Here is a 72,089-nt window from a genome sequence, read left to right as displayed (position 1 = left end):
TGTAGAGATACGTATGGTCTTAGAAGAGTCTCATGATATTAGTCCTCCTAAACTACCTGATTCCTCATCCCACATGCTTGGTGTCCAGCACATCATAAGTTTAGAGCAACATATTGAGCTTTTTGACCCCTTACCACATGCACGTGATGAGGAAGATGAAGATAATCCTAGTTTACTTGATCGTGTTCATACCATATCTACACAGGTTTCAAACAATGTTTGTCACATTCCACACCCTCAATCATTTAATGTTCATAGTTACAAACCTGAGAAGCCTATAGAACACCCTCCCATATCTCCTCACGATAGGATGTCTAAGTCAGCTGAGTCGTTACCATGTAGGGTTCATAATTTACATATTGAGATCATGAAACAAATTCAAGCAAGTAATGAACAATACAAATTTCAAGCTGATTTACTTAAGTATCATGATGCACTTAATGTTGGAGATTATTTCATGATACAGATTAGACATGAACGGTGTCCTTTGGAAACTGATCATAAATTGCAAGTAAGTAGTGCTAGACCATTCAAAGTGTTGCAAATGATTAAATCAAATAATTATGTCATTAAATTGCCATTAAACTTTGATATTAGCTCTACTTTTAACATGAAGGACCTTATTCTTTATAAAATACAACCTATGCTTGATGCTCCTTTTGATACCCCTACCTCATTACCCATATCTTTGGCACAAAAGGAACATATTAATGCTACTTTGAATGCACAAGTTGTTTTTACCAGGGATGATGAACTTCCGCAAATCCTAGTATATGGGCTCGACGACCAGATTCAGACTATACTTGGATTATCAGAGAGACATCATAACAGCTTGATCCTTACCTTTGAGAGCATTATCGGAGCTGCCTTGACCTATACTCGACGGGGTCGAGTTCTTCCAACCCCAGGAGAATTGATGGGGACACCGAACCGGAAACATTGGTTACGCGCGCGTATAATTATAGACGATGGAGGATAGCCCAAACCATTGAGAAATTGGGCTTTAGCTTATGTTTTTGGGCTTAATTCATATGGACTTTTAGTTAAGGTTTATGAATTTGGTTTTATTTGTTGGGTTGGATTTAATTATTGTTGGATATTTTATTTAATGGGTCATAAGCCCAATTGCTTATTCGAGTTAGGGTTTTAGTATAAATACCCTACTTTTCTAAATGTAAGGAACTATTGATGATTAATGAAAATTGCAGATTTTACATCTCCCTACTCTCCTTTCTCCTCTTCTTTGGCTTTCTTCTTCTCCTCTTCTTCTTCTAAAGCTTCTTTCTTTTCCCGGCTTTAATTCTGTTGTTTGTTGTCCCGCGTCACTTTTGTGACAACAGCTTTCGAGTTCGAGGATCACCTTTACTTGGGAAGCCTGAATACCAACTTCATTGGAAAGTTGCCATTGAATCCCACGAATTCTTGAACTTCAGACCATCAGACGAGGAAGAACAAGTATGGAGCATGGATTAAAAAAAAGCTCCCAAGATAAGTTATGACACTTTGCTGTTCAGACTGGAACCCAGATTATTTTGAATAACTAATGGAGATATTGTATGCTGGCTTCCTAGTCTTCCACTTTTCTTGATCCACAGAACTAAATGATATCAAATAGATCCAGCAAGAAAACATCAACTGCATAGGTGTTCACCTATCATCTACTGACAAAATTCTCATTCATCCGATAGCATCAAGTACACCGAGCAATCCAGACTTCTAATAAACCCTAATGAAGACATCTAGCTCATCATCATTTCTCGGAAAACCAACAGACAGAAAGATAACTGCAGAAACGGCAATAATTGTAACATGATTTGGCAGTTTAACAAATTTTAGGGGTGGGCGGGAATATAATCCAAACAAATTATCTTGCTTCTTTTTTCTCCTGTCAAACTACATGATTAATCAAGCAAGTTTTCATGAATTCAAATGATTGCACAATCCTTTCCCCAACTGGCTCAGGTTATCCCACAAAATCAGTCCCGTTCACTTATGGCAGTTAAATGTTCATCAATTTCCTCAGTGGACAGCACTCTAAAAACAAGATTGTCTGTTCTCACAACCCCCACCTGCAAAAATTGAACACTAACTGTTAGAAACCATTTTAGTTGTACAAAGTAAATTCGATTAAAAAGCACTTTCATGTCCATACTGTAATGGTCTGCAAATTTAGCAGACAGTAACTAAAGGGGTATCTCATAAGCAAGTGAAAAAAAAGGAGGAAAAGAACATGCACCAAGATTCCAAATTCTATTGGAAACATAACCGCAGGAAACCCACCATAACAGAAGTCTAAATACCAGAGTTCAATGATAGGCCACTCATATCAGAGGTGGCAAATTACACCAAAGCTTATTTTCTTGAACCTCTGTCTTTACAGTATATTAATATTATCCTTCTGTTTTCAGTCATTTTAATACTACTAGTCTAGTATCACCAACTGTTGAATGCAATAAAGGGAGTCATCAAACCTCTATCTCAGTAGCTTTAAAATCCTCTTGAAGAACAGATTGAAGAGCAGAAATAGCAGTCTGCACAATACAAGCAAGATGCTGTTTTAGGACAATCACATGTAGAATGTTTGGAATAAACATAAAACAGAAATAATCTAAAAGCAGCTTCACACCGATTTGTCTAATAATCCAACAAAAACCAACAATATTTATCCTCTTGAGTTATTTTCCACTACTATAGACAGAATCCTCTCATAGCCCTGGAAAACAAATAATCCAAACAAAAATCATTTAAACTCCTGTAAAGTCATACCCTTGAAATTCTTTTAACACCATGAGGACAAATAAAAAGTATTGGCTATTGCATATTATCTGGCCCAAAAATTCTATGCAGATTGAGCTACCTCCCAACCCAGAACAGGAAAATAAGGGCACTTAAATAGTTGATAAGCAGAGAGCATATTTCTCTTCTGCAAATAATAGTAGATAGCCAATAAAAGGTTTATAAAAAAAAAAAAAAAACAGTCCTTCAGCATGTCCTTAGCAGGAATAGGCACATGTACCTGCACAGTTTCCTCATATGAGAGAGCAGGGTCATTTTTCATTTTCTTTTCCAGGAAATTGATAGCCTCTTGTTCTTTCAATCCAGCACTTGTAGCCTGCAACATGAGCATAAAATTATGTTCCTTGGGCAAAATGCTTCCTTAGAATTGTGTATGAAGCAAAGTTAAAATAAATCATAAACACAGAGATCGATAAATTTTCCCTTACTTAAAAACAAATCCTCGTACACTATTTAGTGAATATACTATAGGAACAGGTAGATATCTACCTGGCCATTAGCTGCAAGATCTAGCAAGCATACCTAGAAGGCAAATTAACTGACAAACAAATATTTGCAGCAGACTGGATTGCAAGGAGTGTTCCTGCAGCCCATATGTGTACTTCATTTGTAGGTTTAAAACTACAACCATAAAATGATTAGTTGAATTCTCAATTCACATTTCCTCTTCTACCCTTCTTTGAAGCAACTGGAATTGTTGCATCTTTTTTACTCGAAAGAACTTCACATAATGAAATTCAACTCAAGCTGGTCCCTAGTTCTCTACACTAGTACTTTTCTTTGTTTGCCAGCATCTTTTACTAAATTTAACATCGATTCAATGTTCTAAGACCAGGATGAACTAGTACTTTTCTTTGTTTGCCATTACATTTCCCAAATTTTAACAACTGTTCAATTTTCTTAGACCTATGATAAACTAAATGTAACCTTTGACAATAAAAAAATTATATCCTGGGAAAAATTTCTATCAAAAAACTTGTCGACACAAGATGAATGTTGGTCAATGAAAGGCCAATAGCAGCTACATAAGAAGTATGATTTAGCTCCCAAATGCAACCCAAAATCACCAAGAAGTAATATGCAAAGGATCATATACATGGAAATTTGCATGTTCATTAATTGGTGAGGTTGATCCACAACCTGTTTTATAACAGGACAAGCAGAGAATAATACACTGTTGTAAATCCTTAGAGATAATATTGTTAAGTACTCTATTTATGTGGATATTGCAGATGAGGGAGGGGGGAACTTGGCAGGTGTTTGTAAAGGAAAAATCAGTAGCAACAAATTAAGAGGGCATGACAAGAATTGAAACTTGAGAACTTAATAAGGCAATCTAGACATGTGATTTTAAACCTTTGAGAGGAGGGCACATACAGGCAGCAGCAGTTTCCTGCTGACAGGACCGGAGCAAAATTTTGTTCTTTAACTGACCTAGCTAAACAATAAATAACAACGTTGCCAGATTTAAGGGACTGCTAGAACACAGGAGATCACCAAAAAAAGGCAATAGCCACTGTCATTGTCATGTGAATTCAAAAGCACACTCCTTAAATTATCAGATGTTATTCAACCCGAGGATAAAGCTCAAGTATTTCCTTAAAGAATCATATACCTCAGATTCATCTTAATTCTTTTGCTTATATGAAATGGGAACCACAGGTGTACTCACTAAGCAATGGCGAAAAACATCCTTAGCATAAAGCATTGAAAATGTAATGCATTTTCGTGAAAAGAACAAGTTTGCGAAATACCTTGTGACCAAAAAAATGGCCAGCTGGATCACACTTGTAAAGTTGAGGCCCATTCTCTTCATCAATACCCAAAACCATAGCAACTTCATAGAAAAGTCACATTAAAGATGTCAAGATAAATGAATATAAGAATAAGACCAACAGCAGCAATTAGAAGGTGTAAATGTCCACTACAAACACTCAGATAGACCTTAAGAAAATGCACTGCATGTAAATGGAATAATTTTAAGAACTACAACAGAACAAAATAAGAAAAGAACCCATACCAACTCCAAGAGGTCTCATGTATGCATGCTGAGTATAAACTTGTGATTTGTCCGCAATCCTATATATGTAACAAAAATATCATTGCAAGTTCACAAGAAATTATCAGTTGCAGTAATGCGAGGAAAACAATCCATGCAATTATTGATAAAAAAATTCAGAGTTCAAGATTACAAGGATGGAAAAGAAGTATGATTAGAGAAGATAGCATCAGTTAATTCCTAGAATGGTTTGATTTGCATCTGACCATCTTCCCTCAAAGATATTGGAGAATGGGCATGGATTTAAGAAAAGTGAAAACGGTGTGATAGAAGGCAATTAAAATTCAATTTTTACAAATAGCAGCATGAACAGTTTAAAAGCGAGCTTGACTTGCAATCTTAAAAGGAGCTGTTTTGAACAACACTAGTAACAATCCAAACAAAAAAAGATGCATCCCACATATGGAACACATTTTGGCATTAAACATAATCAAATAGCTGAATTTTCCACAACCACAATATGATCAATGAAAATCACATACCATCTCGCTAATGCATCCACAGGCATTTCATATCCATATCTGAACCTAAACTCCGCCGCTTCATTCCTTGCTTGTTGTACTAAATTCCTTGCATCAGCTAAAAATTGGACACAAAAATACCATTATCAGCGGTGTGACTGGAAAACAATTTCAAGACTGAATGAGAGTATCAAGTTCCAAGCTTGGTACATGAAGGTACCAAACAATAATAGCAATACTCAGTTATCCAAATCAAATTCATGGATAAACGGCTGTATTGTGCTTACTTCAAATTTTGAGAGACATAAGAGGGAAAAAAAAGAAAGAAAAGAACACCATAAATCTCTCTAATTGCATTATAACAGAAAGAATTAAAAGAGTTTCAATTAATTCAAAGCAAACCTGTCATGCCGGTGGCAAGTAGTCCAAGGTACTTGGTAATAGGGAAAAGGTGAGTAACACTAGTCTGATCCAAAAGCTTGTCCTGCTCATTCATTATCACCAAAAACACAATTATTACCTCACGCAATATACCAAACACGAAATGGGAAACAAAACCCTAGATCAAGAAGGAAATTAATCATAATAAATTAAGGGATAATTAATGCAATGCAGTAAAATTAAGAAAATAATAGGTCACTCACCGGAACCTTCTTTTGAGTGACGACACAGACAGAATCCTTGCCGCGAACTCCAATGGAAGTTGTCGCAGCTGCCTTCACTGCCTTGAACGCATACTCTGCACCCACAATCTCAGTTAAATTAATTTAAAAATACTTGCCGGTGGGAGAAATCAGTTTTTTTTTTCTTTGAATGAGAAAGAGAGAGGAGAGTAAAATTACAGTACATACCAACTTGAAAGAGGCGACCTTCAGGGGAGAATATGGTGATATGGCGATCGTATCCGCCTCCACTTCCTCTGCTCATTCTTATTGAGATTTTTCGTACAGAGAAGAGATCTGGAGTTCAAGTTTCGATGACCACCAAAACAGGTTTTTTTTTTTTTTTTTCTATTTGATGAATGGGTGACTCGCTGAACAAGAAACCCTTTTCTCTTTTCTTTTCTTTTTTCTCACAATTTTCTTTCTCGGGCTAACGTCAGAATAGTTCTCATTCTATTATTCATTTCTCAATTAGATCCCAAACCTATAGTTTTTGTTCATTAGGTCCCGGAATTATATACAATTCTCAATTATGTTCTTTATTATAAATTATTGTACAACACATTTTTGACAAAAAAAAAAACAAAGAAATTTTTTTTATGATTATGAGAGGATTTGTTCATAGGTTGTAGAGCCAATTCAAGATCATTTGATAATTGATGTTCTTTTTGAGACTATTTACACCTTTATTTTATTTTACTATACTAAAAAGCATGGTTTTATTTTTTTAGATATCGAGCGCTTTATATACCTATCTTTATTCTTTGCAATGTGAAAATTCGAGGGGCTGTTTGGTATTGTTTTTGTTTTTGTTTTTATTTTTATTTTGGATTCTTAAAAATAAGATTTGAAAAATTGGTTTTTTTTTTAGAAAAATATGATTGGCAATAAGTTTGAAAACAAAAAAAAATGGCTTTCAAAATTAATTTCTAAACTTTTAGCTTATATTTTGGGAGTTATTTTAGTTTCAATTGTTAGAAAATGGGTGATAAAGGGTTCGAACAGGATATAGGTTAAGGTGCTCAAGAGTTATTCGGGACTAGGTCTCAGGTGTTAGGGGTTTGGGCTTGAACTAGTGATTTGTTCAATAAGAGATAAGGTTTGAGATGCTTGAGGTTCTTGTTAAGACAAGGTTTAAGGATTATAGGGATTTTGGTTAGAATTGTGCTCAAGGCATAGAGGGTCAAACTAGGATTATAACTTAGGGACCTGAGGTTAGGGTTGAGATCAGATATGGGACATTTGGGATTTAGGCTAGGACGAGTCCTTTTGGTTAGGATTTGGACATGGTCTAGGTTGCCTAATGTTAGCCTAGGAGCAAGTGTTAGGGCTTAAGGTGTAGGCTATGACCGAGACATCTATGGTACAAGCCAAGACCTTTTATGAGAGGTTTAGGATTCAATGACAGATCAGGTCTAAGAAATCGAGTTTGAGCTAGGATCGAGTTTGAGGTGCCCTAGGTTTGAGTTTATAAGGCTTGAAGTTTGGCCCGAGACTAAGATATAAGTGCTCAGAGTATGGGTTATGATAGGGTTTGATTTGGACTAGGTTTAAGGAGCCCGAGGTTCATATTAAGATCAAATTTGAGCGATTTAGGGCGCCTATGGTATAAGCCAAGATCCAAATCGAGGTTTCAACCAGGATCAAGTCTAGGGCAGCTCAAGTTTTGAGTTATAATTAATTTTGAGTTTCATATCAGAAAGAGATCCTAGGGCACTCGAGTCTTAGATTGGGATTATTGACAAGGTTCAGACCAAGATTAAATCTAAGACACTCGGGTTTTAGGTCAAGATTAACTTGGGGATTTAACCTAAACTGGGTATGGGATGCCTACGGTTCACTTTGAGACTATGATTGAAGTGTTTAAAGTTTAGACTAAAATAAGCTTTCACATATTGAATTTGGTCTCGGACTAAGGAGCCCCTTTTGAGACTAGGACTAAAAAAACCTCTTTTGAATTAGGACTGGATCTAAAGTGCTTGAGGGTGAGGTCGGAATTAGGTCCTAAATATCCAAGGTTTGAATTGGGATCGAGGTGGGGTTGGAACATGAATCGGATATGAGGTACATGAGTTTCGAGTATGGAGAGATTAAGGGTTAGTATCTATAGCTCATGTATCCAATTAAAACAACATGTATTTTTTGGAAAAAAAATAGTAAGCCAAACAAGTTTTCAATTTTAAAAAACCAATAAAAAAAGCTTAAAGCAAAAAATAAACAACTAAAACAGAAAACAAAAATTATACTAAATGACCCTTATTTATAACTTTTTCAAACCACATTTAATTTTGTTTTTCAATATTGATAAAAGATTTCATTAATATTATAATAAAAGTATAAGATCAAAAGTATATCTACATAGAAAAATACATTGTTTAATGGATGTAACAAAGTACGATGAATGAACATAATTTTTACAAATGATATACTATTTGCATGTGTAAAAACAAAATGAATAGATGTGAAATTTAATAGTAGCTACATCACTTTATTGCTTCCTAAATTTTAACGTTAAAAAAAAAAAAAGTAACTATCAAAACTTCCATATCATCTAATTTCAAACATTATACAATATTCTAAATAGTGTGGGGGAATCACTGTTCCCCCACATCTAAATCACTGTGGATTACAACAGTAATCCACAATGATTCTTCCCCCTTTTTTTTTCTATCTTTTCTCTTTTTTTCTTTTTTTTTGTTTTTTTTCAAAATTATTTTTTTTTCAAAATTATTTTTTTTTTCAACTTTCCTACTTTTTCTTTTTTTTTTTATTTTTTTTTCCAAAATGTTTTTTTGTTGATTTTACTTTTTAAATATTGACATGGTTAAAATTTTTGCTTTGTAATTTTTTTCTTTAAAATACTGTGGATTGCTGCGATGTTTTTCCACATAGTTTTTCTATTTTATTTCTTTATTTTTTAAAATTATATTGTCGATTTTTTTTTAATATTGAGCTGATTGAGAATTTAGTTTTGTAATTTTTTTTTCTTTAAAACATTGTTGATTGCTACAGTGTTTCTCTGCATGGTTTTTTTTTATGATTTTCTCCGAAATTATCTATTTTTATTTTATTTTTTAATATTGAGCTGGTTAAAAATTACAATTACAATTACAATATGTGAGGAAAGCACTGTAACTTTCCTCAAAAATTACTGTTGATTGCTACAATGTTTTTTTCCACATGGTTTTTTTTTCTGTTTTTTGTTATGTTTTTCCCTAAAATTATCTTTGTCAATTTTGTTTTTTAAATATTAAGCTGGTTAAGAATTGCAATTACAAGTAAATACAAGTTTTTCCTCACAAAACACTATGGATTGATACAGTTTTTCCTCGCATGGTTTTTTTCCAGTTTCTTTCGTGTTTTTTTTTGTGATATTTTTTTCCAAAATTATCTTCGTCGATTTTTTTTTTTTAATATTGAGTTGGTCAGAATTTAACTTTGTAATAAAGCTTAATCATATGGGGAAAGCATTGTAGCTTTGCTCATAAAACATTGTGGATTGCTACAGTCTCTCTCCGCATGGTTTTTTTTTGTTATAATTTTTTTCAAATTATCTTTTTCAATTTTATTTTTTTAATATGGAGTTGTTTATGGATTACAAGTACAAGTCATTACAAATAAGGCTAAATCATGTGGGGAAGCACTGTAGCTTTCATCACAAAACACTGTGAATTGCTACAGTGTTTCCAACATGATTTTTTTTTTTTTTTGGTGTTTTTTTTGTTATTTTTTTTCTAAAATTGTCTATGTCAATTTTTTTTTTAATATTGAGCTGATTAAGAATTTAGCTTTGTAATTTTTTTTTTAAAACACTGTGAATTGTTGCAGTGTTTTCCCATGTGATTTGTTTATGATTTTTTTCAAAATTATCTTTGTCGATTTTTTTTTTAATATTAAGTTGGTTAAGAATTATAATTACAATAAAGCTAAATCATATGAGGAAAACGTTGTAGTTTTTCTCACAAAACACTGTGGATTGCTACAATATTTCTCTAAATGGTTTTTTATTTTATTTTATTGGGAAAAGCGCTATAGTTTTCCTCACAAAACATTGTCAATTGCTACAACGTTTTTTCTCATGGGTTTTTTTCCTTCCAAAATTATCTTTGTTGGTTTTTTTTTTAATATTAAGTTCGTAGAGAATTTAGCTTTGTAATTTTTTTTCTTTTTATTAACTGAAAAGCTAAATCATGTGGCGAAAGCACTATATCTTTTCTCATAATATACTGTAGATTGCTACAAATCATTTTGTTCAGTCTCTAAGTTTTTGATCACCAACACAACTTTTTTTTTCGTCATGAAATATTTGCTCCATCATACCTTTAATTTGTATTACTTATCTAGCGTTGGTTCATAATTATAACACTATCAAGTGCATTTGTTTTATAAGCCCGCGGCAGCGCGCGAGCATGTCATCTTGTGTATTAATTGTAACATATGTATATCTAAAGTTATATCATCCAATCCTATAACTTATTATGAATATGATTGTATAATCGGAATAAACTCCTTACCAAATTCTATGATCTTTCCTTGACAATTATTTCAACCAATCACCAAATTGGTTATTGTGAATATGATTACATAATTGATAAAATGATATCATCAATTGGTAAAAGAGATTTCTAACAACCATAATTAAAATAAAAGGATGAAATCCTTTGTAAGTCATTAATTATGAAAAAACAAAAGAGTGCTTACAAATAGATTTAACTTAGATAAAAACAAAATATTAATGAAAACAAATATTTAAATTAAAAAAATACCAAAAAAATTATTATAGAAACCATGACAATAAACAAGATTAATCCTTGAAAGTTGCTTTCTTTAATGGCTTTTAGAAGAAAACCTTTTTGAAAGTTTAAGATATATGAACAAATTCATAAAAAAAATATACAAAAACTTTACAATGAAAGTTTAAGATATATAAATAAATATAAGAAAATGACAAGAATGGAAAAGATGAAAAGCCTTGATGAACAAGGAAGAAAAAAACTCCTAATAAAAGGAAATAAAAAAACTCCTAAGGTAAGATTATTGAAAAGAGGTTTTTATTTTTTTTGCTTTTTATATGAAACTCCCAGTAAGAGGAGAAAATAATATTGGAAAAAAAATATTGTATTGCTTTGTATACAAAGAAGATTCATTTTAAATTGTATATATTTGAAAATACATAACTTAGTAAAAATAATTAAAAATAAATGAATTAGTATAATAATTATTAAAAATTTAAAGACGTACATAAAAAAGAAACACATTTTTCATTGAACGGTTCTCCGACAACAATCTTTTTTTTTTATTCTTGGTTTTATATTATCAATTTGTTTTTTTTTAGAAATTTTATTGAGCTTCCTATAGTTTAATTGTCTTTTTCCTTTGTATTTTGAAAAATTACACTTTATATCCTAAACTTTAATAACTTTATAACACTTTACATCCTTCTAAAAAAATTCAATAAAAAATATCAGAATTTATACAAAATTGCCATTATATTTCATTTAATAACTAAAAAACCCTTGCAATATTGATATTACAACTTTGCCATTAAACTAAAAAAACCCTAGCCACTATAGTTAACTTCTTCTTCATTTTCTTCTCTAATTTTCAATCTCCAATAATGGATGAAAATTATCAAACATATGATGGGCATTATCAACATTTCTCTCTACACCACCATCATATTCTATTTATTTATCATCATCACCAAATTTATTAAGAAAAAAATAACACAAGATAGTCTTTAACACTAAATAAAGATACTTCTAATTTTTCTTTTGAGAATTTATCCAAGAATGCAAGATGGTTTTCATCTACCATATCTTTCTTAAAGCATTCATTTACACTAGCATCATTTCTTTACACATAAATATAAAGAACTTGTAATTTTTCTTGTATTAAAAAACTAACACATCTCTAATTGTTTAAACCACTCAATTTCATTTTGATTCACTAGTGATATTGCTAACCCAATTCTTCTTACACAAGCAATTCTCCCAACATAATAAATATAATCCTACAACCTTGATATGATCCAAGAAAATATTGAACAAGAAAATTCAAATTCTAGCGTAATTGTGTTTACTATCTAGTTTTATATTATTGAGCATAACTCTTAATCCAACCATTAGATTGGGCTGAAATTTTACCATGAGTCTCTTTATATATTTTTCTATATTAAGATAAAATTTCAGGTCAATCAAAGTTCATAAAAGTCTTACAATATAGGTCAATAATTGCAATATGGATTTGTTATTTGTTATCTTTTGATTTGTGGATTTCCTATTTAAAGAGGATTCTTTTCTTCATAATATAAGGATATTCAACAACTTATTTTTAGGATTTTCTTGGTTCAAAAAGAATCCTTAATGGGCAGCAACATAGTTTTCAAGTGTGTTAAGGATTCCTTAATGTTCTAAAATCCTTTTCTTACAATGATTCATTATTTATCCTAGTTATAAAGGAAAGGAAGGTTGAAGTATTTAATGACATATTACTTTTGGGCTGAATTATTTCTTTGAATTAATATGAATTATTTTAAGGTTTTATTTGTTATTTTATTTTATTATTTGAATATTTACATTCAGTTTAGGGTTTATATTTTAGTTTGGGTTTGTTTTGGTTTAAAATCAATGTTTTGATGTTGTTTTAGGCATTAGACTTGTGTTAGATAATTATTAGCTTGGGCTCATTGGTTTGTAACCCAATAAGGGTCATTAGGGTTATTTAGGAGGACTATTTATTGTTTTCTTTGCTATAAAATTTAGTAGCCATAATATTTTGAATAAACTTCTGTTTTGCATGATGCAACACTTTTCAATTTACTAGGACAAAGATCATTAACTGACTTATTAAGGTATAACTAGCTTGTGGTGTCTTCGCATACTTCGGGTTCTTGTTTTGCTGTAAACAACGAGTCCAAGTTCTTTTCCAATATATTTGGTTCTTAGGTGCAGAGTTATATCCAGGTCAAGATTTCTATCCAAACCTGAATTTTGGCTTTTTTAGGTTTTTTTATCTACTTCGCTGTGGGTCTCAAGATTGCTATCCCAAAGGTTCATATCAAGCCTATATACAGCCAGAAAAGAAAAAGTTAAAATAAGCAAAATACTCTCATACAACTAAACAAGTTCCTTGTCATCTAAAGGAACAACAATATTCAACATGTAGTGTAATTTTCAAGTTCACACTTATAATTACAAGTTAAGAATTACAAGAATGTTGGATGAAGAAATGAGAATGCAAGGTAAAATATCAGGATAAGGAAAGGAGAAACAATTAACCATAATTCAAAACTCTACAAGAGGGAGAAAAATAAATATATATATAGACTTGAGATCTAAGACATCACTTTTTCCTCTCCTTCAGGAGTAAATTTACAAATAAATATTTGAGAAGGATATGCTCAATTTTGAAGTTAATCAAGGTTTTTCAGAAAAAGAACTTGTAATTTCCCATGTATTCAAACTGGTAATCGACAATTATAAGTGTCTCTGACATCTAACCCTAGATATAATTAATCTATCAAAAGTAGGATGAAACTTACAAAATTTTATTTGCATAGAAAAGAAAGAAAAAAGAATCTTAAAGGGAAATAAATCGTACGAAAAGAGAGTCCAAATTTGTGTACACTAGATTAACATGTACTTTGTATGATTGTGTTGTATTATATAGGAGTGTAGATTTATCTTTTTATCTTGTTTTAAATTTTAAGTTTATGAAATATATAAAGTGTAATTTCTAAAAACATGGAGGCAAAATAAAAATACAATCAAACTATCAAAGATTGGATGTAATTTTCCCTTTTTTAAAAAAAAACTTTATGCATATAGATCTAATAATATGTTTAGATCTATGTGGTCATACATTGACTACTTCTTCTCCTAATTCATCATGATTTTCTTATTTTGAATAAAGTTTGATGATTCTATTAACAAGGTTTATTAGTATGGCCCGTTCTCTCATTGATTCATGGTGACTCAAACTTATCTAAATGTGTGAGATGTAATTGGTTTTTATATAGGGAAGCTGATATATGAGAATTTTAAAGGATTTTCTTTGTCGTCCAAATCATTGTAAGAACTAGTTATTGCTTAAAAAACTATTTTACATTGTTAATGCTACTGATTATGTTTCCAAACAACAAGTTATAATTTTATTGAGTATAATATGAAAATAGTGATTTATTTGTTCTTTATTTAGTATAATGAAATTATTGTCTTCTCTTCTAAAAAAGAAAAAAAAGAAAGATAAATGGTATTCAATAAATAAATAAATAGCTAATTGCACTAAGTAAAAAATTATTGTAATTCTAAGATTTTTTAAGGATAAAAAGGATTATAATTGAGTATCCTCTCTCTCTAATCAATAAATAATCTAAGGCAAGCCAAAGTTGTGATTATGGATGAAAATTTAGGGTATAGATCTCAATTTTAAATTTGAATCTAGTTTATAAACCTAATCATAGATCTATGTGTTACACCAAACCCCATACCTATTTCTGGATTCCTATTTAGATTTTTTGTTTTTTTTTAAGTAATTTGATAAGGAAAAGATTGATGAAGGTTGTAAGGGTTTTTATCAATTAGACCTACATGTTTTACAAAGTTTTCTCATTTTATTGAGTTTAAAGAGTTCATGGGAAAAAAATAATGATAATGATGATGCATGTGTACCTTATGATAACTACTAGAAAAGTAAGACATGACTAGAATAGTTAAGGGCAATTTTGTTTAAAGGATTCACTATGACCAAATAATGATTTGAAAAACTTTATAGTAGAGCATAACATTTTATGAGGTTGATAAAAGTGAGCAAAGATTAATATATATCCTTATATTGTAATTAAAGACAATGATAAGAAAATTCAATGTAGGCCAAATTAAGATGATGTGCTAACCATGTCTATCAGTGATTAGAGATAGAGAGCATAGGAAGTCAAACCCTTAATGAGCCTAGAAAACGTCTATGTCACTCAAACAATTCAAACAAGTTACTGATTGAATTTAAAGACACTTCCTAAATCAAAGATCTTTGAAGACATGGATGGTATAAAAAAAGAAGGATTGAACTTTTAAAATATACAATTGGTGTTTCCCATGAACTCTAGGAAGTGTTACTCAATCATCGAATCAGAATTAGTTGCTATATAGAGGATAATATCAAGAAAAAAAAAGGTAGATAACAAGTTTAAGTTAAGTTTTGCAATCCATACATCTTTGGTTAAATCTTATTTCCTGGTAAATCAAACTAAAATCTAAAGCCAAGCATTTTAAATTATATATTGAGATTGGTCACCTAACAATTTTAACTCAATAATTGTTTTTTAAGGTTGGTCAGCTAATAATTTGGACCCATTTAAGTTTCATATTGAGGTTGGTCACCTAATAATTTTTACTGATTTTTAAATTTTATATTGAGATTGGTCACCTGACAATTTAGATCCATTTATATTTTGTCTTGAGGTTGTCACCTAACAATTTAGACCCATTTAAATATACTGTCAAGGTTGGTCACCTAATAATTTGATCTATTTTTAAATTTTATTTTGGGGCTGGTCATCTAATAATTTAAACTCATTTAGATTTCATATTGAGGTTGGTTACCTTACAAATTTGATCTCTTTTTAATATTCAAGTCGAGGTTAGTTAACTAACAATTTGGACCTATTTAAATTTCATATTGAGGTTGATCTCCTAATAATTTTGATCTAATTTTAAAGTTTACGTTGAGATTATCACCTACCAATTTTAATCATTTTTAAATTTTGTTTTTGAGGTTGGTCACCTAATAATTTAGACTCATTTAGATTTTCCCATGTTATATTTCATTTTTCTACAAACTTACTATACAAAGCTAAAAGGAAAATGATTTTTCCATCTTTGTACTATTAGTATTGCTAAAAAGGGACATCTATCATAACTCATTTTACCCTTATTTTTCAACATATTTTAAATCTATAAAAAGTGTCTTTTTTAATGCGATTTAATCAATTTATGACCATTTCATCATTCTAGGCACTTTTTTTTTATTTTATTTTGTGTAAGTTTTTTTTTAAAAAAAATTAAGGAGCGAAACAATAAACAAAAAAGAGAAGTGGAACCAAGATGATTGGGGATCAAAAATTATAATGAAAGATTATTCAAATGAGAAAGAGAAAAATAAATAGAGATTCAAGCAAGCTTTAAAAAAAATAAAAAAATAAAAAAATAGATCCTTTACAGTCAAGAAAAGGAAATAAATTAATCTTTGATCACAAAATTTTCAAATTTGAAATCCCTATCCCTAAAGGCAATAATATAAAAATCTTACTATTTTGACTTTTCTTGTTCTAATAATAACCCTAAAAATATAAATAGAGGACAAATTAATGAGGAGATGAAACAAAAAGGTTATCCATAAAAGAATAGAAAAAAAAACCAAAAACCAAAAGCTCTTTTCTCCCTCAATAGATAACCTACTGCCTTCTATCAGCCCTATTTCCCACACCTTCACTCAACAACACCAATTATCATCTTTATCATCTACCATCCTTTTGGGTTTAATTCCCACATTTTAAAAGTGAAGATTAGGTCTTGTTGTCAGGCTCAAATTCTAAATTATTATTTTAATTTCTAGCATTCATTTACATTAAAAAATAAAAGCGTATATATTATTTTAGGTAAACTCTTAGCATATACACACAATACACATTTTTATCATTAAAAACAAACACGAAACATCTTACTTTATATAAAATATTTTATGGTGATTTTCATCTTCTTTACAACATAACCAGCCCCTACCTAGAACATTTAAAAACTAGTAAGAATTTCTAGTTACCATAAAACTAGATGGTCACTTATTTTCTCATTTTTAACCTTTTGACCTATAGTTCACCTATATGTACCATGCGACATATGTCATTGACTTGATGAAAACATCGATGCCTTAATGAACTTATATTAAAGTTAAAAACACTATTATAGGCCTACACTAGTCCCTAAAAACTAGAAGACACATTGACCTAACTATTAAAAACCAAGCTTTGATTAAAACATGATGCTAACTTGATGAGAACTCATCAACATAATTTTTATTATTTGTTCAAAAATAAATACACACACACACACACACACACACACATATACGTAAACATTTCAACACCAAGGCTAAACCATTACATGTCAGATAAACTTGTTGCATCCTATCCTCCCAATCACATCACGGAGTATTGATTCCAACTTTATTGCACTTAAAAAATCAAGCTTTAATAGCCTCATATCCCCGGGGTTGCCACACAAAAGTGTGGACTCCAACACCTCAAATATTTCACAATCATTCACATTAAATTAACAATCAATTAATAATAATAATAAATAAATAATATTTTATCAAAATATTCAATAACATGTTAAAAGTATTCAAAAATTCATTTGGGGTTTGAAATTGACCTTTTGGAATGGTTGGGTGTGGCCAAAAGATGCTAGAACTATTTTGACAGTGGCGGCATATGGTAGACATATATGGTTGAGTTGTCAAGGCTACAATGCATAGTTACACCTGCTGGTGAAGGGTGAAGGCGCATCAATCACAACATCAGATATGCTTCTTCTTCTTCCATTCTATACCAGTGACAAACTTCATCACCATTTACAGGAGAAGATCGGCCCACCCAAAGTTTCAACTTCTTTTCTCTTCATTTTATTCACTGTTATTTATGTTGCTCATGCTGCCACCACGGGTTTGGCTATTGCTGGATCTGCTTCAAAGGGTTGTTACAATTTCATTTTCTTTTACTGGTGGCTGTTATGATGGTTGGTGAAAGGGAGGTTGATCGGTGATGAAGATAAAAGAGATGGCTTGTTTAGACGGGAGGAAAATATGTTGCTGTCATGGAGAAAGACTAATCGACTTTTGAAAGGTTGTCCATAGTGTTAGTAGCTGTGGTGGTGGTGGTCGGCGTTGATGGTGGAGAGAAATGAGAAAGGGAGGCTATCACGAGTATTATTTCTTTTTCCTTTTTCTTCTAATTTCTCTCTTTTTTTATGCACACATTTTTTTTTAATTTCTCTCCCATTCACCCCCTTTTTATAATATTTAATATTCATTTATTCCTCCCCTACATTTACTTTTTGACATTTTTTTTTATCTAATCACATTCTCTAACCTTTCACACCTATTTATCTTTAAATTGTATAGAGAAGTGGTTTAAAAATGTTCATATTAGTCCATAATCCCTTCCTTTATTATTACCATGCTCACTAAACTTTTTATTTCCTTGATTTTTGTTCTTTTTTGATTTTTTTCTCAAAACTTCAATTTTTGAAAATTCATGAACATGAAAAATAATAAACAAAAAGGTTGAAAATTACAAAATGACTAATAATTGGTTGAGTTTTGTTGAAAATGAATTTTTAAAGTTTTTTAATATTTTTTTAAATACAATTAAAATAAGGGATTAAAATCGAGTTACTATAAATAATTCCTTAACTACCATTGACCATCTTTAATTATTTTTCTTTTCCCTTTCAAAGATGCCTTTTTTTAATAAAAGTTTCTAGATGGCCTCCTCTCCTCTCTTTATTTTAATTTTTTAAAAAGAAAAAAACCAAATAAATTAAAAAGAACAGGGACTTAAAAAAATATAATTTATACAACCAGAAGGATTTGTTAATTAGCTTCGTTAAGTTAGAGTAATAAATTATTATAATTAACTCAAAACCCACCCGAAAAAAGCAAGAAAAAATAAATAAAATTGTCCGCGGCCTGCTCTGGTGTAAATAAATACGAAGACAACAAAAGTCAAAGTCGACACCGTACCATCAAACATCAGATTTCCAATTTCATATATATTTTATTTCTCCTTCCTCCTCTTAAAAACCACCTACCCTTGCCTTTCTTTGAATATACTTTATTCTTACTGGCAACAAAACAAATCTTACGATCAGGTATTAATTAATTAATTAAATAAATGGATCATGTATTTTCGTTTAATCTTATTGTGATATAATTTAAATTTTATTTTCATAGTGATTATCAATTCATAGCAGAGGGTTTTAATTAGTTACTATTATCTTTTTATTATTGTTTTGATCGGTAGATGTCATTTGCAATCTGTTCTTGAGACGAGCTATTTCTTGTAGTGTGTGCTGTTTGGTCTTGAACGAAGATTATCAAGATTGCCCCCAAGAACCTGAAGTTTGGATCTTTGATCAGTGATTATTGTTAAATTTTGTCTTTGAACAAGTCCAAATTGCATGTAGGAGGATAGGATGAAAGCAGGGTTTTCAATATTCAAGAGTACAGCATTCTCTCTTCTACTCATTGTTCTTGTGTGTGCAACTGTTCTTGTATGGGCATGGCAGAGAACTCCGCTTCTAACCGCCTTCCTCCCGCCTAATAGTCTTCTACAACTTTCGCCAGGTATGCTTCGGTCTGTGGGAAGATTGATTACTTTGTTTTTCAAATCCTAATGGGCATTCCATTTTGTTAGTTGTGATAGATCTTCTGAACAAGTATATTGTTATTACTAACTTTATCTTGCTGGATTCTCTCTTGAATTTTATGGGAATTATTTAGTGTTTGTCTATATATTTGCATGCTAGGACTTATGATATAGATGTTGTTCTAAAGATGTTTTCTTAAACAGAAGATAAAGACAATCAGCCAGTCCTGACAGTAGGAAGAAATGGCACTGCAGAAACTTCTACAGGTTTGGTAGAAGCAGAAGTGAAGCATGACCAGAAAATGGAAACAAATCTGAAAACAGATGTGCAAATTATGGAGTTTGCACCACCAGAGCGTTCTGAAAATACAAGCTCTACCACAGGGAAGGAACAATATAATGAGAATGTTAATGATCAAGGTAATATGTGCATGTATACAATCTGGTTCCTACATGCTTTGTTCTAACTTAAATCTACCTTGAATAAGATGTTAAATGTGTGCTGCCAAAAATGGCATGTACGATCATCGGCATAGATCGTTGCCTTCACAATGCAACTTTTATTAAGACATCATGTTGAGTGTCCTGTCTGATCAATGTCTAGTTGATTGGTTTTTGAAGTCATTGATGGATGCCTCAAAAGAGATTTATTTCTCCTTTTCAAGTTGTACTCTGTCAAGTTTTTAGCTGCACATTCCGGAAGTGATCCAAAATTGTTCACTGCATGATAGCAATATATTGGAAAAATTATAAGAACACGTGTGCTGCTACTAATTCCGGGTAATAACAATATACTCTCTGATGAATTGAAAATGAATGTTTGTATCCACATGGGTTGTCCTCTGTCTACTCCTTATAACTAATAAATTCACAACCATCAAATCCTTGAGATGCCATTATTCTTGTGCCATATTCGACATTTAACATTCAAGTCGGTTCCATGGTGAATTCTTGGGAGGCTTGAGTGCCGATGCAGAGCTAATTTTGATACAACTTATTTTTTTTTTTGAATTTTTAAGTCGCATGTCTTTGAGATGTCTTAGCATGCATATTACCAGATGCTGATTCTCATCTCATCTTATCCTTACTCCAGGCTGTAACTATGCAAAAGGAAAATGGGTTTTAGATAATAGCCGGCCTTTATATTCTGGATTTCATTGTAATCAATGGCTGTCACATATGTGGGCCTGCCGCTTGATGCAGCGCAAGGATTTTGCCTATGAAAAGCTACGGTGGCAACCAAAAAATTGTCAAATGGAAGAATTTGAAGTGTCCAATTTCTTAGAAAGGTACTAATGCATTTTTCCCTCTTCAACTGTTTACTGTTCAAAAAACACCAACAAATTGATGAAGCTCTAAACTTTTGTCAATTCATGAGTCACATGCCATCAAATGCTCCCCAGCCTTGCTATTATACTTTTGCATTCACATTTCACATACTCTGTGTGTCAGCTATCTAGGCTGATTATTGATTCACTTTCTGCTGGTTCTAAAAGTAATATATAAATTTCTCATTCAGGATGCGAGACAAAACTCTAGCTTTTGTTGGAGACTCTTTGGGCCGACAGCAGTTCCAGTCGTTAATGTGCATGATCACTGGTGGTAAGGAGAGCCATGATGTAAAAGATGTAGGAAAGGAGTATGGACTCGTCATGCCTCATGGAGGTACTCGCCCTAATGGGTGGGCTTATCGGTTTTCAAGCACCAATACGACTGTCCTTTATTACTGGTCAACTTGCCTCTGTGACCTGGAACCTATTAATACCACAAACCCAGAAACTGACTACGCCATGCATCTTGATCGGCCTCCAGGATTTTTGCGTCAATTTCTTCATAAATTAGACGTCCTAGTTCTGAACACAGGGCATCACTGGAATCGAGGAAAGCTTAAAGCTAACCGCTGGGTCATGTATGTGGGTGGTATGCCCAATACCAACAGGAGACTAGCAATGATTGGGGATGCCAAAAACTTCACTATCCATAGCATTGTCAATTGGGTGAATTCTCAGCTTCCAAAACATCCACACTTGAAAGCTTTCTATCGAAGCATCTCACCTAGGCATTTTGTCAATGGTGATTGGAACACAGGGGGGAGCTGTGACAACACAACCCCAATGTCTATAGGAAAGGAAGTACTGCAAGATGAGTCTAGTGATTATAGTGCTGGAAATGCAGTGAAGGGGACTGGGGTTAAGCTCTTGGACATAACAGCTCTATCCCAACTAAGAGATGAGGGTCACATATCACATTATAGAACTACAGCTGCGAAAGGAGTGCATGATTGCTTGCATTGGTGTCTGCCTGGTGTTCCTGACAACTGGAATGAAATCCTTTTCGCACATATTAGTGCTACATCAGTGATTAATTCTTGAAGGTAAATGGTTTGAAGAAGGTGATATCATTTTGTGGAATGGGTCAAGAATTCCATCAAGAAATTTTATTACAGTGATTTTTTTAGATCTGGGAGAAAGAAGGAATGATAGAAAGTTTAGGAGAATTGTTTTAATTTGGTGAGAGTTACTGATAGAATAAGTTGATGACATGGTATATTAATTTATGGGTCCAAATGCTACTGCATAATTTGAGCACCATAAAATTTCTCGACTTTACGCACAGGAATGCAACACAATTGGTTCAGAGAGGCTGCTTAACAGAGCTTCAAACTGAAGTTTTTATTATTCCAGAGTTTTGAAAATCATGGAGAAGGTTCGAATTCATGGTTAAGAAGAACGAGCAGTGTTGTAGCACGGACTGCAGCAATTTTAGTGGATAACATCTGCTGATTCAATCTCAAGTTTCTAGCTCAATTAACCATTTGTTTCTGTGACTGCTGCGTTTCTTTTGGAATTCAAATTTAAAAGGAAGCTGCAAATGCCTGGGGTGTATTTGCAAATGCCTGTGTTGAATATAAATTGAGAGAAGGGACAAGTTGAGATTTCTGTATTCACATATAAGCAAATCCATATGATAGTTGTCGTACACATTTTTCTATCTACATTATCATCTCGACATTGTTGTTTTTACGAAACTATTTTTTTTATTTAATTATAGAATAATAATAATAATAAAAAAGACACGGTGCAAATATTATAATAAAAATACTATAATTTTATTTGAAAACAGATTAAAGATTAAATAATATTTAATAAAATAGTATTTTAAATATATTTTAAATTAATTTTTATTAAAATTGATGAAAAAATTATCAAGAAAAAAGGCTAAAAGAGGCTAAATGTTTGGGCTTGGATAGTTTAAAACACCTGATTCATTAAAAAAAACCTAGGTCTGCTCATCTATTCTTGTTCTTTCCCATTAAAATATACCGACAATATATTGTTAATCCATTTTTATTAAAAGAAATAAATCAAATGATACATCAACCACCTCATGTGACTGAAAAAGTCGAGAAGTTGGATCTCGACTTTTTAGATATGAAAAAAAAAATTTAATTTTTTTTTTCATTTGAAAATATCTAAAAAACACCCCATTAAACCTATATCTACTATTAAAAACCTTTAATCGATCAAAAAATTGAAAACTTACCCTAATAAAAAAATAGAATCAAATTTTATAACATTAAATATATTCAATTAACGATAATCTTAAATAGTTTAACAAATTATCCATGAATAGAACTATAATTTTATACATATAAAATAAAAAACAACAAATCATATTTTCAATGTGTTCTCACAACTTAATAGTACGCTTAGAAGGTTCTGCAAATTGATTCATCATCTTAATCGATTGTTCTCTTAGTTAACAATTTCTCAACATCTTAAACACCATAATCCATACGACTCCTTTGACCATGAAAAACAATATAAAAAAATCTATTAGAGGTTTGTCAAAGGAGTTGCATAAATTTAAAAGAATAATATTGATATATACTAGCAATACAACTGGTGCGCTGGGGCAAGACACTCTTTAAAATCTATAATTTATTTAATTATATAATAATAAAAATATTTTTTTATAGGAAAGAAAATTAATAAAATAATGGATAAGAATATATTTTTTAATAAAAAACTATCTTTTCTTATTCATGTATTTTTTATATTAACATATTTTCATTACTAGCATGGTTTATTCAATAAAAAGTAATAGAAATAAAAACAATATTTACAAAGATTTTAATAATTTGAATTAAAAATAAAAATATATCTTTTAATCAAAAACTTCATTTCTTTACTCATGTATTTCACATGTTTGTTTTTAGAAGTATTGTTATTTAAGTAAAAACTTATAACGGTGGTGAAAGTAAGTTTCAATTAATTGTTTTTTAAATCAAGAATTGATCATTTTTACGCAACTATATGGAAAAATTAACAATAATAAATATGAGAAAATCATATATAAACTATAAAAAAATAAAAAATATTTTATTCTCATTCAATATTAATGAGCAATTGTTTTTAAATATTCCGCATATTAGGTTAATACATAATTATTCATAAAAGTAATTGCTAATACTACAATAAAAGTTCTAATATTCTTAAAAACAATGATATAATTTGATAGTTCCTTAAACATTATTTCAATAAATTTATTTAAAGACAATTAAATTCCAAAATATTTTAAAAAGGAAAAACAATGTTAAGGAATGTTTAACAAAAAGGCTAGGTGCACATGCCTAACCTTAAAGAAGAAACCTAGTTGCATATGGGATTGGAAGGCTATGTGTAAACCCTGTGTTAAGTCGTGTAATTTTAAACCAAAATATAATAAATTTAGAGGAAAAACATTTATAAATAGAGGTCAAGATTTTTTATTAGTTAAAAACTAAGATGAAATAAAATTTTATCGGTACATGAAAAGTTCCAATGATCGGATATTTAATAGGGATAACATGTAGGAAAATTAAGAGTAGTATTTTCATAATTTAAAACAAAAAACCACCTTCTCTTTTTGAAAATCGAAGACACGAGGGAGGTAGAGAGAGTTGAGATTTTGTTTCTTCTTCTTCGTCTTCATTTCCACCCAAATTAAATGGCATGAAATTGGTTTAGGTGATTGTTAGTAAAGAAAAATCAAATCAAAGTAGAGAAAAAACTTAGAGAGAGAGAGAGAGAGAGAGAGAAAGAGAGAGAAACATAGAGAGCTTGGATGTTTAGATAGAGGAAGTTTGGGATTTGAAAGAAGAAGAGGGAACTCTTGAAATTGTTGTAAAAGGGCTTTCAAATTGGGTTAATTAGCATTGGTAAGGTGTTATTTTAGTTACATCCATTCTTTTTGCTTGTTTTGTTTAGGAGATTGAAAATTTCCAAATTTAGGGATTTTGGAGTTTATGTGATTTGTTTGAAGAAGAATAAAATTGTGTTAATTGTTGATAAATTGTGATATTAATTAAATGATTAAGAATTTAACTAGAGAAATTAAAGGCCAATCATGCAAATAGCCAACCATAATTAGGAAATGTGGAGGAAATTAGAAATGTGATTAAATTAATAACATTTAGGAATGTTCAAGATTAGGTTGAATTAGTTTAATTAATGTGGAATAAATTGGTTAGTTAATATTGGTTTTGTGGATTAAATCATGGGAAGGTTGACTAAGTCATGTAAGCTTTATATTTTAAAGGGTAATATTATGCTTGAATTTAATTGTTATGTTAATGAGATCATGTTTCAAGCATATTAGTGATTCTTGTGAGATAAAACGTCAAGATATTGGATTATGCTTGGAAATGTGGAAACATAGAAGTATGGATTTTATAAATTGTGTAAATGTTTATGTGTTAAGTGATGCAGTGAGGTTAGAAATTGTTTGAGAGTGATAATTTAAATGGTTAGGTGTGCTGTGTCTTGGTTGATAATTTGGTAAAATGGAAAAATAGAAAGTGTATGTATTGTATGTGAATCTTGAATTAGTAAAGTGAAAAGAATAAAGATGTATTTGGATAAGTATGAATAATGAGTTGGGAATAAATTGAGTACTAATTAGAGATGTTTCCTTATAATTAAGATGGACATATAAGATTGGACCGACATATGAGGGAGCTTGTGCTACTAAAAAGACAGGTAAATACTCGTCACCTTACCTTTTTAATTGATAGATGTCCTAGTTAGAAATGCTTTGCATATGTGAAATGAGTTTAGAAAATGGATTACAAAGAAAAATTGTGCCAAAAAATTAGTTGACTATTTAGATAAAAACTAGATATTTATATGTATTATAGTTGACTGTTTGGACAAATACTATATATATATATATATATATATTAAAGTTGGTTATTTGAAAAGAGAATAATTAATTATGTATTTAAGTTGGTCATTTGGATGAATACTAATTGTTTATGTACTTAAGTCGGCTGTTTGAATGAAGACTGATTGATTATGCATTTATGTCAGCTATCTGGACGAAAACTAAGTATTTGTATGTGTAAGTCATCCATTGGATAAATACTAATAATATATATTAGAGTTGGCCGTATGAAAAAAGTACTAAATATATATTCATGTCAACTGCATTAGTGGAGATCAATTATGATAAAATTAAAGTCAATGATATTAGCAGAGACTAATGATATAATATTAAATCAATTGTGTTTGGCAAGGAATAGCTATGTAATGTTGAGATTGTCGTAATGAAAGAATTATGTTCAGAAAGTTTTTGCTAGTAGTCGTAATAATAAAGTTTTGGTTGTAAAAGATTCATTTAAATGAAAATAAAATATTATAGTTGTGTTTTGCACCTAAATCATAGTATATTTATACGTGATTGCTAAGTATCTATTTCATAATGTACTTCAGATCTATTTTATCTATCACTGCAATGGTGATCTCATTTTTAGATCAATATAATTTTGAGTTAGATAGAATTTTATAATCACTGCTTTGATGATATATAGTTAAACTAAATGTAAATGATAACTTTTATTATGTTAAATCTATAATAATGTGAAATTATTAAAGTTATTAATTATTATGGGTTGTATTGCATAAAAGTGAAATAAACATGAAAAAAATTAATATTATATATATATATATATATATATATATATATATATTGTAAATTGGCAAAAATTATCTAGTATATAAACATGAAAAATATTCCGATTGATAAACTATGTGTTTAGAGGGTATATTTAAGGTTGCCCATAAGCATTGGTTGTATAATCCATATATGGTTTTGAGATTGTGATTGTGTTATGTAAGTATTTAATAACAGAAAGTTTTTTTTGAAAAGAGCTCTGTGTAGGGAAGATTTTACTGAAATTTTATTAAAATTACATGAATCTTTTAAATTCTAATGGAAAACTTTGTATATATGAAGTCTATGCATAAGGGAGAGACTTTGTTTATTTTTTTAAAAAAACATTTACCCCACTTCACATCTATATGATAAGTTTTTATAGTAGAAATTATAATAAAAAGCTCAAGGTGTTACACGAGGTTTGCATGTGTAGTTTTTTTTTTTTTTTCATTGGATGGATGACATTGTCTTCTATTTGTTTCTAGTTTCTATTTTCGGTTTTTAAGTTGGTTCAAAAGTTAGGGTTTGAGTTTTTGGATATCAAAAGCTTATTTTTCAAATTGTTCTCACTTGAAAACATATCGAAACATCCTAGAAACCTCAATAAATTAATTTTCAACCCCAAAACACCATTTAATCACTTTCAACATAGAAAATCTAGCCAAATAAAAATTAATTTTATGGGTCTCGAGATTTACTTTTTCCAACAAGTTATATGAGAAAACTATCTTCTTTGAACTTCTATAATCAAGACAAGCTTATTGATACAAAAATTAACCTTTTTGTGGTTGTAATATGACCGACTGAGCCCTCTGTTTTCTCTCACCTTTTCTTTTAATAATTTTGATTTTCCTCTATTAACATAGGGACTGAACCTAAAAAATAAAGTTTACGACATTAAATGCAAAATACTAAAACAACATGAACCAAATTTTTAAAAATAAAATTTTCAGGGACTTAATTGATATTTTTGACACCCATGAACAGTAAAAAAAACAAAAAGGGTTTCTTTTTTAGTTAAGTTCAGTTCTTGTTTTGTTTTTGTTGTTTTTTATTTTTATAAAAAAACTATAACCCAAAATTCAACCTTTAATTTAGTGCCAGGATGTTCCACAGTACCTGAAATATATTAGAATAAATAAAACAAGACAAATTATAAATCAATTAAATGACAATTATAATATAATTTTTCAAATGGAAAAAAAAGGAAAAGAAAAGCCCGATACAATTGTACAGTAATAATCCGTTGTTTCACGCATGACGATCCAAAGTAAGAAAGAATTTGTGGAAACGGAGAAAGAGATGTTCTTGGACCTTCATTGGCCTGTACCCCTCCTTCCTGTACTGAACTAGAAAGCTGGATATTATTGTTCATTAAATTAATTGCAGAGCACTTTACAGTGCGGGAAAATACTGATTAAATACGTATTGCACTGTGTATCATCATTATTTTCTAAATTCTTTCTTGAATTCCACGATCATTTCCCCTATTAGACCACCATATCTGTCTCCCTCACGTGTTAATTACAAATTTAACTAGATAGAGTAATGTAGGCTGCTTTCCATTTTGGGACAGTGCGATTAGAGGTTTCCAAAATTAGATCGGACCAAAACCTTAAAAGTCTAAAATCAAAATTCACATCGTTGTTTGAGTTGAAATTTCAGATTTTCTCGGTCAAAACAAAAACCTTGCATCTCGATGAACTTGGTTAGAGAACTCCTAGGCTTGATCTCAAGCAAACCACATGCTCAGAGCGAGTATACTATTTGAGCTCCTGGACAAAAAGTTTAGGTTTCAGTACGTGTGTTACTAGGAAGATTAAGCAACAGATCTCAACTCAAGATCTGATATTCCTCGATACTATCCTCCTTTTCATCTCCTAAATTCTTATCAAAATGAAGGAAATATTTGGCATGGACATGGTAAAAACATATGGATGGGATACTGTTTCATCGGGTCTTCATTGTTGTCAAAGACAAAATATATATCGGTAATGTTAATCGTAATTCAAATTAATTCTGTATACTTGGTTGCGTGATTATTTCTGCGTTTGAAACAACCACAGCAAAACAAATGTTTGGTAAAATTAAAAATGCAATTTATTTTTGGTGAGGCCCAGTGCATTTCACGTTTAAAACGCAAGTTTTATCAAAGCAGCTCTTGACTGCTTTTCTTCTTCACTGTTTACTTTTTTAAATGAACAATTTTTTTTTAAAAAAACAGTGCTATAATTCACTGCACTGTTTATTTTTTTTAAGTGAATAGTTTTCTTTTCAAAAAACCAATGCAGTGAATTAATATTCACTTGCACTGTTTACGTTGACGTGAACAATAATTTTTTTTTTGAAAAATTCGTTTAGAGTGAATTAAATTCACTCGCACTGTCATGTGAACAATATTTTTTTTCTCAAAAAACTAGTGTAGAGTGAATTAAATTCACTCGCACTGTAATCCCAACTTTATTCCTGATAATATTTTATCTAATTTTATTGCACGCTCAAAAAATCATAGAAACTGTATTTTTTGTCGGATAAATTTTGTACGTAATGGAATTGTAGATGATTTAATGGAATAATACAAAATATTTTATATAAAGTATTATTTATTTCATGATGTAATAGTAGTAATTAAATCTACAATATTTAATTTTAAAACCATTAATATATATATATATATATATATATATATATATATATATATATATATATATTACTTATTTTATAATCTCAATTTAAAAAAAATTCTTAACCAAACACATTAAATTACTTTTTATTCAACCTCAATTTTAACCACAATTTTAACCAAACATATATAAATATCAAACCAACATTAACTAAAAGTACTTTTTATAAAACAATTTTTTTCAAACCACAACCACAAAAGTTACCACAATACTAAACACATTCAAATTACTTTCCTTTAATTCTCAAACATTTCGAGGGTTTTTTCAAGATTTGTTTTCCCATCTTTTTTTTTAATGAATATATAGATGTAGGATGATACAAATAGGTGAAGTAATGGTTTACTTTCAGGGGTGTTCAGAAGTGTTGTAATATTTATTTTTCAAAGTATTTTTTGCTCGAAAATATATTAAAATAATATATTTTTTTATTTTTAAAAAATAAATTTTCATATTGGTATATTAAAACAATAAAAAAACACAAAATTCTTTATTTCAAAAAATAAAGAGGCTTTAAAAGATTATATTGACTGCCATAGAGAATTAACTTAAAATCTCCATAAGCAAAGTATTTCTCTCTGTTTACCATACAAGAATGCCCATCCAAATATAGAACATATATATAGTTTAAAAGATGAAAAACGTCTACAGTTTAGCATGATCATAGCATTATTGATCTGCAATCCAAAAGGCTGGGGCTCAATGGGGTACAATCACTGTAGAAACAATAACAATCACTGAATAAACAATTACATGGTTTAGAAAAAGGAGGAAAAACATAGTTTACATAAAAATAGATGACGGTTAGAGATAATATTATATAAACAATAATCAATCCTCATCACGCAAATTAATCTTATATAGAGATGAGTGACAGTTTCTTTTGGGAAATGATCGAGAGGAGAGATTGCTTAGAGTAAACAAAAAGATGGCCGGAATCGTATGGACCTTAAAAGAGAATAATGCCTGAAGATGGTAGCCAATAAGTTCAATATTAAACATGGATCATAGTGATGGCTGTTCCCCTCTCGATACTCGATTTACCAATCCAAAGGTTTCTCTTTTCTTTTCTTTTTTATAGAAAGTAGCAAATTGCAGAATGACATGGAACATGGGAAAAATAAACTGAGTCTCAGACCAAGGCCTTAGAGACACGTGTTGGTCGGAACCAGTCCAAATGAGCAAATCTTGTGTGTAGAGTACATGGCACGTGAACGGGACAGCTCCACGTGCATGGATGCTATTCCATATATAGAATAGAATGAAACCCCAGTTGATCCCATCTGCAGAAGATTTAAGACAGGCCGAGCCAAAGATTTACGGACGCATGCATATAGCTATATATAGATATTGTAGCTTCATTTTGAATATATATATATATATAGTCTACACTAGCTGTCTAGAATTCCTGTGAATATTCTTTTATCTTTTATGCTGATTATATATAGTTGCAGAGCGTTGAATAAAAGAAAATCTTGTCTAGAGGGTGTGGAGCAGGATTCATACATATCTTGTCTGTGGTCATGAACTGTTTACTCAGTATGAACGTTTGAGCGAATTCAATTCGACAAGTAGCACGCCAACAGCATTTTTCAGAAGCTACGGTTTTGGAAATGTTAGCTAGCTAGATCTGCTGGTTTTACATAGACATGAATATATATCGTAGACTCCGTCACCCTTAAAGCTACAAGCAGATCCAAGTTGATTTAATTAATTACAACTTAATTTTAATGAAAGATTTTCTAGTGAGACAACCAATCCCCCAGATCGATTGGATGATATTTAAAAGAGTGCCGTATCTTGCATGATGGAGGATAAACACAAGGATAATTGCATGACTTGTGCATAAGCCTGTGGACTTGTTGCTAATTTAAAGGGCTTAGCATAAGGAAGAATGATTAATAATATAATCATTTTCATCCTTTTCAGATTTTAAGTAAGATTTAAGTGGTCCTTAATTTATCAATGAGAATTAATTTTCTCATAATGTAATGTCCTAATTCGTAAAAAAAAGAAGATTATTAATATGAAAAAAGGCTGTGGACTCAACTAGAGTCATTCTAGTACTACTTGCTTGTGTTTTAATGGGAATTAAACACTGTTTTATCGTTTTGATCCATCATTCATCAACAGCCAGAACAAGGTGGATAATCGTGAGCTCAAATTTATCATAGGCCAATGGTTTCTCTGAACAAATACGAGGTGGACATAAGCCAAAAGAGTACCAAAATTTAGAGATATAACAAGTGGTTGAAGATTTTGTAGGCGAGGAGGCGCCAAAATTTGAGTTTTGTGGTGGTATTGGTGAGATGCAGCAGGTGGCTGGTGGTTCGGTGAGTAAGGGACAGCTCCACGGGAACATGGTCTATTATCTGCCGACTAGGCCCCATGCCTTTTTCAGTTTTTCATTTCAATCCTTGGCTGCTCACTGCCTCGCTGGATGCAACCCCATTTATACATAGTTACGTACTTGCGTGTGCATACACGTACTCAAGTTTTATATAGATACAATAACACACGTATTTGCGATTTGCCTGGAAAGGAAGAATATTTGAAAAGTCAAGTTAATTTTGTTTACACTTGATCTTCGAGTAATGCGGACACAATAGTCTATTTAAAGTCTACACCCCAATAAAAGAGTGATTTAAACTAGTCTTAGAATACTCATATTCGTTAAACAAAAACAATTCATGTTTATCCATGTAGATGGTGTTTACCTTTAAAATAAATATACACTTGCAAAAGATAGAAAACAATCATTATTTATCACAAACAAGAGAAGAGAGCTGAAATTGATCATGAATATAAAAAATTGACCGAGCCAAAATAGTTCCTAATTGATTATGAAAGTTGAAGGAGTAGTATAAATAAGATCATATACTGCTATAAATGATGGTTAACCCTATATATTTAAATTTCTATAATTTTATCTTCTTCCTTGTAGGGTTATATTTATTTGATTACTTTACTGCTTTTCTTTATATTTTTATTTATTTCCATGCACTAAAGTTTCCTATAAACTCCTCTCTTGAAACTCATGTGTTTTCTTCACAATTGTACTTTTAGAACAAATTATCCTTATTAAAGGTTATAAGTCTAGGATCCACACTTCGATTGATTAGAGGTAGTTTTTATCTCGCCATAAATTCTATCCTAAATATACTTAATTGGCAATATAATAAATTGGCACGTGATTAGCACTTAAAAGTGTATTTTTATCAAGGTTTTGTATCATCATTTTGCACTTGAAGTATCAATAACTCCTTAACTAAAGCATGTTTTATAATAACAAGTCTGATACCATAAGATACCTTTAATTTATGGTAAATGTTCATCTTAAATGCAGGCCTATCACATAAATGAAAGGATTGATTGATGAGTTTAAATACAAAAATTGAAAGGACAAAGAGAGGGCCAAACTTAGAAAAGAGATGCTGGTTCAGTCCAAACTGGAACACTGTTCGGTCATTGGGTCATATCTGGAGCTGTAGATCTTGGATTTAGGTTGCCTTATATGGATGGAAAGCTAAGACATAGGCCTAAAACTTTCATGAGGAGTCCAAGATTTAAAAAGGTCTTTTTCAAGTCCAAATTGTAGCAACAACGGAGAAGTCCGAATCTATCCTGCAGCCCAGACACTGTTCAGTGTTCAGCCCATATCTCGAGTTCTAGAAGTCCAAATGACCTCAACTTGTTTTTTCTGGAAAGCTGAGACAATTTCCTAGAACTTTCATGATTTAAGTCTGTTCAAATTATGACGTTATCAATGATGGTTTTGGCAGACAAGAAGACCAAGTCAAGATGTGGCCACCCACTCAACAATTAGTCAACAAATCAATAGTTTTGAATTTTGGCCTATAAAAGGAGGCATTTGCCATGTATTTAGGCATCTTGGTTTTCAGATCAAGATCATGTTCTTGCTCTCTTTTTATTTTGTAATGCTTAAGTTTTGCTTATATTAATCTCTTGCTTATGCTTTACATTTCATTTCCTTGTTTATTTATGTTTCTCTCTTTCATTATGTTTAGCTAAGTTTATCATGTCAAGGTGAAAAGGGTACACTAATGGTGTAAGAAGAAGTATAATATAAACTCAACATGGACCTTAATGTTTGATAATAACATGTTTTATATTTGTTATCTTGTTCACTTTTAATACTTTGCTTGTTAGATGGTTAATCTAGATTTATGTTGTATAACCTTGGTACAACAAATACTTGACACTTTCATAGCCCAAACTGTATGGTATAACCGACACCTGCGCTATGAAAGGAACTGAATTTGTTGTTAACATAAGTTATAATCATGAATACCTGACAACATTTACAAGTATTAGCATTATTCGAATAAGATAACTAATGTAATCATGTTAACAATTTATAATCCGATTGAAACCTCTTTTGTGTGTGGTTTCCAGTTGAGTAATAAGAGTTTATACTATACTTGTTTGAAATACCATTAGTGGATCCTCTAACCTTGACAATTATTTTATCCTTGTTTAATCCCTACATCAATATCACATCTCAAAGCACTCTTTAACTTATTATTGTTGTTGTTGTTATTATTATTATTTATAATTTATATAGTTAACCTCCCTGTGGGTTATTTATTACTTCGACACTCCTGCACTTGGGAGAAGACATCAATCTTTTGGTCATGTTAGCATGCCTAGTGGGATCAAGATTCAAGATCTATTCTAGAAGTCATCAAAATATGCCTCCAAATATAAATATAGGTAAACTTATCATTGCTACACTAGTTGAGTAGTTAGTATAAGCAATGTAGAGAAACATGTTTTTTGGTCATGAAGAGCCAAAAATTCATCATCTCCCTTTATTCTTTTTTATCAACCGGCAACAAGCATGCCTAGAGATGGGTCTTATAATTTAACTCATCACTACAATACATAATTGCATTTGTACATACTCTCTTCTAGTGTTTGCATATAGTCCCTCATATTGCCATTTATTCTAAGAAAGTTATCACCATTAACCACAATTGGACATGTTGGTACATCAATCCCATACATAGCTATATGCGTATCCTTTTTATGGATTAGATGACATGGTACAATGGTTACTATCAACTATGGAAAATTCCAACCAACTAGTCATAGTTGATCTTGAAAGAGCATCTTACTATCAACATATAAATCTCTCGAATTTGGATACAAGGGCTCTTTAAATAGAGATGGATAACATAACCTACCACAACAATATAATAATGACCATTTAAACCATGCAAGCTATATCTCATAAGTTGAACCAAATACATAACATACTTCATCAAAATAGACCAAGTAACACTAGGAGATACATACTTGGAGGGAAATTCACAAGAATTCTATAATAACAAGCACTTTAATAGAGGTATTTGGAATGAGTTTGTCTTCTATAGAAGGATACATCATAACATATTAGAAACAATAAAAAATATAGCCTAATTTGTACGTGAAATCTCTCGATACACTAGCCATTTCATAGGTGTATAGATAACCACATCCCAATTATTTATCCCCATAAAGCTTTTATCTCATAACTCAACCTACTATTGGGAAATTCTATACCCTACAAGCTACCTTATAACAAGTAAACCTCAATCCTCTTGTATAACAATTTCTTATTGTCGATCATTAATAAAAAAAAAGGGATAAATAAAGAAAAACTAGTCCAACATTTAAGAGAGATAGAGCAACAAGTATGACAAATAATAAGACATGCTTATAATTGTCCATACCCTAAAAGAATAAATTATGCATTCCAAGAAATTTATAGGGAGGATAACCAACCAAAATAGAAGCACATCACTAAATTCATCAAAGGGGACTTACCCTGTCAGATATTTAAAAAATATCACGAGTGCTCACTCATTGACTGGTTTAGACTTTAATAAAGAGTTTGAGGAAGTTCACTCATATTAGTCATTGAAATAAAAGATAGAAAACTATTTTAGAATGTAACATTGAGAAAGCCTAAAAAGGTTACTAAACCTGGTAGTAAAGAAGTAAAACTACCAAAGTAGTCAAAGACAATGGATATATTTTTTATATCATAAGTGTTGAAGAGATCTTTGATCAATTAATGTATGAAAGATAAACTAAGCTTCTTAAAAATCACACAATCCTTACTATTGATAAAATTAAAGGGAAATAATAATATAAGTGGCATGACTCTTGAAAATATGATTTTAATAATTGTGCAATCTTTAGGAACCAAATATAGAAGGTTCTATAATTTGGATGCATCTATTTTTTGGTAAAGAAGATGAAGGAAAATGATGATCAATTTTCTAAATTCACTATGAGTGGCTGAAGCTGGTCACGAATGATATTATTATGAAAAAGTACATAGACTGTAGAAAAGCTAAAGTGATGGTTCAATAAGCCCAAGATATACCCTATAGTTAGGTGTATAAATGCCATACCTAATGTACAATTGCTTAAAAGATGAATAATTAAAGGGAAATGTTGAGTAAGTAATGTCTTTGTCGTAGGCCAAAACATTTAAGCCTATAAAACCATATGAAAATGAATAGTATAATCACCAACCATAATAGAAATCATTCAAGCCTAATGATAAGAAGGATGATGATCTTGTTAGGCATCACCAATATCTTATAAATTTAGAAAGTGATGGAAATAAAGGCAAAGCTCAATTTAGGAGAATACAACACCTAGACACTTTGGTAAGGGGAAAGGAAGCATAATCATACACTTTCCTAGAAAATAGCCCTAAGATATTGCACAAACTAGCAAATTAGCTGAAAGGAAACAATCTTAAATGTCAATTATGTTATTTATGAAAGGTGCACCATAGAGATCAATACTAGATATGATCTCACCTATTTATATGCAAAACAATAATAATCCACAAAGGATGACCTTTACTAAAGAAAGAATCACTTAGCAGCCATAAACCTTGGTAAAAAGTGTGAAAAAGCTCTTATCTCTACACCACCATCATTTTAAGAGGTTGTAATAGAAAATGATCCATTAAAAAAAACAATAAAAGAAATATCTAGAAAAGTAGACAAAGTTATCACTAAGATAATGAAAAAAGAAAACTATGAAAAATAGTTAGACACAAATTAAAAAAGCAATATACACTGCCAAGATAAAGACAAAGATCAACCAACAACCACAATGACAGGAAAAAATTATTCAAAATTCTAGGCCAACAACCTAAGAGCTTGAAAATAAGAGATAAGAACTATAACAATGACCTAAGTCATTGTTTATTGTAAAATAAAAGCAAAAAATGGCATTAGTTCTTAAGCAAAAACAATAAAAAAAATACTATAAAAAAAGCCACCCCAATAAAGGATAAACTAACACCTACTATATAAGAGATAACATTGATAGTGCTTAAGGAAAACAAAAATATCTAAACCCTAAATAACCTAGTAAAATATAAAAAGGCTTTAACAAATACCCTTATCTAGATAGAAGACCACCCAGATGATGAAAATGATATGATTGTTTATATAGATGGATTCTTAAATGATGGTATGATGGATGAACTTCTTGGAATGATAACAGATAATAAAAGAAAGAAGAATGACTAAAGTTCTCAGTCTTAATATAACATATATGTAAATAAAGTACATTGAAAAAAAAAAAAACTAGAAAAACCTTTTAAAGCAGAACTGAGTGACTATGAAAAAGTCACATCAACCACTATGGTATTTACTTTTCCATAATATTTTGAAGCCATGTATAACTAGTAGACTTATATGGATAATGATTCTAGAAAGATAAGTGGAGGGAAAAACTAGAGAGAGAAGGTATGTAAGAGAGATAAAAGAGAGAATGGGCTGCAAGAGTCATAACTTCTCTAGCCATCATTATATTTTTCTTAAATTCAAATATGTTGTGTGCCTTACCCTATTCTACAACCTCATTGACTGGATTTGGTTCATCTAGTGTCATTTTAGAGATAATGTCATTGCAAATTTTCTAGGAAAATTGGTTTTGGGAAGATGTAACAGCCAACTTGGTTTGTCTTGTTTCACCGTTGGATCATCTTCATTTTTCTCAAAGAGTGCAACTAGATGTCCTCTTTTTTTTTGAATAGTGGAGATTAGATTCCAACTTTCCTGGAAAATTTTTTACTTCTTGTATTAGCCTCTGGCAGTTTTCAAATCAAAAGCTCACATATAACTATCACTTAGTTTGTCCTATTCCTAGATGTGCTTTCAAAATATACACAAGGAAAAATTTTGATATGGTTAGTTTGGAATTTATCCTTATATGCTTAAGGGCTATTAGAGTCTCTAGTTCCATAGTTAGATAGATTGAGGTATGAATGTCTACAACTCATTTCTCAATGGATATGAATAAGGAGAGTCACAATTTCTTCCCATCTTCTAGGAGTCTTCAAAAGGGTGATCCTTTCTCTCGTTACTTGTTTTTTCTGGCTATGAAGGTAATATGTGGCATTCTTATAGAGGCTTCACATAAACTAAGGTCTTGATATCACTAGTGATGTTGACTGTCATTACTCACTTGTGCTTTGCAAATGACCTTATGATTTTCTATCATGAAGATACAGACTCGGTCAGGATTGTGAAGAGGGTTTTGAATGATTTTGTAGGGTTGCCAACATTAGATATGAGCAACCATTTTAAACATATATATATTAGAAATTACTTTAATAGTGTAGTAGTTTAGAGGGTCCTAGTCAATGATGATGTCTTGTTCAATATTATGCCCTAGTCTTTGATAACACAGGTTGGTTGTTATTAGGCTAATATAATCCCATTAGAAGTGGTAATGTTAGATTTTGTCACAGGTATAAGAAACAATATGGGGGTGCTAAAAGCAAACCTAACTATTGGGTCCAAAACCTTTAGCATAATTGTTTTATGAAATGACAAGTTATAAAGTTCTACTTAGGCAAGATTGGATACATACTAATATATATGTTCCATCATCTTTCTATTAGGGCTTGATCTTTTAGTTACAAGATGGATCAATTAAAATAGTATAATCAAATGATAAACCATTTATGGTTAATTCAAAGATGAAAAACACGTGGTTTCATAGTGATAACTTAGGTCTAGTCCAATTCATAGGCATGGATAATATGGGTTGCTCTATTGAATTCTTTGTTAGATAAAAGATAACACACATGGAGCGACTCACAACAGATTTGGTTAGGCCAAGTAACCTATAATAGAAAGAAAAATTTATATAATATGAAACATGATATCAAATGATTCATTATAATTTAATAATATATTTGGAGGCTTTTGATGAATTTTGTAAGTATAGTGGACAACAAAACAAATTTTTTTCATTATAACCAAATCAAAACTATGAATTGATCATGTCTGATATGATAAGTCTTACTTTAGCACTACCAAGGATAAATGATGGACAAGTTGAGGTTCATGACATACTAGTTTAAGTTAATTGAGGAACATAAGATAAGCCTAAACCAACATTTATGAGTGCAAGTATGCTAGAAGTACTTTAGAAATAATTGGTAGAATTATTACACACTTGTAAAGAATATTTTACTTGAATTTATGACAAAAAACTTGTTTTAGACAAAAGTTTAGTCAAATATCTTATACCAATCAAGCTTGAATTTAAACCACACAAACTACCTCTAAGAAGAATGGCTTTAAACATGGTTGATTGGGTGAAGAAAGAGATCAAACCTCATAGAAGTTGAATTTATTAGACTTGTAAGATATGTTGAGTAGATATCCAATATAATTATAGTGTTGAAAAAGAACGACAAGTTGAGGGTATGCATAAATTTTAGAAATTTAAATCTTACCCTCTGAAAAATGAATACCCTATACCAATGGATGATATGTTAATCAATGTTGTATTTGGCAATAAAATACTCAGTTTCATGGATGGTCACTCCAATTACAATTAAATCTTTATTACAGAAAAAGATGTTTCCAATATTGTATTTAAATGTCCTTGTTCAATAAAGATATATGAATGGATATATGAATGGGTGTTAATTATTTATGGCTAAAAATTATTAGGGCAACATTCTAAATGGCTATGAAATTAATCTTCTTGATATGATCAATCACAATATAGAGTTTTACATTGATAATATTGTTTGTAAAGTCAAAATCAAAATACATCCACCTAGATGAACTGTGTTATGCCTTTTAATGAATGAGGATGCATAGTTTAAAAATGAATCCTTTAAAATATGTTTTTAGAGTGTAAGCAACTAATTTTCTAGGATTTTCAGTGCATTAATGAAGTATAGAGGTGGAAAATAATAAAGCACGAGTAATCATAGAAACAAAAACTCCACAGAACATAAAGTAATTACAAAGCTTTTTGAAAACAAATTCTTAATGATGTTTATTTCAAATAATGTAGTAAGATTACATATTTTATTGAGTTGTTGAAAAAAAAAGCTCATATGAGTTTTAATAGATTAAAAAGCAATAATTTGCCTTTGAAGATATAAGAACTTATCTAGCCAAACCTACAATATTGGCCCAACGAAGACCTGGAAAGCCTTTATGACTATATATTTCAATAACAGAAGGATTAATTGATAGCATGTTGACATAAAAAATGACTCTGGGTATGAACATATCATTTATTATCCCAGTTGCATACTTGTAAAAATTGAAGAATGATATATGTCAATAGAAAAATTATATTTGTCTTCGTATTTTACTTGTGTTTATGATGCTGAAGCATTTCTTAATAGGTCATATTAGCAAATGAATATTAGTATTGTCTGAGTTTAATCAGTATTACATGCCATAAAAAGCTATCAAATGGCAAGCCTTGGTTGAATTCTTAGTTGATCATCCTTGTATTAGTATTGACCATGAACTGGAATACAAAATTAACATTATTATAGTAGAACCAGTTCCATGTTAATTATAGTTTAATGGATCCAAGATCAAAAACAAAGATGGTGCAAAGGTGGTCATAATATCCCTAATAGGTCATAAAATGATATTAACCTTTTAGCTTGATTTGTAAAACTTTAGGTGGAAGCACAAAGCTAATCTTACTGTATTTTGATCAATATTGGTTTGTATTTTTATACTGTAAAGATACAAATCCGGTATTAAAATACCAGGTTTCGTCAAAATAAAAAAAAATATTGTTTTGTTTTCATGTATACGACCAAGTCTCTCAAAAATATATATAAAAAATTCATATTGTATTTTCATATAACAAAGAAAATTTCAAAAAAGTGTATCAGCATGCATTTTGGCTTTAATAACCAGTTTATTAAAGTCACGAGAACTAAGCCAATATTTCAAAAATTTCAAAAAAAATTATTTTGTTTAATATCTGGGGTTACGACCTTATATGTAAGATGTATTCTGGATATTAAATTCTTTGGTTTGTCATCAGAATTATCCGATAAGATAAGGATCTCCTTACCGAGGAAGACTTTTCTTAAACCATAGACAGACCAACAACTAGAAAACCTGACAAGACTTTAGATTTTATCAGACAATAAAACAATGCAGCTTACCTTAGGTAGGGTGTATTTAGGGTGCTAATACCTTCACTTTACGAAACCAGTCCCCGTACCCGATCTCTAAGACCAGTTAGGGTTCCTAGTGACCAAAATACTAGGTGGCGACTCCCATTCTATTTTTCCATTAATAAAAGACAAGAATTCCTTGTCTCCCCACATTTGCCACATTAGATAATTTTGAGGGTGGATGTTTTTGCCACGACACCGCACACGTGCGACAGTTGGTATGAATTACCGATTAGTATGAATTACCAGTTAATATAGAATTACCGGTTGTATTGGCTATTTATAGAGAATAGCCGGATGTTGAGTAATTCGTATGGAATTACTGGGTGTATTTGTGAATTCATAGAATTCATACAACTTTTTGTTTTTCTGTTTCTTTCTTTGTTCTGAACCATTCTTTGAATTCGAACTCTTCGTTCTTTTTGTTGATTGAATTTCTTTATTCAATATTGAATTGAATTCACAGTTACAAATGAAACAGAAGGAATTTTTTTGGAATCCCTACCACAATTCTTAGTAATAGGAGGGTAGATTAGATATATCTTTTAGCTCATATATAACTAGCCTACTATTACATATACATGTCTTTCTTCCATAACGTAAACCAACTATTTGTATCTTGGATTCAGTCGTATTTTAAAAACATTTTTCGAAACATCTATAAAGGAAAGTTGGCTTATAGCGATTATATATATTACATATATCTAGTTTGATCCCCCTCTTCTAACGAAACCATTTTCTCTTGAATCTCATTTTTTGTAAACCCCTAACTTCCTTTTATTTAATTTAGAATTTAGCATTATCCCACATGGATACAATCAATCTAAATGGGCGAATTTCTTATTCTAAATCATTGCATAGAAATATAAGTCTTTGGTTGATCTAAGTTCATGTAATTTATTCTTTATTAATATTTTCTTTTGGTCAATCTTTGAATTGAATAAAACCGACTGAAATGGGAATTGCTCTATAGAACCTAATTTTTTTTTTACAATTCCCTAATATCGTAATCTTTTTTACTATTCTTCTAGATCTTATAGATAGATAGATCTTATAGACTTTTTTGTCTATTTATGTGTATATTTATGTTCACGAAGAAGATTATCTCGAGCAAGGCATAGATTACCTTGCACTAAGCTAAAAAAGACTATTTCAAAACTTAGTCAATGGTGTCCCTCCATGGATTCACCTATATAAGCCATAGCTAAAGTTGCAAAACCTACTAGGTATATGTGTTTAATTAAGGCCATGTTGTTCAAATTATTGGTTTACATCCCGAACTTGAAGAGGAAAACATTGTTTGATTTTGACTAGAATATGAAAAGAGTGACTAACAATTTCTTATTAGGTACAATTGTGATTCTAAATAGTTTAATAACATCAAAGATTATTTTACGCTCTCATTGTTCACCAAAGCTTTCTTGCATATAACTTAACCATATGATGTAATGGGCAATGATAGTGTTTGGCTATATTAAGATTGGTTAGATCCATATATTGAGAATTAAATGGCCGCTTTAAAAGAGAGTCATTTCTTTTTCAATGTCTAGAGCAAAGTGACATTATTCTTCTTCTTATAATATTTTTTCATAAAACAGACCAAGACATTCTCCATTAATGTCTTTTAGTGTGACATTAATGATTCACCAGTTGATGTTGGATAAGCAATCTACTAGATTTTCATAGCAAAAGATGAACATAAATGTCACACCTGATATAAAATGGGACCTCTAAAAATTATAGGGAAAATATAGAAAATGGATTCTCCACCTTCCTTAAGAAGACTAAATATTCTAAAATATGTACTAGTTCTAAAGATCCGAATAAAGGGTTAGTTATGCTTAATGGAAGATAAGAATCACCTTTATTGCATCTTATCCAAGGAAATATTAACTTAGTTATGTGTTTCTCCAAATTTATTTTATACAAGCCATTAATTGTCCAAATTAGTTTATAAGCTTTTCACAAGTCATTTATTGTTGATGGATGTTTGTCAAGTTAACATTAGACCCTGAATGAAGAGTCTTACATCACAATTGTTTTTTTAGTTTTTATTTTTAAAAAATTATTATTATTTTTTATGTACTTATATTTCTTGACTCTTTTTTTTATTATCATTATTTTCAAAGGAAAATGATGAATAGAAAGGAGGGGTCAAAATAGGATTATAACAACTTGTCTCTCTTCACCATATTTACGGTACAAAGTCTATGAAAAATGCCTTTTAATAGGCTTTGTTTAGTAAGTTTGTAAGGAAAAGATAATATCATGAAAAAATTTTGGAAGGTGGTAAAATCAAAAGGTGACCAACCTCAAGAATTGAAATCTAAATGAACCATTTAGGATTTAAATTCGTGCAATGCTTTGACCTTAAGTTTACAAGAGTCATATGAGAGTAAAAAATAAAGAAAAATTTGCAAGAGTCTTCTAAGACTCAAAAGTATAGAAAAATATGCAAGAGTCCTCTACGACTCAAAAGTAAATAAAAACTTATGAGTCCTTTGATGCTCGATCATAAGAAATATTTATATGAGTCCTCTAAGACTCGAGAATAAAAAAAGATTTACAAGAGTCCTCTAGGACTCAATTGCTAAGGATTTGTAAGAGTTATTTGAGACTTAAAAAATAAAAATAAAACATTTATGAGAGTCTTTTGAGACTTGAATACAAGAAATTTGCAAGAGTTCTCTAAGACTTAAAAAATAAAGATAGCTTTATATGGTCCACTAGAAATGCAATATCTAAAAGAAATATTTGTAAAAGTCCACTAAAAATAAAAAATAAAAAATAAAAAAAGATTTAAAATAGTCCTCTAAGACTTAATCGCAAGAGCCTCACGATGGCCATGTATAAATCAAATTCACAAGATTCCTTTGAGACTTTAAAAGTAAAGTAAAACTTGTGAGGGTCCTCAAAGACTCCAAATCTCATTACAATTTACAATAGTCCTTTAAGACTCAAAAGCAATAAAATATAAGCAAGACTCCTCTAAAATTCAATCGCAAGAGCCTCATGATGGCAAAGTTTGACTTAAATTCACATGAGTCTTCTAAGACTCAAAAGTAAAGTAAAACATGTGAGGGTCCTCTAGAACTCCAAATCATAGAATAATTTATAAGAGTCCTGTAACACTCAAAAGCAAAGAAAGTCTTGTGAGAGTCCTATAAGACTTAATCATATATAAGAGCCTTTTAACGACAAGGTTCAACTTAAATTCGTAAAAGTCCTCTAACACTTTAAAGGTAAAGTAGAACCTGTGAAGGTACTTTGAAACTCTAAGTCATATAATAATTTGTAATAGTCCTTTGAGACTAAAAAATAATAAAATAATTGTGATAGTCATCTAAGACTTAATCGTAAAAGCTTCATATAAGTAATGATCCATTTCCATCATTCATTCTTAAAGTCTTTTTTGTCCACTTAGATGCCCCCGATAGGTATTCTTGGCATTTAATGAATTGCTTAAATCATAATACCATGGACTTTAGTCTACTTCCTTTTCGACCAAGCAATAATGAGTTAGTGAGTTTTTAATTTCAATGCAAAGAAGTTATACTCTAATCTTACAATCAATTTTATCCATGAAAGCTAACATTGCTAGAGCATTTGCAAACTAGATCTTATCTTGGTTTAGATGTGTAAATTTGATCTAGCCGAACTCATATACAAGTTTGGTGAGGTATTCCTTATAAAGATTCAATTTTTCATATTTAGTTTTTCAGTCACCTTTCACTTCATAAATTATCAACATTGAATCACAATATATCTTAAGTTTTGTACTTGTATTTCTAGGGTGTTTTCTAAACCATGATACAAGCCTCATACTCTTCCATGTTGTTAGTAGATTCAAATTATAGCTTAATAAAGACAGGGTATTGTCTGCTTTTGGGGAACTTATCACTACCTCAACACCTTTCCCTAAGATATTTATAACAACATCAAAATACATATTCCACAATTGATCTTCAACATCATCTTTTTTTTTTATCACTATGATATCCTTGTTTAAAAAATCAAAGTTTAGAGGCTCATAGTCATTAATTACATTGTCTATTGGATGATTAACAATCATACTACCTTTTACTACCTTTCTCACCGTATAAATGATGTCAGATTTAACCAATAACACTTTCCATTATAGTGAGACTCACATTCAATGAACTTTTTGCACATGTAGTAGATGGCTTATTCCTTTCTTTCTAAAATCATCATGTTGACCTAATGCATAACCCATGAAAAATTTGATGATTGTCAAATACAATATTAATGGCCTTCCTGATATGGGTGGAACCAACAAAGATGACTTTTATAGATACTGTCTGATCTTATCAAAGACTTTTTAACAGTCTTTATTTCATTTTCCTGGATTATTCTTATGAAAGAGATGAAAGATGGGCTCACATGTGGAGGTTTACTAAGAAATAAATTGAGCTATATAATTTAAGTGTCCCAATTTGTTTTTTCATAGGGCTTGGTGTTGACATTGCTTGGATGACTTTAATCTTATTTGAATCAACTTTAATACCCTTCCTACTTATAACAAAACCAAGTAACTTTCCTAATTTGTCAATGAAAGTACACTTTATAGGATTTAACTTTAATTGATATTTTTACAACCTTACAGATAGCTTTCTTAGGATCTGGATGTGGTATTCCTCTTGTTTGTAGTTGGTGATCATATAATCCTCAAATGCCTTAATTTTTGTAAGCATTATGTTATGGAACAAAGTCATCATTTCGAATTGATAGGTTGCCCTTATATTCTTTATTCTAAATGGCATGACTTTATAACAATAAGTTCCCCAAGGTATGATAAAAATAGTATTTTGTTTATCTTTTTCTACCATCTTGATTTGTTTATACCTCAAAAATCCATCCATGAAGTGATACATGAAATTCTTGGCAACATTAACCACGTGAATATTGATATGAGGTACGAAAAAATCATTATTGGGACTTGTTATGTTCAAATCTTAAAAGTTAACACACATTCGGATCTTGTCATTTTTCTTTAGAATCCCCACTATGTTTGACTCTTATTAGGGATATTCAACTACTTCTAAAAAATCGACCTCTCATAACTTACATACCTTTTTTTTTTTTACCTTGATTAGTGTATCTAGCCTTATTCTTCTTAACTTCTGTTTCATTGGCCTACTATTTAGTATCGATAAGAGTTTATGCACTACGATATTTGTATCTAGGCTAGGCTTATCAATATAGGACCAGGAAGATACATCAACATATTTTTTTTAACTTAATTAGATTACTATTTTTTTCTACTACAATCAGAGTTCGAACCTTTAGTTCTTTATTTATTCTTATATGTACTTATGCTGGCCAATACCACCTCTTCCTAATTCAGTTTTATTACATGCTCTAGTTATTCTACTAACCTAGTAAATTCCTCAACATCACTCTTATCCCATTCTTCTTTATCCATTGAATTAAGCCAAATATGCTTGATGTAATTTTAGAATTTAAAGGACTAACTACTTTTAAGATCCCTAAAAGTGAAAATTATAGGGACTAAGAAAATGATAAATAAAAAGAAAGAAATGATATAAGAAGGAGATATTTTTGGATAAAACTACATGATCTCATTACTATGAAAATAAACTAGGCTCACCACAAAGATATATTATTTTTCTAGTATCATAAGCTATAATTACTGAAAAAGTAAGGATAATATAATAAAAACAATTACTTGGATTTGTTTTGATTCCCAATTATCAGGTTCTTCCCTCTTAGCACACCTTCTAACTAATTGTTCTATAGATGACACCTTTTTTAGGATATTAATGATCAATTGGCTAATACCTATATACCTCTACTTTGTCAATATTTACTCCTTACAAATATACAATTTCCACTTCATTCTTAATGTAAACCCCCAGCCTAAAATCTATAAACCAGTGCTATCTATGGTAACTTTCAATTGAGAAATGATAATTAAGAAGATAAATTTTTATAAATGGAGATAAATTCTTAGTTATCTAACTTAAATTTTGGATTAAATAAAGGAATAAAAGCAATATGCGAGATGTTATCTAGTGATAAGTCGCACAAACATTCCGATTAAGTAAAATAATTATTTTAAAAGAAGATGTTTTTTTTATAAATTTAGGGTGAAAATATTTAAAAATATAGAAGGGATATTCAAATAAATTAATGTATGGTTTTAAACGCAAATAATGTTAATCGTCTATATAAGCCCCATGTACAATCGTGTAGTTTTTAATTGAAATGAAAGGAAATATGAGGAATTTTTTTTTTATTATAAATTGGGATGAAGTCCCAAATGAATTAGTTTGAAAATCGTGATGCTTGAAGTAAATAAAATAGCACGTAGATTCGGATTTTGACGTAAAATTAGATTATCTAATTTTATAATATCACGAATAACCATCAATCCGACCATTAGATCAAACTAAGATTTTATGAGAAGTCTCCTAACATTTTTTTAATCTTAGGTTAAATGTTCAGATAAATTAGAGTTCAGAAATGCCTTATAAAAGTGTCATAACACATAGATAATAAAAAGTGGCATTTTTGTAATATGATAATTGAAATGGATTAATGAATGCGTACCTGAAATAAATCATAAAAGGGAAACCAAAATGGTTTTTATAATGAGTTAGAATAAAACAAGTGTTTGGATAGAATAAAATGAATGTCTGGGAAGCTAAAATGGCATCAAAATATGTTTATGAAATGAAACGTGGCTTAAATTAAATGTATTATGAATAAAATGATGGTGCGAACTAGAGGTGATTATGGAATAAAATGTTGGTGACATGTATATAATTGTACGAATTAAGTGTGTTTGAGAAAATGAATTGTAGTATGAATCAGATGTGATGTGAAAAAAGAGTTGCTATAATATGACTACAATAGTTCAATCTGTACAAGGATGAATACATATAATTCATCAAAGGCTAATGGAAATGTATTAAATTGGAATATGATGTAAATTGATGTACTTAAAAAAAAAGTTCATGAAATTGGTTTTGATTGTATCATTAACAATTATTGGTAACCCTAATTACACAAATATTTATTTAAGTTCCATGATTTTGTATATTTTACGGGTATTTTCCCTAGGAGACCACAACTTCTCATGCAGTGTTATCGAGCTACTTAGTTTTTCATATTAAATAGGTTTTGGTATTGTCCAACGAATATTTTGTAAATAAATTTCATATGAATAAATTAAAAAGTGGTGTACCCACACAATAGCGTAAATAGAGATTGTGTATGAATGTATTTATAAATGAAATCGTTACATGTTGAGTTTAAGACAAATATTATGGTTCGTATAAAAAACAATTTACCCCTAAATTCCATGTATGAGACAATAAAAAAGATAAAAATTATATAGGCAAATAGTTTGGGGTGTTACACTTAACCATACTATTCTCAAATCATTGCATAATTAGGATCATTATGGTATTCTCTTCTTGAAGAATTCATCATAACTATCAATATTGTACCCTGATTTATAATGGAACTTACAATAATCATCAAGATTCTCAATAACATGTGTTTTAGAAGATTCCCTGAGGTAATTTGCTTTAGATAATATATTAAACAAATGGCATCATGGTTTAAATTCATTATAATTATCAATGTTATATTTAACAACACCAATGTGGTATTCGTATTTGTGATCAAGTTTATACCAATAAGGGAGGGTGGTTAAAAGAGTTTTTTTTTTTTTGTGAAGGAGAAATTTGTCTAATGCTAATGAGCCTTTTGAACATTTATACAAAAGGTAGCAAAGGAGGTGGTAATGTTTCTTAATTTTTTTAGGTATTTCTATAAGGTTGGTTGCTTAGACTGATCAAGTTGTTTGACGTTGATCGGTTAAAAAGAGACTGAGTTTGTGGGAAATTGTTTAGTTATAAAGTAGGGAATCGTGAAGATGAGATTAGATTGGAAACAAATGTAACATTGGATGATGTTGAAGTGAATGTTTGAAAATTAGTATTATTGGTATTGATTTGTTGATTGGTCCTCCATGGATTATTGCAACAACCTTTGGGTTGAAAATGATAGGTTTCCACCTAATACACTTTCTTGTTCTTTTTCTTACTAATAAACCCTTTTTTTTCTTTTTTTTTCTTTTATTAGCTTGAGAAGTGTTCAAGATTCTTCCTCCCCTCACTACTTGCTTAATTCTCTTGGTCACAACAACATCAATAAAATATTATGTTAAACTATCGACCAAGTATTCAAAGTATAGTGCTTTGAATATATTTAGGAAGATCATGATCATTTTTTTTTTCAATTAGAGAATGATGGATATATGTTTCCACTTCACTTCACCTCTAGGTGTACTCTCAATATATTATTTAGGTCTTTCTTTTTATGTTTTGCAAACTAGAATGGTCGGAAGCCACATCCATATTGAACTTATACTATTTTATAAAAGCATCTATAAAATCCCTCCATTTTTTTTTAATCTCGGTGTTGTCCATATACATGTACTAACTTAGTGTTATGCCATTTAACTCTTATATGAAAATTGAATCAAAAGCTTCTCGTCATAGACTACTTTAACTATTGTATGGAAATATACAAGTAGATGCACCATGGGACACTATGTGCCACTATACTTGACAAACTCAGACCCCTTTGACTTTTTAGGTATTGCAACATTTGGCATAAAACATATTTCAACTACCTTTAGTATGTCATAAAGGTATATGTCTTCTATAGTTTAAAGTCATTCTTTTATTATAGATAACTTTTAGAGTCAAACTTTTCTACCATCTTTATTCTTTAGGTTTCTTCAGCGGTGAGGTCAATAGTTAGAGCAACCTAGGCTTGTAGTTTTTACAATAAGCCTATAAATGGCCCTAGTTTGGCAATACAAAAATAAATGGCATTGATTGCATTTATGGAACTAAGTAGACATTGGAGGGAAATAACATTTCTACCTGAGTTTGCTTAACCTCTATTTTCAAACTTTTTATCTCTCTCTGGTGGCTTTGTTATAGCTGTGATCTCTTTTTGTTTTCCATTTGTCTTTGTTTGGATCTAGTGTTATAGGCTACAAGAGTAAGTTGAACTTTTACAGGACGACTTATATTTCCTCATATTGTTATTTGATATGCATATGTATGAAAACTAATAATGAACAAAAATGTATATATGAAAGCAACGCTAGGTTGAGTATGCATGCTTGTTATTATTCAAGTTTCCTATTATATCAGGACTATAAGGAAGAACAAGGTCGAATTTCCTTAAAACTTTCTCACCGAGGACACCAAACCCATATAAATTTTTGTTGATTTGGGGAAAATACCTCTCATCATATTGACATTTCTTCGACTTAGTTTTCATGTCCTCAATGGTAATCTCAGTATGTCTAAACATCTCATATTTACTATAAGGATCAGTGAAGAAAATATTTAGTTTGTTATAAGCACTAAGGAATGTGATAGGTCATGATATGATTCGTGTCTTGTCAAAAGTCAACCTTAATGAATAAGATCTAACTCATGTAAAGTTGGCTCAACAAGTCTAACCCTAAAGATTTTTTTAGGTTTTTAAATTGTCCAAATTACTAGTGGGGGCAACCTGGCCTCCTAACCTTATGTAACATTGGTAAGGTAGTAACCCCATAATACCCTATGCATAGGTTGAGTTCTAATTTGAGCAGAAATTCAAGTGAGCATAAGTGGACATAAGTCATACTTGCCTCTGAATCTTCATATCTAGTCTTAAAAGAAGATGAGCTTACATTTAAAGTTTTGATAGGTTTTTGTGAAGTGTGTGAAAACTCAAAAAATAATATGCATGCATATTACATCTAGTAGAATAAAATAAACTAAATAATAAATAATGTTAAAATCATAAATAAAATAAATGCTAAAAGATAAATGACAATAAAGGCAATAAAAGAAAAAAACATATATATAGACTTAAACCTAGAGTCCCTTGTGAGGTCACCATGTTGTCACCCCCAACATGAAATGAGATCTCCAAAAGTTAAAGGAAAAATATAGAAAATAGAGTCATCATCTAGTTCTTTAAGGAGACTAAGAATTCAAAAGTATGAACTAATTCTAGAGATCTAAATAATAGGATGATAATGCTTAAGGAAAGATAAAAATCACCATTATCACATCCTTTCCAATGAAAGGTTATCTTAGCTATGTGTTTTTTCTAATTCATTTTATGCAAGCCATTAATTGTCTAAATTATTTCATGAGCTTATTTGTATATCATATACTATTGACAGATATTAATCGAGTTATCGTCGGAACATAAATCAAAAGTTTCTCAACTGAATTAGTTTTTTAGATTTTTAATTTTTTTAATTTGTTATTTTTTATTTACTTATATTTCTTGACCCCTTTTCTATTATCATTATTATTATTTACAAAGCAAAAGTTGAATGGAAAGAGAGCAAAAAAACTAGTTATGACAATGAATTTTGATGGAGTATAGCTTAAAGTTTCTATTCTTGTTTTTTAACAGATAAAAAAAGCATTTAGAGTTCTTGATTGAATCTTTGTAAAAAATATCTAGGACTTTAAAAGAACTTAGTGATTATTGTGTAACAGATGAGGAATTCAATGCAATTTAAGAAAACTAAAAGTTATGTCTAAAAGTTAGAGCACACACACTTTTTAAATTAAACTATTAGCTTGAAGTGTTTGATATATAAAACATGTTTTAAAACATGATCAACTAATTTTAGATGAAAAATGTTATTTGCTATATTATTCTTGATTGAATTTAGCAATCAATTTGAATAATAATAGTGTGATGAGATTAATATTCCTTTATTTTAAAATAAAGCAATATGAAAGGTATTTTTTAAACCTAAAATAAACATACACTTGTCAAATATAGAGAATAGTTGTTATTTATCATGAAAGAAGTGAAAGGATATAAAATTGATAATGAATCAGAAGAGTTAACCGAATAGAGGTGTCTTTGATCAATCAAGAGAGTTTAAAAAGCATTTGACCACTTGATCAAAGGACCGAAAGTATTATTAATCAAAATAAAGTGACCGGTCAATATAGTTTGAATATGTGCATAACTAAAAAGATAAAGTCCTATTCAGAGTAGGAGTTAACAATAAAATAACTAATCAAAAGTAAAATATTGGACTAGGATTCACATATGTATCAATAGAAGAGGAATTTAACTTTTATTAGGTTATGAAAAGTCTATTTGTCTTCTGTTAATATTTGTATAAAATTATGATCATCTATGTAATTAGAATTCGAACTCTATAACAATATAAACAGGGTTAGATGCTATTTTAAAGGATGACTAGCCCCACACATTCAAATTCCAACAATTTTATCGACTTTTTCAATGAGAAGGTTTTATTTAATTTATTGCTTTATTTACTACTTTTATTTATAGCTTGATTTATTTTTCTACACTTAAGTTTCATGCAAACTACTTCTCTATTAAACTCTTACATTTTCTTTACATGATTGTGCTTTTAGAATAGATTACTTTTATTAAGGGTTTAAGTCCTAGAATCCTCATTTTATTTGATTAGAGGTAGTTGTAGCATCGTTGCAACTTCAATCCTAAGTTTAATGAACTGGCAAAATGGCAAACTTGTAATAATGTGATATATATATATATATATATATATATATATATATATATGTGTGTGTGTGTGTGTGTGTGTGTGTGTGTGTGTGAGAATGTGATTAGTTTGATGTTTGATTGTATGAGTTAAGTGTGTGTGTATATATATATATATATGAGTTAAGTATATACAATGTCTACAACTAATAGTAGATATTAGCCAATTTGATCATGATAAGCTATATCAAAAGTTATTTTTCAATGTAAAAAAATAAAAGTGAGAGCAATGTCAATTATTTTTTTTAGCTCAAGGAATTTTTTTTACTTTTAAACCAAATAGATGACACGTGTTTAATCAAATAAACCAATAATTATATATATAAATAAATGTTAGAGATAAATGTTGATGTAAGTCAAATAAAATTGAAAAGTTGAGACTTGAGAGCTTGATGATGATTAAGATATCTCATGTGAGAGTTAATAAAAAAAAATTAAATTATATATCAATAATTTTTTTTATAAAAAATAATAATTTAAATTCTATTAAAATAAAATAATTTACTAGTATAATCCTTTATTTTATTATTAATCTATAGTTCTCAGCCAAAAGATAATATTTTTTTAAGTAATATGTTTCATTAATAAAAACAAAGGTGATTAGAATAAATATTTAAAAAACTTGAAATTATTAAAAAAAAAGCGATATCTTTAATTAAAACCTTTTTTATCCTATTAATGTGATTTGTTTAATTGAATATTTTTGTGCTGAAGCAAAACAATTATCATAATCATAAAAGAAAATTGTTTTTAAAATATTTTCATTATTATGACACATACGTATTAAAAATTATAAATATAATACACGGGAACTTTAAAACATATTAAAAATAAAAAAAAAACAAAACAAAAACATAAACTCTATTTTAATTGAATATTCATAAGACTTTTTTTATATTAGGCACATAATAATTAAAAAAATATTAACATTCCTATAAGGACCTATAATATTATTTTAGAACCATGGATAAATTGAATAATAATATTAATTTTTTTAGTGCATTTAATGAAATAAAAAAAAATCAAAAGGGGTTAGGCCTAAGCACCTGGCCTAAGCTTGCAAGGCGAGGCCTAGGAGTCTGGCCTTTTCTTTTTTTGTTTTATTTTATAAGGTACTTTATTTATATATAAAAAAATAAACAGTTGATGACATGTTGTTTGCTGTTCCAGATTTTATCTATCAGAGAGATGACTGAGAAATCACAATTAGGTTTTTTGCACTAAAAATACCAATTTTCTTCCTATTTCCATCCTAAAACAACTAAAAAAAATACTCTTACCATCTCAATAACCTATTTTTTCAACCTAAAACAACTCTGAATTCGTCCAAAAACACAAAAGCAAATAGAAAAAAAAAAATTATCTCTCAACATGTTCTATTTTTTTTATAAAGTTAAAGGTTTAAAAACATCTCAATGAAACTTTTTTTATCGAATGGAACCCGTTGATATCAAGATTAAACCTTTTTGTTGTGGGAAGTTAGGCTAACAACAACTTTATCTGTTTCACTGGTGTTCGAAGACTTTCTCTCTTCTTTCTCATACCCCATGATTGAAAAGTAAATAAAATCTTTTGAAATAAAAATTAAAATTTTAAAAACTATAAGGATTGTAAAAGAAGAAAAAGGAAATAGGTTGATTAAATAGTATTTTTTTCGCATGAATTTGAGATTGATCATATGATTTCTTTTTATTTTACACTTTAATACTTTTTTGTTGAATTGTTTCTTTTCTTATTCTTAACAATTTTTAAGAAATTGATCATTAATTTAATCATAAAAGGCTGTAATTAAAAATAAAATTTGAAGATAAAATTAAAAAAACACTCTTTGTTATCATTGTCACAATGATTTTCCTATCCGTTTTAGTATATTTTGTAATATAATATAATGTAATATTCATTAATTTATGAGGCAGCAGTAGTTTCGAGTAGTTTTACCAATGCTCAAGATTAAATTCAACGCAAATATAGATTTATGAAATCAAATGCAATATATATGCAGTGAAATGGTGGAGAGGGGGGGGGGGTATTGTATTATATAAAATGCTTAATTAGAAAACTAGAAAACGCAATAAATTGAAAGGAAAAAGACATAGTAGTTGGAGCAAAAGTGACAAATAGATAAGAGAGAGATTGAGAGCAGGCGGAAAGTCAAGTATTTTGGGAACTTGAACCAATGGCATTGGCACGTACTAGCTTGTCCATGGAATTTATCAAAGCTTCAAACTCTATATAATTCAATGCAGCTAAGTTCTCACTGGCTTATGGGATCTGTGTATATATATAAGAAGCAAGAACACTTGGTTTCTGTAAGCCGCAACTGCGCTACATCCTTCTCTAGTCATATTGAAGAGTTCTCAACACTCGCTCACCAAATGAAGGTAGGAATAAAGCTACAGGAATGAATCAATGTCCTGATTATCTCTGCATTTTTCATCACAGGGAAGTTAACTTGACGCTTACTGAGGATAATTATGTGCCCTTACAATTGCAGATAGTCGTTTGGATGCAAAACAAATTCTATAGGAGACATGACAGCAAGAAACCAAACTCCATTTCTGTTGATTGTAAGCACTGTGTTGCCTGCTTTATTTATTTATTTGTTTTCTTGTATGTTTCTGTTAATGCATGGATTTAGACTTCTTAAAATGACTAATGACAGCCATAGTGATTCAAACTATCACGAGGTTATCATATTCATAGGCTGGTTACAAGGGAGATGGGCCCATTTATACTCGGTAAAAGGTTTCTTAGTCTTAATTAACATTTTGATCCTTCTTTGGTCTTAATTGTCAGGAAGTGGCAATCATAGATCAGCAAGCTATTAGCAGTCATTCCGTTCTATGAACTTATGATCAGTATGTGTGAAATGTATTTCTTAGATTATTATTAATGTAACTTCTGCTCCTTGCATAGATCACATTCGGCAAGAATCTCGTAAAGAAGAATTCATTGACTGGCCTAATGAATTGCTGGCAATTGGGACGTTTGGAAACAAATCCATAAAAGAAGAATTTAAGCATAACCATTTCTCCCAAAATCTTCCCCAAGAACTTACACCTGAAGAAGTTGGAAAACTGCAAAATGAGCTGAGCATCTTATTGCATAAACAAGGTGGATCAACTGATGGAGCAGAATCAGAAACTGCTAATTTTTTCAATAGCCAAACAAGCATGGAAGATGACAGTACAAATTCTGACGGCTGTTCTGATGAGTCAAATAACAAAGATTGCTGTGTTCAGGCTAACACCGAGGTTGTTACCAGCAGAAGGAAAGATATATGGGCAGACAACAGTGCAGCAATTAACAAAAAGTCTTTGTCTTTTCTTCTAAAGAAGATGTTCATTTGTGGCGGTGGATTCTCTCCTACCCCTAGTTTAAAGAATCAAGTCCCAGAGTCCAGAATGGAAAAGGTAGATGCAAATAATGCATATTACTTTATTTTTGGTTGCTCATAAAGAGGAGAAAAAAAGGGATTTCTAATACAGTTTCTTCCTTCTAATTTATTTCTGAATGAAAGATATTGAGGGCAATACTTCACAAGAAGATATATCCACAAAATCCGAGTCCAAAATCATCAAGGAACAAATATTTGGAGAATAAACAAAAGCCGAAGTCTGCCGAAGAGGATGGAATAGATGAGAAGGCTGATGAAGGAAGTAAATGGGTGAAGACAGATTCTGAATGTAAGTTCGGATTAGTATGCATAAGAATCATCTGTACTGATATGATCTCGACGACTAACACTTAATATTCAACTGCAGATATAGTGTTGGAGATATAAATTAAATTGGCCCTGGCCAGATGCATGTGAAGATTACATGGTAATTAATGGCAGTATTTTCAAACAGTTACTTCATACTTGTAACAGTAATTGTCGCATTTCTGATACCAAGAACTACAAAATTTTGCAGATAACTATGATCCGTGGTTGAACCGTCCTGCTTTCAATATACGGAGCTAAATGGCTTGAAATAATCGCCCAAGCCGTACTGAACTGTCTTCAACTTTCATGAAAACTGCAACATCTATCTTAAACATAGAAATGAAGCATAATGTCCGATTTCTAAACATGTGCATATATATATATATATATATATGTGCCACTAGCCTAATGCCTTTGATTCCCATGCGAATGATCTTATACCAATGGCTGGGCATAGTTTTTTCTCAAGTTACAAGGAATTGATTAGCATTTGGAGGACAATAAAAAGATCTGTTGGTCTACACTGGCAGGTTCAGGCTGAGTTTTGTACTCATGGGGCATTCTGAGCTTTGTTTTCTATGGGAGAAAAAGAAAATCTTGAAATAAAGAAGAATTTATTGGAGTTCTAGGAAGCTTGTTTGTTGTTACGTTTATGCTTACTGTAAGGGCAGCAACGACACGGGGGTAGATGAAATGTGCATGGCTTAATTGGGTAGAGCAGCACCTTGTTTAAAAGTGGAAATCTCATACTCAAACTCCTTTCGCGAGACATCATGTTAATTTAGCAAAACTCAATAAATAAAAATACAAAATCATTACCTTCTCTAATTTGGAATATGCCTTCCCTTACATGCTATCTTCAATAGTAATTGTTTGTAAGAAGATGTGGGTGTGCTGACAAACGTGGACCATTGTGTTAAAAGATTTGACTAACCTTACACTGGAGGCACTTGTGTTGCATGCACCTATGCATCTATATAAATACAGAATTTAAATCAATATTTTAGGAGTCGTTCGATTTTCTCCTTCATATAATTAATCACATTTGAAGCCATTCTTCGTGGAGGTTGTTTGCGTGGCTTTAGGCTTGCTTGGTAAAGAATGTTTGGACGAACTTTGGTCTAAACCAAGCAATTAATCATAATCATAGGAAAAATAGTGTTTATAAACATGTAGCAGCGATACTATATTATTCTGAAACTCTTCTAGCATATTGGCGCGTGTAAAAATTGGTATGGTCTTATTATAATCTCCCAAGTTTACTTTAATTAGTGGATCTTGAACTTTAACATGTCTATCATTCATATTTAATGATGCTATAGGAAAACTTGTCTTATCAGGCAAGATCATTTGATAATCTTGATCTAGTTTTATTGAATATATTTTATTATAATGCCTTCTAAGTATGGTTTTTAAAGACAACACAATTATTAATGTCATATCTCTATAGTCATGCCACTTACAATACTTTTCTCTTTAATTTGGTTGGTGGTGGGGATGGAATGATTATCAAGGAACTTAATTTACATCTTATACATCAATTGGTCAAAGATTTCATCGATGCTTTTATAGTGAAAAAATTAATCTTTATTTTTTTTCAACTACTCTGATAGAATTTGTCTTTTCCACTAGGTTAAATAGCCTATCTAGCCTTTTGCAATGATGTAAAAACAATCTTCTTTCTTTTATTTTTAAAATTGATATGAGTTATTGTTGGACTTTTTTAAATTTCTTATTGAAGAATAAATTGGTCAGGGAAAGAGTAATCATAACATTGTCTTAATAGCCAACTAGATATATTCTTCTAATTGGCTTATTCTCTACTCATTTTTTCCATTTTCTCATAACAAGCAACATCATCTATTAGGGTGTAGATATTTCAGTATTTGGTTTTTATAAACCATTTTATTATGCTCCACTACAATATCCCATTCAAAATGATTTTAATGCACTCATACATTGTTATAGTTAAAATGCATTTAATTTTTAATGTCCTCAACTAAAAGACATAACTCTTAATTAACTTCCATTTGTCTTAGACAATCCTAGTTAATTCAACCATTGTTACCTCTAGTTTTGTTATGTAGAAATGCTCATAGAAGCGAGTCTCCATCTCTTCTTTATTGTTGATAAAGTTGGATGGCAACATAAAAAACTAGTGAAAACCTATTTTAATCAGTATAAACCAAACAACCTTAACTTTATGAAGGGGTTCACAACAATATTGTCATATTGGTTTATGAATTTGACGATGTATTCTATCGTAGATTATTTTTTTCTTAAAATTATTTTTAATTTACAATATTTATATCTCTAGGAATTAGGTGCAATCTGTCAACTCATCCAAGATATGTATGAGTGTATATAGATATTACTATTCAACCAATTACTAACTCCGTCTCCCTTGGGTTCTTTATTCAATTTTATCTATTCTTCTCCTCACTTGTCTATCAATAGTTAGGGTTTGTTATGGAATGAGATTGAGGTTTACTTGCTATGAAACAATATAATAGGCATTAAACTGCCTAGTAACAAGTTGTTGCACTAGATAAAACAGTTATGGAGCCATATAATTGGCTTGTGGTTATATATATATAGAAAGAGGAAATTGGCATATTATGAGCTATCATGCCTAGGTTTAGTTATTGTTATTGTGTATGATACATTGGTATATGTCTCATTGTATAAGGCATAATAGTTTCAAATACCCATGTTGGAGTGCTTATGGCTTTAGAATTTCATAGGATTTGGTCATAGTTATGTAACCCTAGCTAGATTTAGACATTGACGATTCATGTTCTACATACCCCTGGATACTCCCTGGATACTCTTGTCGATCACATGGACTTTTCCTTCATAGTCGATTGTTTCATCTGGGTTGATTACATGGACTCCATTTATATAAATGGACTCTATTTATATAAACGACCATTGTCCTATCTTTCTTGACTTTAATCAATCATGAACTTCATGATTGATCATACCATTTATAATTCTTCTTGAACAATTAATGTTCTTATCTAATTGATATGTAAGCTAGTTCAAGGTAAAAGGATTACTATTTTGCTATTCTCATTTCATTAATTACCATTAATTAAGACTTGAGAAGTTATTCTTTTTATTATTATTATTAACGTAAGTGTCCAGACCAGCTTGCGCACATCTCAACTAATACCACGGATCCTAAAATTAACGACCATATAAATCTCCAGTGGCCTTAAAAAAATTTAAACTCATGATCATTGAGGACAAACCCAAGTCCTGAGTTATTCTTGAAATGCCAGGTTCTATGCTGAACCGTGTCTATCTACCAGCAGACCTTTCCAAACTTTAACTTCGATGAAAGAGTAGGTTTTTGGACCTTCAATAAAAATAATTATGTTATGCTATTCAAGTTGTGCTGCTCAGTGGGAGACATATTCCATAGAAAGTTCAGTACTAATAAGTTTATTGACTCGAGATATACACCACAGAATTCGGTCACCGTCTCCTTTATAAGCCTCAACCCGGTATTGTTCATTTATTTCCTTGCAGAAGAAAACTGCAGCAAGGCCAAGGGATCATCTTCACTCCGGAAGAGTGAGTAGAGATATCAGAGGCTCATAATTGGGAAAACGTGAAATAAGATAAGAGCGTTTTGCCAGCTCGAAGTCTTCAAACTGAAAGGCCGGAGCACAAGTGCAACCTACTAGGGAGTAGTGGCTCTCAGCATCCCTCGGTGCAGTTTTAGCAACCATACTATCTGGAGAAATGTTGTAGTCCTTTGTTGGAAACGCACCAAACCAGACATTTCGAGGCACAGTATACTGTAGTTGCTGATTGTCTCCAACCAGATCAGATCCAATGGAAGTTAATTTGACCTGCCCGGTTTTCTCATTCAATTCCAGTATCTGAAAAAAAAATATATGCTTCAATAGAAAAATAAGTAAAATGGCAGGACTCGCAGCAAATATTGCAAGACAGGAACCCTGAGCGAGACTCTTTTCCTCCAATTTCATCTTAAATTTGTAATTTGCTCTGATGAGAGAAAAGCTTCATATATAATTTGCAAGGGATATTGTAGATTGCCATGGCACTTCAAAATGCTAGAAATAAGATCAAATTTCAGATTTACAATATGAATTATTTATCATTTCATTCTTTCTTTTCAGCAATGCATGGTTTGTTTGAATTACTTCTGGAATACATTTAACAATTTTAGGTGAAAACTTCAATAGTTTATTTGCTGGTTCAGCGGAGGTGAGTAGAGAAACCACAGCACAGATGAGGTCAACCAGGTAAAAATCAGGACTCTTGTATATCAATCAACTTATATTACCATTTCAATTTGACATTGATGTGCACAGTGTAATCTAATTCTAGTGCTTCAAGCTTAAACATAAACAATTCAAAGATTTCATCATTGGGCATTTGACAGTCTTCTAATGCTCGAAGCAATCTCATAACTAGAATATCAAAGAACTACCACACTAATTTATTCTACGAAGAGTCATTGTCCAGTTGCAGTCCACAAAGTAGGCTCCTGGGATGGAAATTTTTGAAACTGGGTAGCGGTTATTTACACAGCATGATTGGACTCCACGAGCTGTAACACAGAATTTGCCTCACTACCTGGAACTCTATTTCAAAGGGGCCATAACTAGGAGGAACTATTGCATAGGAGTGATCAATTTACAAATACATGCTGAAGGGTATTCGAAATTTTCCTTCTAACAACCCAACTTTGGTAGTACAGCAACTAATAGTCTGTCTTTACACAATTCTCTAATGCAGGTATGAGAGATTTAATACCAAATTCAGCTTAGGTGGTGCAATCAGTCAGTTGGGTTAGCTTTGGAAATTTTGGTTCGGTCAAAACCACATATTTTGCACCTCAAACCAAAGCGGCCCTGAATAAGAAAAAAGAATTAAATGGAACTGCCCAAACAAAAATATGGAAGATTTGGGTAAGTACAGTTTTTCGGAGAAAGATACATGAAACATAGAAAATTCCATATGATTTTAGATATATTAAAATTATTATATGATAAATGTTATTAAAATTTAAAAATAAAAAGAAATAAACTATTGATTTTTAGGCCAAGTTCAGTTTGCAACCCCTCCAAACTGAACCAAATACTGAAAATCAAACATTTCAAAAAAAAAATAATCTGGACCAAACCAAGCTTTCAAAAAACATGAACCAAATGGAACCAAAATGGGTCAAATCAATTCAGTTTTAACCAAATACTACTCACTCCTTAACTCATGTCACATCCTAGGACTCTATTCTGGTTATAGGAGGAGGAACTATTATTGTGTAGGGCCATCCAAGGTACATTTTGGATAACCCAACTCATTTGATTTGTCCAAAGCAATTGCTGTTGGAATGAGATAAATGAGTTTTCCTAACAAATACTTTGAACAAATCAAATAGTTTGCCTATCAAAATTGTCCTTGGGATTATCCCATGCAACCTTTACTGGATGAAAAGCCCTTATGCAATGCCCAAGTGCAAATCTGAAATGTTCCAATGCAAAATCACATCACAAACATGAAATTAAAACTTTCTCATCTACCCAAAGAAACTATAAAAAAGCTTCAAACACAGAAGTAGATCTGATGTTCATAAGCAAAGTGAACCACTAAATGAAAGAGCTTTAGATCAAGTTTGCAGTGAATAGTTGGGAAGGACAAAATGGACATGCATTGACCATGTGATGGACATCCTCCATGCATAATCTGTGCAGGGACGACAACTAGCAAAGTCATAACAAAGATATGTGTTTTAAAAGCTAAGATACAGAGGATTGAGAAAACCTTCATCAAGTTTAGTTCAATTTAATAATTCTGAACACATGACACGTGAGCTTTTTAGCGAGGATCCAAGTAATGGAATACTAAAACAATGAGACATCAAAATGCACAAAACTAAAAATTATCTTCATTGTCCAAACAGTATGTACAACAGTATAGATAGAATGTTCCAGTGGCATTAGTTAAGTCAGTGCTTTCCATCAAATGACTGTTAGAATTGAAAGGAGCTAATCACGGCACGCAAATTGTCAATTCTATAGGAAAATTAAATACCAGTGTCACATAGAATAAGCCTTACGGTAAGTGGTTCTCCCAAATAAAAATGCCAGGTTTCTGCGCATGGAATGCGATGAAGGAGTGAGACATTCCCAGAAGGTAGCAAGAAGTAGATAGATGTGCTAACTGCACGATCAACCTTATCTGCATTAAGATGCAACTATATTAGTAAATTGATTGATCAAGCGAAAAATGAAAACAAAACAAGAATCAAATTACAAAAACACTGATGTTGCTTGCTATAATTTCAAAACTAAACTGAAAGTTTTATGCTTTGACAATTGAACCTTATTGCATGAATGGTTCTGCCATCAAATATAGACACTACACCAAAGACTCCTCAACAGGTGGTACACTGTTCATATTGAGAACCGAGCATGTGAATAGAAAAATATTGAAGATCTAGAAAAACAAGATTAATATCTTTGCCACATGTGATCAACATGTTTTCAAGGCCATGTAGAAGGATTCTCGGATTGACTACATTGCTAAACCAAAACTCAGTATAGGTGTCATTCATGGAGAATTTGATTTGATTTTGGAATTCCATTTTCACGGAATTCTAAAATTTTGTCAAAGCAAACAACAATTTCAAGTTCATTATTTAAAATCAGAACTAAATATAAGGATACAGAAAACAGAGAGAGAATCCTTGAACTGTCCCTACATTTCAAGCCCCCCCATGTAACCAGAACACAGCCTTGCCTTGAGAAAACAGAATTAAAAGTATACCTTGAAAAGATTTATTAAAGCAAACAAAAGTAAAAAAAAGAACAAACAAGCTTAAGTTATGTAATAAGTAGTATGAATTTTTGTATATATGAATTAGTAAAATGGATTAGTAACAACAGATGGACTCCGATCCCAATAGTAGAATGAATTAGTAACAACAGAATCTATTCATATTAATCCAATCATAAAGACAAAAGAAGGCATACCCAAGATTAGTAGTGAGATCCTTAGCTTGAATTGTTATTTACAGCATAGAAGGTCTTTAGAGGGTGAAGGCGTATCAAAATTTCATACACTTGAAAACGAAAAGAAAGAAAAAGAGCAGGGCATCAGGTGAAAACTTACATTCAGAAGGAAGCTGAGAAGAAGAGAGAACGACAGAAGTGTCTCTAAAGGTTTCTGAGTAGAATCCGCCTTCTGGGTGGGGCTGGAGATTCAGTTTATTCACTATCTCTGATGTAGTTGCCATGTTTGTTTCGTATTACTGTCTAGCTCTCTCTCTCTCTCTCTCTCTCTCTCTCGCGCTTTTCCTTTATAAGCACGGTGATTGTTGTATTAGGTGAAATGTGTTAGGTGATTAAACAGTTTAATGACGGTTTTGTCCCTAAATTATGGAGATTACGTAACATTAAGGGCTATGCTATCAATTTAATTATTTATATCTAAAAACTTTTATTTTTTTTTTTACAAATATTGCCCTTGTGTTTGGTTTTTCTTCTACAGCATCATCATCTTCGAGTGAAGATGGTATTTTAAAAGGATAAATTAATAAAATAACATTATAAATAAGATAAATTTAAATTTTTATTATTATATATACTTTAATAGAAAAAATTTATTTGAAAAGTCAATTATATTAAAGTGGAAGAAAAAAGTATTTTATCTCTTTTTAATGAGTTTTATGTTATTTATTTTTATATGATTGTACTTAATTGGTTTATTTTTTTTTTTGGTTAGTTTTATTTTATTGATTTTGATTTTTTTGAAAAATACATAATAATAGCATTTTTTAGAGAAAGAAAAGTATTTTTACATTTTATTTAATTTCCTTTAAAGCATGTAAAACAAACATAAAAAAGTTAAAATCTATTCACTAATAATATAAATAATAAATAATAAAATTAAAAAAAAAACATCAACTTGAAAAAGAATTAAAAAAGAAAAATCAATGAACCATACATCAGCTTAAAAAGAACTTGGCCTAAACAAACGTATTTGTATCGTTTAAAACCTCATGAAAAAATTGCACTCCCTATGAAACCAAACTTTTAGCCACCGACAAAATTACAAGGTAATGAATTTCAAGCCAAGTAATGAACTCTCCTAAACGTATGATCTTGTCTTCTCATCTATCTCTTCTTACAACATCAGGTGGACCAAAAAAAATTATGAGTTACGCAAATAAAACATGTGTTTGTAAATATATTATCTCTTGAACATGAACTTTGAAAAAATGACTTTTTTTCTGGAAAAAAGTGGAAAGAAACCCACATATTACAAGGGATCCCCTTCCTCTTATATACAAACTTCAAACTAAAAGTTTTTGAACTCATGCAAATAGATAAAAGATAGAATTTGAAGTTTTGAAAACCATATGACGCATCCATTTTTTTACTTTTATGCAGATCAAATTCTGTCTAATTCCAGATGAATCTTGTTATTTAAACATGAAATAATCACACAAATTTTTAATGATGAGAAACATACATAAGAAAGACAAACACTTAGTAGAAGTTCATGACTTCTGTTTTCGCATACCAAGAATGAGTACAATTAACCATCTAATAGGGGACTCAATGATAAGAGCACGGGATCAAAGAGTTTGCTCCCCTGTAGTTTTAGGTTCGAGCTCTAAGGTTGTTAATATTGATGGTCACTAAAGGCTTACCTGGTCGTTAACTTTGGGGTCTGTGGGGATTAGTCGAGGTACGGGTAAGCTGGCCTGAACACCCCACATGAATTAAAACAAAAAAAAACATAAAACAATCCAAGACTTGTCATATAAACACGCAGGAACAAGGGTTTGAAGGTTGGACCTTTGAACAAGGAAGGAAAGCCTGGGCTATGGTTTTTGAAGAAAGGTTGATTGAGTCGTCATGTTTTACTTGAAATTCGTGATGGATTTTGGAAGTTAAATCTTGATTTCTTATGCCATGATTGTAGCTGAACTATTAGAGACCACATTTCTCTTGTTTTTGTGCCACCACGAGGATGGATTAAGTTCAAAATTAAGCTCTAATAATGTATGAGAGTGAGTTGTTTCAATATCTTTTAATGCCCTGAATTTAATTTAGAACAAAACAACGTAGTTTCCATTCCAATCTTCATCCTATATTATATATCCCATCTTTTGATCAAAACGCACAATCTTTATCCATTATTCTCCTTCTTCTTTTTCAATCAAAACACACCGTTTTATTTAATATGAAACCGATGTTATTTTTTACCCTCAAATAAAATTTGAATTTTTCAATTTGAATCAAGTCAAACTTCAAATTAGTTCTCTACCTTCCGTGTTTTTTACTCCATGGTTCTTGGAATTTTTATTTTTTTATTTTGATCAATTTTCATATTTATTCAACCCCTAATTGAATTAAAATATGTCCTCTAAATTCTCCATTTTATTCATTTCAATCTTTGGTTCTTCAATTCTTTATTTTTAAGCCAAAGTAACTCCCAACTTCAACTTTCTTTTTCAATCCCTTAATTAATTTTCTAACTTGAATATTTATTTTAAAATCATCCTTCAACTTTAAATTCCTTTCAATCTTGACCAAATTAAATCAAATTAAACTTTTTATCAATTTCTTCTTCAATTAAGCCCTCAATTATGGCCTAAAAATTCTCAAACTTAATTTTTGCATGTGAAACTCAATTATTGGCTCGATTTCAACCTCGGCCATATTTTTTATTTTTGTTAATTTTTTCATTTTTGTATTTTTTATGATTTTCAAGATTTTTTGATACACAAAAATTAAATAAAATGATAGAGAACAAAATGACTAAAATTACTAAAAACATATTTTTTTTTAATTCTTTCTAATGTATTCAAAATATATACAAAAATAGAGGGTCAAAATTAGATTATGACAAAGTTTATATCAAATATTACATGAAAGCTAAGACCTTTAGTTGAGTTTAATTGATAGAAAAGTAATAAGTTGCTTTAAAAAACATAAAAGTTTACCTAGTTAAGCCCTAGTGTTGGCCCGACCAAGTTTTAGAAAGTCTTTGAGGTTATACATTTTAACAATATAAGAATCAATTAATAGCCTAGTAGCATAATAAAATGACTTTTGATATGAACAAGTTATGTATTATCATAGTTACGAGGTTATAGAAGTTGAAGTAAGATATACATAAATAGAGAAACTGTGTTTTGCTTTTCTATTTTTCTTGTGCTAAATTATATCGATGCATGTTACCATTAATGTTTATATAATTTGTAAAACATATTTGATTAAATATATATTGTCAAAGTCTTTTTTAAGAGGTTGTATTGGTACATGGATATTGGAATTGTCTGAATTTAATCTATACTACTTTATCACTCAAGATTTTGTTGCGGGTTAGACTTTAATTTTTTGGAACGTAAAAAAATCTAGATCGTCAGAAACTTTTGACATTATCATTAAACTCGGTATAACAACCCAAACTTGAAAATTTTCATCCCGACTCTTACTTAGCCTTATTTTTAAATTAAATCATGTAGGAGTTGCTTCAACGTAATCTTGTCAACTGAGTATGACTAAAAAAAACAAAAAAAAAATATCAACTTCTCCCTAGTTAACATGTCAAACCCATGATCCGAGTTATGGACTTCACTAGGTTGAAATATTTTTCTTTATTTTCTTTTATGATAAAAAATATGAAAATCAATTTATAATAAACCAAATATTAAATAATAAAATTCAATCAAAACCCAACATTAAAGGATGGAATTAACAAAAAAGTAAAAGATAAAAAAAAAAAAGCAAAACAAATGACCAATAAAAAAAGTCATGGGCTTATTAAAAAAAATCTCATAGCCGTGAGCTTGAGTGAGGCACACGCGCCTGGGTCAATTTCTTTTTTCTATTGCTTATGATAAGAGGTGGACAACCTTTTGTCCGCCTCTTCTTCTTATTAAATAGAAATACATATACGAGAATTCTTCTTACATGTTCCCTTGTAATTATGGTTTGATGATTTCAAAACCAATAACAAAATTAGTGTATAGACAATGAATTGGATAAGGATATCAACATTATCATGGCATAACATGTTCTCCGGTAATTATGGTTCGATGATTCCAAAATCAATAACTAAATTAGTATAGGGGTGGTCATAACATCCCTCACGGGTCATAAAGTGACCTTATCTTTTTAAATTGTTTTTTCTTGTATAAACAATGGAGCTGAATAAAAAGCCTTGATCATAGGCATTAAAATACTCATCGAGTTAGGAGCACAATTAGTCATAGTGACTAGAAATGAGGCACTACACTAGTTAACCAAGATGGGGCGCTACACTATTGATTGATCAATGATTAGTATTTAAATAAATATTACTATTATCAAGATACTAATGTAGTTGATGGTGTTTTTGGAGGAACTAAAGGATTGATCTCGAAAATCACAACCACAAGTTTACACGAGGTTTATAGTCATGTGCTTAGGCTTTGTTCTATTAGTTATCCTATCAAAAACCTTAGTCCCAGTAGATTGGAATCAATTAAAGTCCATGCTTTTCTTTACATTAAGAATTTACGCTGACTAATTAAGCATAATTAAGTTGTGAGAACAAGTTTATTTAGAGGAATGAGAAGGAAACTCAAAACTGTTTCACGTTTAAGCAAACATGTACCAATTTGAGTCAGGTTGTTCTTTAAGTATTTTAATTTTCCATAAGGATTTGAATTGATGAACAATTTTAGTCAATGATTATAATCAGAGGCATTCTTGTCTGAAGGTCAATATATCAAGATAAAAATAATTTTGTTTTTACATAATACAAATTGATGGAACTGTTAGAAGTGTAAAAGTACAAAGATTATTTGTTATAATATATAGTTTGAAAATTCCTTTATAAGTCCCAGGTAGAGAGATGGCACCAAAAGGGGGTGCCTCGGTTTCTTTTTATATTGTTGCTGCAATATGTCTGGATGCTTACTTGAGATTGATGTAGGAATATTGAGCTATGAAGAGGCTATTTTCTTCTACTCGTTAAAATACGTAGGATTTTCTAGATGAGGGTATTATTTTTCTTTATGTCATTTTCCAATTTTGTCCACTAGTATTTTAGAACTCCAATTCGAAACATAATTAGTATGGTGAAGGAAATGAAGTAAAGATTTCATTCTGATGGAGATTATAGCTCTAACTTCATTTATTCCCTAAATATTAGTTGAAGGTTTGGATTTTATAGAGAATATGGTATTATTACTAGGTAAAGTAATTGATTATGACTCATGTTTGCATGTGCATAAACTTAAATATCACACCTCCGAGCACGTGTAATTTTTAAATTAAAGAAATTGGATGAAGCATTTGACATTTCAAAACATGTTTTAAAACATGATTGATTGATTTTAGATAAATAATATTATGTTTCAATCAATTTTAGTACAAGTATAATGAGGTTAATATTTTTTTATTTAAAAAACAAAGCAATATAGGGGCATTATTTACACCTGAAATAAACATACACATGTTAAATGACATGATAAGATTAATTGATGTCTTTTTTCTAAATACATGAGTGTCAATGTAATAATTAATCCAATAAGACCGAGGTTGATACACATGGAGGTTAAGGACACAAAACCATAAATAATAAAAGAAATAGAGTTAAAAAGATATAAAATATGTGATATCAATGTAAAGATTTAACAGAGATAAAATAGTTGTTAAGGTTAGAGGATCCACTAATGGTATTTCAAGTAAGTATAGTTCAAACATTTTTTATTACCCAACTAAAAACCACACACAAATGAGGTTTCAATCGGATGATTTATCATTAATGACTCATTTTAAGTTATTAACATGATCATATTAATTATCTTTATTTATCTTATTTGAGTAACACCAACACATGTAAATGTTGACAATTATTCATGGTGCTAACTTATATCATTAACAGATCAAAATTCTTTCATAGCAGAAGTGCTGGTTCTCCATTAGATAAGCTATAAAAGAATCAAGTATTTGTTGTGCAAATGATTGTACACCACGAATCAAGACTCACCACTTAACAAGGATGGTATTAATATTAGTTAAGATAACAATGAAAACACGTGTTAATAACAAACTTTCTTAAATTTAAACATTAAATTCCATGTTGAGTTTGTACTATCCTTTTCACCTTGGAAAAAATAAACTTAAATAAACATAATTAAAAAGAAAAACATAAATAAACAACATACGAACATCACTATGATATAAATTAACTAAGTATAATAAAGAAAAAATAAGCGTAAACAAGAGATCGATTATAATATAACATGAAATGAAACTTGAATATTACAAAAATACCAAGAAAAAAAAGTAAGAGCATGGATCTTGATCTGAAAACCAAAATGTCTAAATGAATGGAAAATACCTCCATTTATAGGCTAAAATTTAAAGTTATTGCTATGGTGGCTAATTAATTTGGTGGTTAACTAACTTGGTAGTTAATTATTGATTTGGCAGCTGGACAAAACATCATTGATAATATCATAATATGAATATATGGTCTTCATGAAAGTTGTAAGTATTTCTCTCATCTTTTCAAAAAAAAAAAAGGGGGGGGGGGGCTTATTTGGACTTCTAAAACTTTAGATATAGGCTAAACATCGAACAATGTCTGAGTTGCAAGACAGATTCAAACTTCTCTTTTGTTGCTAAGATTTGAATTGAAAAACAACAATATTGAGTCTTGTGATTTTCATGAATGTTTTAAGCCTACATATTATATTTCCATCAAGATAAACCACACTTGAATCCAATGTCGATAGCTTCGGTTATAACCTAAAAATTAAATGGCATTCCAGTTTGAATAGAATCAACCCAACTAGATTCTTTTCTCTAAGCCTAGCCTTCTCTTTGTCTCTTTATATAAACTTCAATTTTAATAATTAAACACATCAATCAGTCCTCTTAATTATGAGATATTCCTATTTTACAAACCTGCATTAAAAACTGAGCATTTACCATAAATTAAATATATTTTATATAATCAGACTTGTTATTATAAAATGTGCTTAAGTTAGGAAATTTAATGATGCTTTAAGTGCAATCTGATGATAGAAAATCTTAATGAAAATGCATTTTTAAGTATTTATCATTAAACATAGAGAATTGTGATTATTTACCATAAAACAAGGGGAAAAAAGCTAAAATCACTTATGAATCGGAAGAATCAATCGAGTTATAAAAGTCCTTGATTGAAAAAAAGTATTCAAGGAGCAGTCGACCAATCAACCAAACAATCAGAAATCACAATTGACAAAAAAAAATGCGATCAACCAACAAAGTTTACGTGCACACACTACTAAAATTTTAGATTTACCGATGGAATTTTCTATTGGTATTTATACTCATAGTTCGTTAGCATGAATTTTACTAACGGGCTCGTGAATAGAAATAATCCGTCAAAAAAACTCTCGTCAGTAATTTGTGGCCTGTTGATGAGTTCGTTGGTAATAATTTTACCGATGGATTTACTAACGGAAAAAATACGCCAAAAAAATTATTTGCTTCATTCCATTAGTATTTCCATCAATGAATATAACATATCACCGACAAACAAACCGTATGTCATTTCATTGGTGATTTTTTTTTATTCGTTGGTATTTTCTTTGGTGAATTTGATATATAACTGTCAAACATACCGTCTATTATTCTATTAGTGAGTAAACAATGGCAGTGATATTTTCAATAAGTCTTTACCAATTCTCTAGAATATATCGACGGACTTAGTCCGTCGGTAACCCTATCAATAATAATTTAAAAATATTTTTTAAAAATCTATTAAATAGAAATAGAAAATAATTAAAATCAAATAAGTTAATATAAAAATCAAATATTTATTACAAATTTAAACATCTATAAGTTCAAATACAATTAATTTAGAATAGAAACACTGGAGGATGAGGAGAAGGCGGGTCTTCGCCGGGACTGTGGGCTGAATAAGAGGGAGCACATATATCACCCATCTGTGATCTCATCTTCATTATCAATCGGTGGAGTTCAATTGACATAACACTGAGTCATTCATAATCAGCAGCAAGATCGGGCGTCTGAGCTTGAACTTGCTGATCTAATATCGCTTTGAACTCTAAAGTTTGAGTGCTCGGAACCAATTGCAAGAATTCAATGGTTAAAACACTATAGGTTGTCCACAAGTTCTCGGTCATAGTGTTAGAAAGACCGTACACTCAATTTCTATTGGGTCCACTAAACAATCCTACCAATTACCACAAAACTAGATCAAGATCCAGATGGGTCGAAGGATCGTCACTGTATCTCTCCTTCAACCAGGTGTTATATGTATCCCGAAAAAAAATCAAAAAATTCAAAAAATTAATAACTTAAGAAAAAACGGTTGAAAACAACATACCACAAAGTGTTGAGCTTGGCTATCCACGAATTGTTGCATCTCTTTTTGGTGGTCATCAATTCGCACTTACGTTTCCATAAAAAACTTCATCAGGCTTGGTTCATGTCCACGAAATGTAGACTGCAAGAGAAAATTGTTGTTAGTTAAATATATTTATAAAAAGTAAAAAATTGGATGTAATTAAGAAAGAATCTTATCATCTGCTTCGCATGTGAAACGAATGGAATGGAGTCGCTAATGTGCATGGTAATGGAACCGTGAACACACCAGTCTCGATTCTCTACACTGGAGTGTGATCATCGCACGAAATGATCGGATGTCATGTGCTAAATATATTCCATCCACATGGCCTCCGAGACGTATAGCAGTCTGAAATCCTTGCACACTGCCACCTTCTTCCAGCCTAGAAGCTCTTTTTCTTTCACATATTTTTATGCTTTTTTTTGTGTCTCATACCAAAAATCATGCAACCTATATGGTACAAATGAATTATCTGTTAGTAAATGAATAATAAAATTGAGTAAAAGGATTTAAAAAATTTATTTTGATTTCAATCTTACATAGTTGTAGTGTGATTTTCTCAAACCCTCATTGCAATAGCGTTGTCAACTTTATCTCATTCAAATTTGTTCTTGCAGTTAAAATTTGTACAAGAAAAAATTCATTAATAAGTTAATAAACTAACCAAATTAACATAATAAAAAAAATATTAAGTTAATACTAACATTACACCTTCCGAACCATGCATCAATCATAAGTTTCTATTCAGGATGTTTGGAAACCTGACTCCATTGAAACAATGAAATTTACATTGATGATTTCA

General features: G+C 30.5%; 5 protein-coding genes across 8 annotated transcripts in view; 3 read left to right on the top strand and 2 right to left on the bottom strand.

The window, feature by feature from the left end:
* Positions 1–1,574, top strand: part of LOC18100320 (protein STRICTOSIDINE SYNTHASE-LIKE 4) — an 11,201-nt gene extending 9,627 nt beyond the window's left edge. Inside the window, exon 7 of the mRNA XM_006381544.3 lies at positions 1,334–1,574. Within this exon, the coding sequence (XP_006381606.3) occupies positions 1,334–1,426 (93 nt within the window). The 3' untranslated portion in view covers positions 1,427–1,574. The remainder of the gene's footprint in view (positions 1–1,333) is intronic.
* Positions 1,575–1,851: 277 nt separating this feature from the next.
* On the bottom strand, positions 1,852–6,381 carry LOC18100319 (proteasome subunit alpha type-6). The gene is made up of 9 exons (XM_006381543.3): positions 6,168–6,381; positions 5,961–6,055; positions 5,719–5,800; positions 5,338–5,434; positions 4,817–4,875; positions 4,551–4,633; positions 3,017–3,112; positions 2,472–2,531; positions 1,852–2,069 (listed from the first exon to the last, which is right to left on the bottom strand). The coding sequence occupies exons 1-9, from the start codon at positions 6,241–6,243 to the stop codon at positions 1,977–1,979; spliced, it is 741 nt and encodes a 246-aa protein (XP_006381605.1). The 5' UTR covers positions 6,244–6,381; the 3' UTR covers positions 1,852–1,976.
* A 12,380-nt stretch (positions 6,382–18,761) lies between these two features.
* LOC18100318 (protein trichome birefringence-like 16) lies at positions 18,762–22,396 on the top strand. Of its 4 annotated transcripts, none has more exons than XM_052453585.1 (5): positions 18,762–18,904; positions 19,220–19,379; positions 19,609–19,821; positions 20,495–20,690; positions 20,921–22,396. In XM_052453585.1, the coding sequence occupies exons 2-5, from the start codon at positions 19,229–19,231 to the stop codon at positions 21,771–21,773; spliced, it is 1,413 nt and encodes a 470-aa protein (XP_052309545.1). In that variant the 5' UTR covers positions 18,762–18,904; positions 19,220–19,228; the 3' UTR covers positions 21,774–22,396. The 4 variants fall into 4 exon arrangements, with proteins under 4 accessions (XP_052309545.1, XP_052309543.1, XP_024458197.2 ...); XM_052453583.1 differs by having other exon boundaries at positions 19,606–19,821; XM_024602429.2 differs by having other exon boundaries at positions 18,763–18,904; positions 19,100–19,379; positions 19,606–19,821.
* Positions 22,397–54,449: 32,053 nt separating this feature from the next.
* On the top strand, positions 54,450–56,691 carry LOC18100317 (protein NEGATIVE GRAVITROPIC RESPONSE OF ROOTS). The gene is made up of 6 exons (XM_052453582.1): positions 54,450–54,557; positions 54,671–54,743; positions 55,093–55,589; positions 55,697–55,862; positions 55,941–56,000; positions 56,091–56,691. Exons 1-5 carry the CDS (start codon positions 54,552–54,554, stop codon positions 55,958–55,960), a joined length of 762 nt encoding a protein of 253 aa, XP_052309542.1. The 5' UTR covers positions 54,450–54,551; the 3' UTR covers positions 55,961–56,000; positions 56,091–56,691.
* Positions 56,692–59,217: 2,526 nt separating this feature from the next.
* On the bottom strand, positions 59,218–63,222 carry LOC18100315 (uncharacterized). Its single transcript, XM_006381539.3, has 3 exons — positions 63,032–63,222; positions 61,977–62,098; positions 59,218–59,772 (listed from the first exon to the last, which is right to left on the bottom strand). Exons 1-3 carry the CDS (start codon positions 63,153–63,155, stop codon positions 59,449–59,451), a joined length of 570 nt encoding a protein of 189 aa, XP_006381601.2. The 5' UTR covers positions 63,156–63,222; the 3' UTR covers positions 59,218–59,448.
* Between the last annotated feature and the right edge of the window lie 8,867 nt (positions 63,223–72,089).

The sequence above is a fragment of the Populus trichocarpa genome, chromosome 6, assembly GCF_000002775.5.
Source record: "Populus trichocarpa isolate Nisqually-1 chromosome 6, P.trichocarpa_v4.1, whole genome shotgun sequence".
In the NCBI taxonomy this organism is placed as follows: domain Eukaryota; kingdom Viridiplantae; phylum Streptophyta; class Magnoliopsida; order Malpighiales; family Salicaceae; genus Populus; species Populus trichocarpa.
This window is presented reverse-complemented; position numbering and strand designations above follow the sequence as displayed.

What these genes read in the sequence shown, in the direction of transcription:
- LOC18100315 (XM_006381539.3), bottom strand. Translation starts at nt 63,155, where the DNA reads ATGGCAACTACATCAGAGATAGTGAATAAACTGAATCTCCAGCCCCAC. An exon ending in TTCTCAGCTTCCTTCTGAAT is followed by an intron (nt 62,099 to 63,031) that starts GTAAGTTTTCAC and finishes ATCTTAATGCAG; the next exon opens with ATAAGGTTGATCGTGCAGTT. An exon ending in ATTTGGGAGAACCACTTACC is followed by an intron (nt 59,773 to 61,976) that starts GTAAGGCTTATT and finishes TTTTTTTTTCAG; the next exon opens with ATACTGGAATTGAATGAGAA.
- LOC18100318 (XM_052453583.1), top strand. Translation starts at nt 19,229, where the DNA reads ATGAAAGCAGGGTTTTCAATATTCAAGAGTACAGCATTCTCTCTTCTA. An exon ending in TGAGAATGTTAATGATCAAG is followed by an intron (nt 19,822 to 20,494) that starts GTAATATGTGCA and finishes TCCTTACTCCAG; the next exon opens with GCTGTAACTATGCAAAAGGA. An exon ending in GTGTCCAATTTCTTAGAAAG is followed by an intron (nt 20,691 to 20,920) that starts GTACTAATGCAT and finishes TTTCTCATTCAG; the next exon opens with GATGCGAGACAAAACTCTAG.
- LOC18100317 (XM_052453582.1), top strand. An exon ending in AAACTCCATTTCTGTTGATT is followed by an intron (nt 54,744 to 55,092) that starts GTAAGCACTGTG and finishes CTCCTTGCATAG; the next exon opens with ATCACATTCGGCAAGAATCT. An exon ending in GGTGAAGACAGATTCTGAAT is followed by an intron (nt 55,863 to 55,940) that starts GTAAGTTCGGAT and finishes ATTCAACTGCAG; the next exon opens with ATATAGTGTTGGAGATATAA.
- LOC18100319 (XM_006381543.3), bottom strand. Translation starts at nt 6,243, where the DNA reads ATGAGCAGAGGAAGTGGAGGCGGATACGATCGCCATATCACCATATTC. An exon ending in TCACTCAAAAGAAGGTTCCG is followed by an intron (nt 5,801 to 5,960) that starts GTGAGTGACCTA and finishes ATGAATGAGCAG; the next exon opens with GACAAGCTTTTGGATCAGAC. An exon ending in CATATGAGGAAACTGTGCAG is followed by an intron (nt 2,532 to 3,016) that starts GTACATGTGCCT and finishes TGTATTGTGCAG; the next exon opens with ACTGCTATTTCTGCTCTTCA.